Here is a 72,089-nt window from a genome sequence, read left to right as displayed (position 1 = left end):
CATAAAATTGGACAATTCAGGTTCGTACGAAGTTCGTTATGAAATGGAGTGGTTTGTGTATTGCATAGTTGTAGAGATTGGATTTCTCTCAAAAGCCACCAAATGACTCCTCCCACAGTGTTATGATATTCCCCAAGTTGTGGACTCAATCCGATATCGATTGGTCCATGAAATTGGACAGTTCAGGTTCGTACAAAATTCGTTATGAAATGGAGTGGTTAGTGTATTGCATAGTTTTAGCCATTGGATTTCACTCAAAAGTCACCAAATGACTCCTCCCGTCATATTATCTTGTTCCACAAGTTTTGGACTCAATCAGATTTCGATGGGTCCATGAAATTGGACAATTCAGGTTCATACGAAGTTCGTTATGAAATGGAGTGGTTGGTGTATTGCATAGTTGTAGAGGTTGGATTTCACTCAGAACCTGCCAAATGACTCCACCCATTGTATTATGATGTTCCCCAAGTTTTGGACTCAATCCGATATCGATTGGTCCATGAAATTGGACAATTCAGGTTCGTACGAAGTTCGTTATGAAATGAGTGGTTAGTGTATTGCATAGTTTTAGCCTTTGGATTTCACTCAAAAGTCACCAAATGACTCCTCCCACCATATTATCTTGTTCCACAAGTTTTGGACTCAATCCGAATACGATTTCACAGGACCCGATCCAAATTCCGCTTTGGAATCCGAGTCAGACCCTGTGCATGTCCGACACCTGGCAAATGTCGTGCACAAAAGACCTATTTGCCCTTCTATACAAAACACGATAAAATAACAAGGTTGACTTCTACCGAAAAACCGGCAGAGTTTCCCTTGTAACTGGCTCAATACCAAAACATTCACACCTGCCAAACAAGTATACATATATACAACCAACTGCCAGCATATGTATATATACATTCCAAGAGATCAAAACTCAGTCTAGGGCAAAATATCAGAGCGACTTCTAAGAATTTACAAAAGAGTGAATCTTTGTACAAAATACAAATCCTACATCAAAGAAAGGCACGGAAGATGGGAAGTGGCCCGGTGGTGGATTCCTGTGCACGTCTACTGCCTGGGGGCGCAAAACAACAAGAAGGGTGAGTGGACCCAAAAACAAAGTTTAGAAAATACTATATGAACATACTAACCCCACTGTAAAAACAGTTATACAAACTAGCTTATTTTCTTTATTTCTGAAATCAATGCATGTATATAACTCTACATTTGAAAACAGTTGAAAACTATCACTTAGGTGTACCCCTATTTCCGTCAAATCCTTATATCCGTCAATTCCTTGCATCACCATGGGTGACACATACTCGCATGTCTCAGTGACACGAAGTCAGTCCGAGCCGCAACTCGCAGGATTCAGGGGACCGTAGTCCACCTTTATCCGCATTACTTGCTCCACACGAGTTCGAGTACCAAGGATCTCGTGGGGCAACTGTCAAGCATGCTGACTAAACCGAAGGCAACAAATATAAATCGAAGGCAACATTTAATAACTGGGTACAAAGTGATTTAAGAAAATATAAAGTTTCTGAAGGAAATCTGTTGAATAATTAACTTTCTGTAACCTTTAAAATTCTGCTGCCATTTATCTGATAATAAATAAGAATATCTGTTCCTATATTCTTTAAAGGAAATGTCACTCGGCAGCATGCAACATAAAATATTTAACAGAATAAAACAGCTGATAACTGAAACTGAACTGCTTAAATTCATTTATGAAAACAAAGAGTCCACTCACTGATAGTCCGAACTCGCTGGACCTCTTGAAGGTCCCTCCTGCGGGTCAACTGGTGCCCGGGTGCCTGATTCAATGACCATAATATTCTATTAATACAATATAGTATTAAATTAAAAACCCTACCCCCGGCTCCTAAAAGGACGTGCGTCAATTTAAAGTGATCCCTATGCCCATAACAGCTTTCCTTCCACGTGGAATCGTTTAGCGGTATCTTGGGACTCAAAAGCGCTAAAGCCCAAAAAGTCAATCCGGAACCCCACGGGTACAATATGATCCGGATGCCGCTAGAAGGTCCAATATATTTAGGACACATGTCCCGAGGGTATTGGTGTCAATCGGACGGTCGGATTAATCACGATCGTGTAATCGCATAAGTTCTAAACCCTAGCCCTAGGGTTCGCGATTTCGGAGTATCCGGGACTCCGATTCGCAATCCGTCGACTCCTACACGATCCTGAAATCATGTAGACTGACATATCCAAAATTCAGTGTGATCCAACGATTTGACGACACTGCACCCAAGGATCACGCGATATGAAAAATCCGTTCGGGGCTCAAACGAACTCCGAATCGAGATCCGCGAAATCCTACGCGCTCGTGACGACACGAGGGTCACAAAACTGTACAAAATTACTTCACCACCCTCGCCCACGCGCCCCAGCACGCGCGGGCAGATTTGGGTGTCTTAAGCGATTTCGGGTGGTCGAAAAATCTCGGAACCAGGACTCCAAACTCCTATCCTAGGTAAAACACCCCATTTGGAGTCACTTTTGTTCTTGGAACTACCCCAAAAACTGACCGGAAGTGGCCAAACACGGAGGCCGAAAGTCGCCCGAATTTCAATTTACAAACTGAGCTAGCTACGGTCAAAATCGATGCAAACCTACCCAACCATCAGCTAGAGCATGAAAAATAGCTAGAAAACCATACCTTACTCGACAAATTTGGAAGAGAATTGAAGGAGAACGAGCGGTTGGAAGATTTGACAAAACCGACTCGTTTTTTCACCGTTTCCGGCGGCTGACGGCAGCGGCTGGCAACGGGCTGGGCTGGGTGTGGTGGCGGCGCGACGCCGGTCGTTTTGGCTCCGGTCTTGCTGCTTGGAATGGCCGGTGGTGGCGGCTCTAACAAGTGGAGGGCGACGGGAGGGAGAGAAAGAAAACAGAGAGGGAGGAGGGCTCGGGGAGAGAGAAAGAGAGAGAGAGAGGTGAGGTTATATAAAAATTCTGATTTTCCAATTTATCATTTTGCCCCTGGTGATATTTTAATCGTATTTTCTTTGTTAAAACTCCGATTTGAGCTCACTTCGTGTCTATGAACTCGTGTCGTCGTGCTCTACGCAACGGTGCATGTGGAATTGTCAAATTCCTTTTCGGTCAAAAAGTCAACTTTGAGTTCATAATTTAGTCAAACGGCAAAATTGTCTTTCCGCATAATAAATTACTCATTAAATATGAATTTTAGGTTTGGGTCATTACAACCTACCCCCCTTATACAAATTTCGTCCTCGAAATATACGCACCTGTCAATCGAAGAGGTGAATCCGATATCGTTTGGTCGATGAAATTGGACAATTCAGGTTCGTACGAAGTTCGTTATGAAATGGAGTGGTTGGTGTCTTGCATAGTTGTAGAGATTGGATTTCAGTCAAAAGACACCAAATGACTCCTCCCACCGTATTATCTTGTTCCCCAAGTTTTGAACTCAATCCGACATCGATTGGTCCATGAAATTGGACAATTCAAGTTCCAACGAAGTTCTTTCCGAAATGGAGTGGTTGGTGTATTGCATAGTTTTAGAGATTGGATTTCACTCAAAACCCACCAAGTGATTCCTCCCACTGTAGTATGATGTTCCCCAAGTTTTGGACTCAATCCGATATCGATTGGTTCATGAAATTGGACAATTCAGCTTCGTACGAAGTTCGCCCTCAAATGGAGTGGTTGGTGTATTGCATAGTTGTAGAGATTGGATTTCAATCAAAACCCACCAATTGACTCCTCCCACCGTATTATCATGTTCCCCAGGGTTTGGTTTCTATCCGATATCGATTGGTCCATGAAATTGGACAATTCAGGTTCGTACGAAGTTCGTTCTGAAATGAAGTGTTTAGTGTATTGCATAGTTTTAGCCATTGGATTTCACCCAAAAGTCACCAAATGACTCCAACCATCATATTATGTTGTTCCCTAATTTTTGGACTCAATCCGATATCGATTGGTCCGTGAAATTGGACAATTCAGGTTCGTACGTAGTTCGTCATGAAATGGAGTGGTTGGTGTATTGCATCGTTGTAGAGATTGGATTTCACTCAAAACCCTCCAAATGACTCCTCCCACCGTATTCTGATATTCCCCAAGTTTTGGACTCAATCCGATATCGATTGGTCCATGAAATTGGACACTTCAGGTTCGTAGGAAGTTCGTTCTGAAATGGCGTGTTTAGTGTATTGCATAGTTTTAGCCATTGGATTTCACTCAAAAGTGATCAAATGACTCCTGCCATCGTATTATGATGTTCCCCAAGTTTTGGACTCAATCCGATATTGATTGGTCCATGAAATTGGACAATTCAGGTTCGTACGAAGTTCGTTCTGAAATAGAGTGGTTGGTGTACTGCATAGTTTTTGCCATTGGATTTCACTCAAAAGTCACCAAATGACTCCTCCCATCGTATTATGATGTTCCCCAAGTTTTGGACTCAATCCGATATCGATTGGTCCATGAAATTGGACAATTCAGGTTCGCACGAAGTTCGTTATGAAATAGGGTGGTTGGTGTATTGCATAGTTGGAGAGATTGGAATTCACTCAAAACTCACGAAATGACTCATCCCACCGTATTATGATGATCCCCAAGTTTTGGACTAAATCCGATATCGATTGCTCCAACAAATTGGACAGCACAGGTTCGTACGAAGTTCGTTATCAAATGGAGTGGTTGGTGTATTACATACTTTTTTCCCATTGGATTTCACTCAAAAGCCACCAAATGACTCCACCCACCATAGTAGGATGCTCCCCACGTTTTGGACTCAATCCGATATCGATTGGTCCATGAAATTGGACAATTCAAGTTCGAACGATGTTTGTTTTGAAATGGAGTGGTTGCTGTATTGCATAGTTTTAGCCATTGGATTTCGCTCAAAAGACACCAAATGACGCCTCCAACCGTATTAGGACGTTCCCAAAGTTTTGGAGTCAATCCGATATCGATTGGTGCATGAAATTGGACAATCCGATATCGATTGGTCCATGAAATTGAGTGGTTAGTGTATTGCATAGTTTTAGCAACTGTATTTCACTCAAAAGGAACCAAATGACTCCTCCCATCATATTATGATGTTCCCTAAGTTTCGGACACAATCCGATATCGATTGGTCCATGAAATTGGACAATTCAGGTTCGTACGAAGTTCGTTATGAAATGGAGTGGTTGGTGTATTGCATAGTTTTAGCCATTGGATTTCAGTCAAAAGACCCCAAATGACTCCTCCCACCGTATTAGGACGTTCGCCAGGTTTTGGAGTCAATCCGATATCAATTGGTCCATGAAATTGGACAATTCAGGTTCGTCCGAAGTTCGTTATGAAATGGAGTGGTTGGTGTATTGCATAGTTTTAGCCATTGGATTTCAGTCAAAAGACCCCAAATGACTCCTCCCATCGAATTATGTTGTTTCCCAAGTTTTTGACTCAATCCGATATCGATTGGTCCATGAAATTGGACAATTCAGGTTCGTACGAAGTTCTTTCTGAAATGGAGCGGTTGGTGTATTGCATAGTTTTACTGATTGGATTTCACTCAAAACCCACCAAATGACTCCTCCCACCGTATTATGATGTTTCCCAAGTTTTGGACTTAGTTCGATATCGATTGGTCCATGAAATTGGACAGTTCAGGTTCGTACGAAGTTCTTTCTGAAATGGAGTGGTTGGTTTATTGCATAGTTTTAGCCACTGGATTTCAGTCAAAAGACACCAAATGACTCCGCCCACCGTATTATGACATTCCCCAAGGTTTGGACTCAATCCGATATCGATTGGTCCATGAAATTGGACAATTCAGGTTCGTACGAAGTTCGTTATGAAATGGAGTGGTTGGTGTATTGCATAGTTTTAGCCATTGGATTTCAGTCAAAAGACACCAAATGACTCCTCCCACTGTATTATGACATTCCCCAAGGTTTGGACTCAATCGGATATCGATTGGTCCATGAAATTGGACAATTCAGGTTCGTACGAAGTTCGTTCTTAATGGAGTGGTTGGTGTGTTCGGCCACTTCCGGCCACTTTTTAGGGTAGGTCCAAGAACAAAAGTGGCTCCAAATATGGTGTTTTACCTAGGGTAGGAGTTTGGAGCCGTGATTTGAAGTTTTTCCGGCGAGCCGAAATCGCTTTAGACACCCATCGCTGCCGGCGCGTGCTGGGGCGCGTGGGTGAGGGTAGTGCAGTGGCACTGTGTCTTGTTGCGATCCTTATGTTATCACGAGCGCATAGGATTTCGCGGATCTCAATTTGGATTCCGTTTGAGCCCCGAATAGATTTTCCATATTGTGCGATTTTCGGGTTCAATATTGCCGAACCGTTGGATCGCGCTCAATTTCGGATATGTTGTTCCATATAATTTCAGAATCGTGTAGGATTCGACGGATCGTGAATCGGAGTCCCGGATACTCCGAAATCGCGAACCCTGAGGCTAGGGTTTGGAAATTTTATGATTTCACGATCGTTCTCAATCCGATCGTCAGTTTCAGACAAACTTGCAGGATATGGTTCCTTAAACGTGAGGAACTTAAAGGAACTCTCAGATTGGTCATTGGAGGTCGTGGACCCCACGGGGTTCCGCCTCGACCAAGGTGGAAGTTTATCGCTTAATGAAGTCTTGAGTCTTTTCAGACGATTGTAAATACCTGAAATACCTAAGTGGGCAGGAAAATGACTTTAAAGTTAGTGCACGCACTTCTAGAAGTCGGGGGTCAGAGTTTTACTTAAAAAGTTACCGAGCAGTTTTATTAATCAAACATGCATGATGGTTTACCCAGGCACCCGGGACCAGACAGGCCCGCAAGAGAGACCGTCAGGAGGTCTAGCGAGCTCGGACCAGGAGTGAGTGGACTTTCTTTCATAAAAGATTTTATATAAATGAGTTATATAAATGCTTTATATAAATGAGTTTACATAAATGATTTTATATTGATTTTATATAAATAAGTTTTTATAAATGAGTTTATATGAGTAAATTTCATTATTTGATTTTGAATAAGTTTTACCAAATGTTTTCCGAGCATGATTTGTGCCGTCAAATATCTTTATTTCTATGCTGCTTAGTTGAACATGGTAGAAAGTGACAGAAAGCAGAGTTGAGATTTATATCAGAGAAAATAGCAGCTTAGTTTCAGACTTGCCAAATACAGTGATTTATCAGATTTTTCTAAAATATTTATTTTTAACCACCGTGTGTACCCAGTTATGGTGATTACCCTCAGATGGACCGATGTCTACGGACATCCAGTCTATTTACAGCTCTGTCAGTGCACTTGACATTGCCTCACGAGTTTCGGGGACGCTCGGACCGTGAGTGCCAGGATTTGTGGCTCGGCAGACTTGGTGTCCCGAGACCTGCCAAGATTTGCGGCTCGGCAGACTTGGTGTCCCGAGACCTGCCAGGATTTGTGGCTCGGCTGACTTCGTGTCCCCGAGACCTGCCAGGATTGCGAATCAGGCTGACTACGGTCCCCTGAATCCTGCCAGAGCAGCTCGAGTTGACTTTGTGTCACCGAGACCTGCCAGCGGATCAGGCTAACTATAGTCCCCTGTATCCTGCCAGGATTTGCTGCTCGGATAGACTGTGTGTCGCCGAGACCTGCCAGGGAAATTGACGGAATTACAGGGGTACATCCGAGTGGTAGTTTTGATTAATTGCAGTGCTTTAATTCAAGTTTTGAGTACATTGCTTTATTGCAGGTTTGATTTCAGCACTTTTATCCAAATTGGATTTCAATGCTTTCATGCAAGTTTTATTGCTCTTGAAAGCGATTGCATATATTTCTATAAATATGTAACTGCGTTGACTTTCATATGTTTCCAAGATAGTTTAGATATTCAGTTTTACTCAACTGTAGTTGATTTCATTGTTTTTATGCGAGAAGTATCGAGTTCGAATATGATTTACATATAATGCCTTGAGTTTAGTATGCTTTAAATGCAGAATACGTGTTTGAATTTATTTCCTTATTTTTACATCGGGGGTTAGTATATTCTTAGATATTTTATGAACCTTTATTTTTGGTCCACTCACACTTTCAACTGTTTTGCGGCCCCAGGCTGTAGCGTGCACAAGACACCCACCACCAGGCCATCGTGACTTCCGCGCCTTCTAGTTCAAAAATGTTGGTATGCAAACCAATTAAGTAATCCGTAAGCTATCAAAATTGCTCTGATATATTGCCCTAGAGTGAGAATGGAACTTTTAGCATGTTTATTGAAGTGCTGGCTGTTGGTTGTTTGGATGATTATGCTCGTTATGACAAGTGTAAGTTTTGGATTGAACGAAATTTAGGGGAGACTCTGCCGAAATTTTTCGAAGTCCAAGTCAAAATTTTAAGAAAAAGGGCAAATAGGTCTTTCGTGCTCGACATTTGCCAAGTGTCGGACACGCACAGGGTTCGACTCAAATTCCAAAGCGGAATTTAATTCGGGTCCTGTCATTGGATTTCACTCAAAACCCACCAAATGACTCCTCCCACTGTCTTATGATGTTCCTTAACTTTTGGAATCTATCCGATATCGATTGGTCCATGAAATTGCACAATTCAAGTTCGTAGGAAGTTCGTTATGAAATGGAGTGGTTAGTGTATTGCATAGCTTTAGCCATTGGATTTCACTCAAAAGTCACCAAATGACTCCTCCCATCGTATTATGATGTTCCCCAACTTTTGGACTCAATCCGATATCGATTGGTCCATGAAATTGGACAATTCAGGTTCGCACGAAGTTCGTTTCAAAATAGGGTGGTTGGTGTATTGCATAGTTTTAGCCAGTGGATTTCACTCAAAAGTCACCAAATGACTCCTCCCACCGTATTATGATGATCCCCAAGTTTTGGACTAAATCCGATATCGATTGGTCCATCAAATTGGACAGTACGAAGTTCGTTATGCAATGGAGTGGTTGGTGTATTGCATACTTTTTTCCCATTGGATTTCACTCAAAAGCCACCAAATGACTCCACCCACCATAGTATGATGCTCCCCACGTTTTGGACTCAATCCGATATCGATTGGTCCATGAAATTGGACAATTCAAGTTCGTACGAAGTTCGTTCTGAAATGGAGTGGTTGGTGTATTGCATAGTTTTAGAGATTGGATTTCACTCAAACCCAACCAAATGACTCCTCCCACCGTATTATGATGTTCCCCAAGTTTTGGACTCAATCCGTTATCGATTGGTCCATGAAATTGGATAGTTCAGGTTCGTAAGAAGTTCATTCTGAAATGGATTGGTTGGTGTATTGCACAGTTTTAGCCATTGGATTTCAGTCAAAAGATACCAAATGACTCCTCCCACTGTATTATGATGTTCCCCAAGGTTTGGACTTAATTCGATATCGATTGGTCCATCAAATTGGACAATTCAGGTTCGTACGAAGTTCATTATGAAATGGAGTGGTTGGTGTATTGCACAGTTTTAGAAATTGGATTTCCCTCAAAAGACACCAAATGACTCCTCCCACCGTATTAGGACGTTCCCCAACTTCTGGACTCAATCCGATATCGATTGGTCCATCAAATTGGACAATTCAGGTTCGTACGAAGTTCATTATGAAATGGAGTGGTTGGTGTATTGCATAGTTTTAGCCATTGAATTTCACTCAAAAGACACCAAATGACTCCTCCCGCCGTGTTAGGACGTTCCCCAAGTTCTAGACTCAATTCGATGTCGATTGTTCCATGAAATTGGTGAATCCAGGTTCGTATGAAGTTCGTTACGAAATGGATTGGTCGGTGTATTGCGTAGTTTTAGCCATTGGATTTCACTCAAAAGTCACCAAATGACTTCTCCCACCATATATTATGATGTCCCGCAGTTTTGGAATTAATCTGATATCGATTGGTCCTTAAAATTGGACAATTCAAATTCATACGAAGTTCGTTCTGAAATGGAGTCGTTCGTGTATTGCATAGTTTTAGCCGTTAGATTTCACTCAAAAGTCACCAAATGACTCCTCCCACCATATTATGATGTTCCCCAAGTTTTGGACACAATCCAATATCGATTGGTCAATAGGGTGGTTGGTGTATTGCATGGTTGTAGAGATTTTGTTTCACTCAAAACCCACCAAACGACTCCTCCCACCATTTTACGATGTTCCCTAAGTTTTACACTCACTCCGATATCGATTGGTCCTTGAAATTGGACAATTCAGGTTCGTACGAAGTTCGTTCTGAAATAGAGTGGTTGGTGTATTGCATAGTTTTAGCCATTGGATTTCAGTCAAAGGACACCACATGACTCCTCCCATCATATTATTATGTTCCCCAAGTTTTGGACTCAATCCGATATGGATTGGTCCATGAAATTGGACAATTCTGGTTCGTACGAAGTTCGTTATGCAATGGAGTGGTTGGTGTGTTGCATAGTTGTAGAGATTGGATTTCACTCAAAACCCACCAAATGACTCCTCCCACCGTATTATGATGTTCCCTAAGTTTTGGACTCAATCTGATATCGATTGGTCCATGGAATTGGACAATTTAGGTTGGTACGAAGTTCGTTCTGAAATGGAGTTGTTGGTGTATTGCATAGTTGTAGAGCTTGGATTTCACTCAAAACGAACCAAATGAATCCTCCCACAGTATTATGATGTTCCCAAAGTTTTGGACTCAATCCGATATCGATTGGTCCTTAAAAGTGGACAATTCAGGTTCGTACGAAGTTCGTTCTGAAATGGAGTGGTTGGTGTATTGCATAGTTTTAGCCATTGGATTTCAGTCAAAAGACACCAAATGACTCCTCCCACCGTATTATGATGTTCCCCAAGCTTTGGACTCAATCTGATATCGATTGGTCCATGAAATTGGACAATTCAGGTTCGTAAGAAGTTCATTATGAATTGGAGTGGTTGGAGTATTACTAGTTGTAGAGATTGGATTTCACGCAAAACCCGCCAAATGACTCCTCCCACCGTATTTTGATGTTCCCCAACTTTCGTACTCAATCCGATATCGATTGGTCCTTGAAATTGGACAATTCAAGTAAGTACGAAGTTCGTTCTGAAATGGAGTGGTTAGTGTATTGCATAGTTTTAGCCATTGGATTTCACTCAAAAGTCAACAAATGACTTCTCCCATCATATTATGACGTTCCCCAAGTTTTGGACTCAATCCGATATCGATTGGTCCACGAAATTGGACAATTTAGGTTCGTACGAAGTTCGTTCTGCAATGAAGTGGTTGGTTTGTTGCATAGTTTTAGCCGTAGGATTTCACTCAAAAGACACCAAATGACTCCTCCCACTGTATTAGGACGTTCCCCAAGTTTTGGACTCAATCCGATATCGATTGGTCCATGAAATTGGACAATTCAGGTTTGTACGAAGTTCATTATGAAATGGAGTGGTTGGTGTATTGCATAGTTCTAGATATTGGATTTCACTCAAAATCCACCAAATGACTCCTCCCACCGTATGATGATGATCCCCAAGTTTTGGGCTTAATCCGATATAGATTGGTCCAACAAATTGGACAATTCAGGTTCGTACGAAGTTCGTTATGAAATGGAGTGGTTGGTGTATTGCATAGTTGTAGAGATTGGATTTCACTCAACACCCACCAAATGACTCCTCTCACCGTCTTATGATGTTCCTTAAGTTTTGGACTCAATCCGATATCGATTGGTCCATGAAATTGGACAATTCAGGTTCGTAGGAAATTCGTTCTGAAATGGAGTGGTTAGTGTATTGCACAATTTTAGCCATTGGATTTCACTCAAAAGTCACCAAATGACTTCTCCCATTGTATTATGATGTTCCCCAAGTTTTGGACTCAATCCGATATCGATTGGTCCATGAAATTAGACAATTCAGGTTCGCACGAAGTTCATTACGAAATAGGGTGGTTGGTGTATTGCATAGTTGTAGAGATTGGATTTCACTCAAAACCAACGAAATGACTCCTCCCACCTTATTATGATGATCCCCAAGTTTTGGACTAAATCCGATATCGATTGGTCCATGAAATTGGACAATACAGGTTCGTACGAAGTTCGTCATGCAATGGAGTGGTTGGTGTATTGCATACTTTTTTCCCATTGAATTTCACTCAAAAGCCACCAAATGACTCCACCCATCATAGTATGATGCTCCCCACGTTTTGGACTCAATCCGATATCGATTGGTCCTTGAAATTGGACAATTCAAGTTCGTACGAAGTTTATTCTGAAATGGAGTGGCTGCTGTATTGCATAGTTTTAGCCATTGGATTTCACTCAAAAGACACCAAATGACGCCTCCCACTGTATTAGGACGTTCCCCAAGTTTTGGAGTCAATCCGATATCGATTGGTCCACGAAATTGGGCAATTCAGGTTCGTATGAAGTTCGTTACGAAATGAAGTGGTTGGTGTATTGCATAGTTTTTGCCATTGGATTTTAGTCAAAAGGCACCAAATGACTCCTCCCAATGTCTTATGATGTTCCTTAACTTTTGGAATCTATCCGATATCGATTGGTCCATGAAATTGCACAATTCAGGTTCGTAGGAAGTTCGTTATGAAATGGAGTGGTTAGTGTATTGCATAGTTTTAGCCATTGGATTTCACTCAAAAGTCACCAAATGACTCCTGCCATCATATTATGATGTTCCCCAAGTTTTGGACTCAATCCGATATCGATTGGTCCATGAAATTGGACAATTCAGGTTCGCATGAAGTTCATTACGAAATAGGGTGGTTGGTGTATTGCATAGTTGTAGAGATTGGATTTCACTCAAAACCCACGAAATGACTCCTCCCACCATATTATGATCATCCCCAAGTTTTGGACTAAATCCGATATCGATAGGTCCATGAAATTGGACAATACAGGTTCGTACGAAGTTCGTTATGCAATGGAGTGGTTGGTGTATTGCATACTTTTTTCCCATTGGATTTCACTCAAAAGCCACCAAATGACTCCACCCACCATAGTATGATGCTCCCCACGTTTTGCACTCAATCCGATATCGATTGGTCCATGAAATTGGACAATTCAAATTCGTACGAAGTTCGTTCTGAAATAGAGTGGCTGCTGTATTGCATATTTTTAGCCATTCGATTTCACTCAGAAGACACCAAATGATGCCTCCCACTGTATTAGGACGTTCCCCAAGTTTTGGAGTCAATCCGATATCGATTGGTCCACGAAATTGGACAATTTAGGTTCGTATGAAGTTCGTTCTGAAATGGAGTGGTTGGTGTATTGAATAGTTTTAGCCGTTGGATTTCACTGAAAAGACACCAAATGACTCCTCCCACCGTATTATGATGTTCCCCAAGATTTGGACTCAATCCGATATCGATTGGTCCATGAAATTGGACAATTCAGGTTCGTAAGAAGTTCGTTATGAAATAGAGTGGTTGGTGTATTGCATAGTTCTAGATATTTGATTTCACTCAAAACCCACCAAAAGACTCCTCCCACCGTATGATGAACGATCCCCAAGTTTTGGATTCAATCCGATATCGATTGGTCCACGAAATTGGACAATTCAAGTTCGTACGAAGTTCGTCATGAAATGGAGTGGTTGGTGTATTGCATAGTTGTAGAGATTGGATTTCACTCAAAATCCACCAAATGACAACTCCCACCGTAGTATGATGTTCCCCAAGTTTTGTACTCAATCCGATATCGATTGGTCCATGATATTGGACAATTCATGTTCATTCGAAGTTCGTTCTGAAATGGGTTGGTTTTTGCATTTCAAAGTTTTAGCCACTGGATTTCACTCAAAAGTCATCAAATGAATCCACCCATCATATTATGATGTTCCCCAAGTTTTGGAGTCAATCCGATATCGATTGGTCCATGAAATTGGACAATTCAGGCTCGTACGAAGTTCGCTCTAAAATGGAGTGGTTAGTATATTGCATCGTTTTAGCCATTGGATTTCACTCAAAAGTCACAAAATGACTCCTCCCATCATATTATGATGTTCCCCAAGTTTTGGACTCAATCCAATATCGATTGGTCTATGAAATTGGACAATTCAGGTTCGTACGAAGTTTGTCATGAAATGGTGTGGTTGGTGTATTGCATAGTTGTAGAGATTGGATTTCAATCAAAACCCACCAAATGACTCCTCCCACCGTATTATGATGTTCCCCACGGTTTGGACTCTATCCGATATCGATTGGTCCATGAAATTGGACAATTCAAGTTCGTACGAAGTTCATTCTGAAATGGAGTGGTTGGTGTATTGCATAGTTTTAGCCATAGGAGTTCACTCAAAAGACACCAAATGACTCCTCCCGTCATATTATGATGTTCCCCTTGTTTTGGACTCAAACCGATATCGATTGATCCATGAAATTGCACAATTCAGGTTTGTACGAAGTTCGTTATGAAATGGAGTACTTGGGGTATTGCATTGTTGTAGTGATTGGATTTCACTCAAAAGCCACCAAATGACTCCTCCCACCGTATTATGATGTTCCCCGAGTTTTGGACTCAATCCGATATCGATTGGTCCCTGAAATTGGACAATACAGGTTCGTACGAAGTTCGTTCTAAAATGGAGTGGTTGGTGTATTGCATAGTTTTTCCCATTGGAATTCACGCAAAAGCCACCAAATGACTCCTCCCACCGTATTCTGATGTTCCCCAAGTTTTGGACTCAATCCGATATCGATTGGTCCATGAAATTGGACAATTGAGGTTCGTACGAAGTTCGTCATGAAATAGAGTCGTTGGTGTATTGCATAGTTGTAGAGTTTGGATTTCAATCAAAAGCAACCAAATGACTCCTCCCATCGTATTATGATGTTCCCTAGGGTTTGGACTCTATCCGATATCGATTGGTCCATGAAATTGGACAATTCAGGTTCGTTCAAAGTTCGTTCTCAAATGGAGTGGTTAGTGTAGTGCATAGTTTTAGCCCTTGGATTTCACTCAAAAGTCACCAAATGACTCCAACCATCATATTATGTTGTTCCCCAATTTTTGGACTCAATCCTATATCGATTCGTCCGTGAAAATTGGACAATTCAGGTTCATACGAAGTTCGTTATGAAATGGAGTGGTTGGTGTATTGCATAGTTGTAGAGATTGAATTTCACTCAAAACCCACCAAATGACTCCTCCAACCGTATTATGATGTCTCCAAGTTTTGGACTCAATCCGATATCAGTTGGTCCATGAAATTGGACAATTCAGGTTCGTACGAAGTTAGTTCTGAAATGGAGTGGTTGGTGTATTGAATAGTTTTAACCATTGGATTTCAGTCAAAACATACCAAATGACTCCTCCCACTGTATTATGGTGTTCCCTAAGGATTGGACTCAATCCGATATCAATTGGTCCATCAAATTGGACAATTCAGGTTCGTACGAAGTTCATTATGAAATGGAGTGGTTGGTGTATTGCATAGTTTTAGCCATTGAATTTCACTCAAAAGACACCAAATGAATCCTCCCACCGTATTAGGACGTTCCCCAAGTTTTGGACTAAATCCGATATCGATTGGTCCACGAAATTGAACAATTTCAACTTCGTACGAAGTTCGTTCTGAAATGGAGTGGTTGGTGTATTGCATCGTTTTAGCCATTGGATTTCACTCAAAAGCCACCAAATGACTCCTCGCATCATATTATGATGTTCCACAAGTTTTGGACTCAATCCGATATCGATTGGTCCATGAAATTGGACAATTCAGGTACGTACGAAGTTCGTTATGAAATGGAGCGGTTGGTGTATTGCATAGTTTTAGAGATTGGATTTCACACAAAACCCACCAAATGACTCCTCCCACCGTATTATGATGTTCCCCAAGTTTTGGAGTCAATCCGATATCAATTGGTCCATGAAATTGGACAATCCAGGCTCGTACGAAGTTCGCTCTTAAATAGAGTGGTTAGTGTAATGCATCGTTTTAGTCTTTGGATTTCACTCAAAAGTCACCAAATCACTCCTCCCATTATATTATTATGCTCCTCAGGTTTGGGACTCAATCCGATATCGATGGGTCCATGAAATTGGACAATTGAAGTTCGTACGAAGTTCGTCATGAAATGGAGTGGTTGGTATATTGCATACTTGTAGAGATTGGATTTCAACCAAAACCCACCAAATGACTCCTCCCACCGTATTATGATGTTCCCCACGGTTTGGACTCTATCCTATATCGATTGGTCCATGAAATTGGACAATTCCGGTTTGTACGAACTTCGTTCTGAAACGGAGTGGTTAGTGTATTGCACAGTTTTAGCCATTGGATTCCACTCAAAAGTCACCAAATGACTCCAACAATCATAATATGATGTTCCCCAAATTTTGGGTTCAATCTGATGTCGATTGGTCCATGAAATTGGACAATTCAGGTTCGTACGAAGTTCGCCAAGAAATGGAGTGGTTGGTGTATTGCATAGTTGTAGGGATTGGATTTCACTCAAAAGTCACCAAATGCCTCCAACCATCATATTATGACGTTCCCCAAGTTTTGGCCACAATCCGATATCAATTGGGCCATGAAATTGGCCAATTCAGGTTCGTACGAAGTTCGTTATGAAATGGAGTGGTTGGTGTATTGCATAATTTTCGCCATTGGATTTCACTCAAAAGGCACCAAATGACTCCTCCCATCATATTATGATGTGCCCCAAGTTTTGGACTCAGTCCGATATCGATTGGTCTATGAAATTGGCCAATTCAGGTTCATACGAAGTTCGTTACGAAATGGAGTGGTTGGTGTATTGCACAGTTTTGGAGATTGGATTTCACTCAAAATGCACCGAATGACTCCTCTCATAATATTATGATGTTCCCCAAGTTTCGGACTCAATCCGATATCGATTGGTCCACGAAATCGGACAATTCAGGTTCGTACGAAGTTCGTTCTGAAATGGAGTGGTTAGTGTATTGAATAGTTCTAGCCATTGGATTTCACTCAATAGTCAGCAAATGACTCCTCCCATCATATTATGATGTGCCCCAAGTTTTGGAGTCAATCCGATATCGATTGGTCCATGAAATTGGACAATTCAGGCTTGTACGAAGTTCGCTCTAAAATGGAGTGGTTAGTGTATTGCATAGTTTTAGCCATTGAATTTCACTCAAAAGTCACCAAATGACTCCTCCCATCATATTATGATGTTCCCCAAGTTTTGGACTCAATCATAGTTCGATTGGTCCATGAAATTGGACAATTCGGGTTCGTACGAAGTTCATCATGAAATGGAGTGGTTGGTGTATTGCATAGTTGTAGAGATTGAATTTTACTCAAAATCCACCAAATGACAACTCCCACTGTATTATGATGTTCCCCAGGTTTTGTACTTAATCCGATATCGATTGGTCCATTAAATTGGACAATTCAGGTTCGTACGAAGTTCGTTCTGAAATGGAGTGGTTTGTGTATTGCATAGTTGTAGAGATTGGATTTAACTCAAAAGCCACCAAATGACTCCTCCTACCATATTATGATGTTCCCCAAGTTTTGGACTCAATCCGATATCGGTTGGTCCATGAAATTATATAATTCAGGTTCTTACAAAGTTAGTTCTGAAATGGAATGGTTTGCGTATTTCAAAGTTTTAGCCATTGGATTTCACTCAAAAGTCCCCAAATGACTCCTCCCATCATATTATGATGTTCCCCAAGTTTTGGACTGAATCCGATATCGATTGGTACATGGAATTGGAAAATCCAGGTTCGTACGAAGTTTGTTCTGAAGTAGTGTGGTTTATGTATTGCAAAGTTTTAGCCATAGGAGTTCACTCAAAAGACACCAAATGACTCCTCCCACTGTATGCTGATGTTCCCCAAGTTTTGGACTCAATCCGATATCGATTGGTCCATGAAATTGGAAAATTCAGGTTTGTACGAAGTTCGTTCTAAAATAGAGTGGTTGGTGTATTGCATAGTTTTGGCCATAGGAGTTCACTCAAAAGTCACCAAATGACTCCTCCCACCGTATTATGATGTTCCCCAAGTTTTGGACTCAATCTGATATCGATTGGTCCATGAAATTGGACAATTCAGGCTAGTACGAAGTTCGTTCTTAAATGGAGAGGTTAGTGTATTGCATAGTTGTAGAGATTGAATTTCACTCAAAAGCTACCAAATGACACCTCCCATCATATTATGATGTTCCCCAAGTTTTGGACTCAATCCGATATCGATTGGTCTATTAAATTGGACAATTCAGGTTCGTACGAAGTTCGTTCTGTAATAGAGTGGTTGGTGTATTGCATAGTTTTAGACATAGGATTTCACTCAAAAGTTACCAAATGAGTCCTCCCATCATATTATGATGTTATCCATGTTTTGGACTCAATCCGATATCGATTGGTCCGCGAAATTGGACAATTCAGGTTCGTCCGAAGTTCGTTTTGAAATGTAGTGGTTGGTGTATTGCGTAGTTGCAGAGATTGGATTTCACTCGAAACCAGCCAAATGACTCCACCCACCGTATTATGATGTTCCCCAAGGTTTGGACTCAATCCAATATTGATTGGTCCGTGAAATTGGACAATTCAGGTTCGGACGAAGTTCGTTACGAAATGGAGTGGTTGGTGTATTGCACAGTTGTAGAGATTGGATTTCACTCAAAACCCACCAAATGACTCGTCCCACCGTATTATTATGCTCCCCAAGTTTTGGACTCAATCCGATATCGATTGGTCAATGAAATTGGACAATTCGGGTTCGTACGAAGTTCGTTATGAAATGGAGTGGTTGGAGTATTGCATAGTTGTAGAGATTGGATTTCACTCAAAAGTCACCAAATGACTCCTCCCACCGTATGATCATGCTCCCCAAGTTTTGGACTCAATCCAATATCGATTAGTCCATGAAATTGGACAATTCAGGTTCATACAAAGTTCGTTCTGAAATGGAGTGGTTAGTGTCTTGCATAGATTTAGCCATTGGATTTCACTCAAAAGTCACCAAATGACTCCTCCCATCATATTATGGTGTTCCCCATGTTTTGGACTCAATCCGATATCGATTGGTTCATGAAATTGAACAATTCAGGTTCGTACGAAGTTCGTTATGAAATGGAGTGGTTGCTGTATTCCATAGTTGCAGAGATTGGATTTCACTCAAAACCCGCGAAATGACTCCTCCCACCGTATTATGATGTTCCCCAAGTTTTGGACTCAATCCGATATTGATTGGTCGTTGAAATTGGACAATTCAGGGCCGTACGAAGTTCGTTATGAAATGGGGTGGTTGGTGTATTGCATAGTTGTGGAGATTGGATTTCACTCAAAAGTGACCAAATGACTCCAACCATCGTATTATGATGTGCCCCAAGTTTTGGCCTCAATCCGATATCGATTGGTCTGCGAAATTGGACAATTCAGGTTCATACCAAGTTCGTTCTGAAATGGAGTGGTTAGTGTATTGCATAGTTTTTGCCATTGGATTTCACTCAAAAGTCAGCAAATGACTCCTCCCATCATATTTTGATGTGCCTCAAGTTTTGGACTCAATCCGATATCGATTGGTCCAAGAAATTGGACAATTCAGGTTCGTACGAAGTTCGTTCTGAAATAGAGTGGTTGGTGTATTGCATAGTTTTAGCCATAGGAGTTCACTCAAAAGACACCAAACGACTCCTCCCATCATATTATGATGTTCCCCAAGTTTTGGACTCAATCCAATATCGTTTTGTCCATGAAATCGGACAATTCAGGTTCGCATGAATTTCGTTATGAAATAGAGTGCTTGGTCTATTGCACAGTTGTAGAGATTGGATTTCACTCAAAAGGCACCAAATGACTCCTCCCACCGTATTACGATGTTCCCCAAGTTTTGGACTCAATCCGATATCGATTGGTCCAAGAAATTGGACAATTCAGGTTCGTACGAAGTTCGTTCTGAAATGGAGTGGTTGGTGTATTGCACAGTTGTAGAGATTGGATTTCACTCAAAACCCACCAAATGACTCGTCCCACCGTATTATTATGCCCCCCAAGTTTTGGACTCAATCCGATATCGATTGGTCCATGAAATTGGACAATTCAGGTTCATACAAAGTTCATTCTAAAATGGAGTGGTTAGTGTCTTGCATAGTTTTAGCCATTGGATTTCACTCAAAAGTCACCAAATGACTCCTCCCATCATATTATGGTGTTCCCCATGTTTTGGACTCAATCCGATATCGATTTGTTCATGAAATTGAACAATTCAGGTTCGTACGAAGTTCGTTATGAAATAGAGTGGTTGGTGTATTGCATAGTTGCAGAGATTGGATTTCACTCAAAACCCGCCAAATGACTCCTCCCACCGTATTATGATGTTCCCCAAGTTTTGGACTCTATCCGATATTGATTGGTCCGTGAAATTAGACAATTCAGGTTCGTACGAAGTTCGTTATGAAATGGAGTGGTTGGTGTGTTGCATAGTTGTAGAGATTGGATTTCACTCAAAAGTCACCAAATGACTCCAACTATCGTATTATGATGTTCCCCAAGTTTTGGACTCATTCCGATATCGATTGGTCCATGAAATTGGACAATTCAGGTTCGAACGAAGTTCGTTCTGAAATAGAGTGGTTGGTGTATTGCATAGTTTTAGCCATAGGATTTCACTCAAAAGACACCAAATGACTCCACCCATCATATTATGATGTTCCCCAAGTTTTGGACTCAATCCAATATCGATTGGTCCATGAAATCGGACAATTCAGGTTCGCATGAAGTTCGTTATGAAATGGAGTGCTTGGTGTATTGCACAGTTGTAGAGATTGGATTTCACTCAAAGGCACCAGAATGACTCCTCCCACCGTATTACGATGTTCCCCAAGTTTTGGACTCAATCCGATATCGATTGGTCCATGAAATTGGACAATTCATGTTCGTACGAAGTTCGTTATGAAATGGAGTGGTTGGTGTGTTACATAGTTGTACAGATTGGATTTCACTCAAATCCACCAAATGACTCCTCCCACCGTATTATGATGATCCCTAAGTTTTGGACTCAATCCGATACCGATTGGTCCATAAAATTGAACAATTCAGGTTCGTACGAAGTTCGTTATGAAATGGAGCGGTGGGTGTATTGCATAGTTGTAGAGATTGGATTTCAATCAAAAGCCACCCAATGATTCCTCCCACCGTATTATGATGCTCCCCAAGTTTTGGACTCAATCCGATATCAATTGGTCCGCGAAATTGGACAATTCAGGTTCGTACGAAGTTCGTTCTGAAATGGAATGGTTAGTGTATTGCATAGTTTTTGCCATTGGATTTCACTCAAAAGTCAGCAAATGACTCCTCCCATCATATTATGATGTGCCCCAAGTTTTGGACTCAATTCGATATCGATTGGTCCATGAAATTGGACAATTCAGGTTCGTCCGAAGTTCGTTATGAAATGGAGTGGTTGGTGTATTGCATAGTTGTAGAGATTGGATTTCACTCAAAAGTCACCAAATGACTCCAACCATCATATTATGATGTTCCCCAAGTTTGGGCCTCAATCCGATATCGATTGGCCCATGAAATTGGACAATTCAGGTTCGTACGAAGTTCGTTATGAAATGGAGTGGTTGGTGGATTGCATAGTTTTGGCCATTGGATTTCACTCAAAAGGCACGAAATGACTCCTCCCATCATATTATGATGTTCCCCAAGTTTCGGACTCAATCCGATATCGACTAGTCCATGAAATTGGAAAATTCAGGTCGTACGAAGTTCATTATGAAATGGAATGGTTAGTGTATTGCATAGTTTTTGCCATTGGATTTCACTCAAAAGTCACCAAATGACTCCTCCCATGATATTATGATGTTCCCCAAGTTTTGGACTCAATCCGATATCGATTGGTCCATGAAATTGGACAATTCAGGTTCGTACGAAGTTCGTGATGAAATGTAGTGGTTGGGGTATTGCATAGTTTTGGCCATTGGATTTCACTCAAAAGGCACCAGATGACTCCTCCCTTCATATTATGATGTTCCCCGACTTTCGGACACAATCCGATATTGACTGGTCCATGAAATTGGACAATTCAGGTTCGTACGAAGTTCATTCTGAAATGGAATGGTTAGTGTATTGCACAGTTTTTGCCATTGGATTTCACTCAAAAGGCACCAAATGACTCCTCCCATCATACTATGATGTGCCCCAAGTTTTGGACTCAATTCGATATCGATTTGTCTATCAAATTGGACAATTCAGGTTCGTACGAAGTTCGTTATGAAATTGAGTGGTTGGTGTGTTGCATAGTGTTGGCCGTTGGATTCACTCAAAATGCACCAAATGACTCCTCCCATCATATTATGATGTTCCCCAAGTTTCGGACTCAATCCGATATCGACTGGTCCACGAAATTGGACAATTCAGGTTCGTACGAAGTTCATTCTGAAATGGAGTGGTTAGTGTATTGCATAGTTTTTGCCATTGGATTTCACTCAAAAGTCACCAAATGACTCCACCCATCATATTATAACGTTCCCCAAGTTTTGGACTCAATCCAATATCGATTGGTCCATGAAATTGGACAATTCAGGTTCGTATGATGTTCGTTATGAAATGCAGTGCTTGGTGTATTGCACAGTTGTAGAGATTGGATTTCACTCAAAACCCACCAAATGACTCCTCCCACCGTATTATGATGTTCCCTAAGTTTTGGACTCAATCCGATATCGATTGGTCCAAGAAATTGGACAATTCAGATTCGAACGTAGTTCGTTATGAAATGGAGTGGTCGGTGTATTGCATAGTTTTGGCCATTGGATTTCACTCAAAAGGCACGAAATGACTCCTCCCATCATATTATGATGTTCCCGAAGTTTCCGACTCAATCCGATATCGACTAGTCCATGAAATTGGAAAATTCAGGTCGTACGAAGTTCATTATGAAATGGAATGGTTAGTGTATTGCATAGTTTTTGCCGTTGGATTTCACTCAAAAGTCACCAAATGACTCCTCCCATCATATTATGATGTTCCCCAAGTTTTGGACTCAATCCGATATCGATTGGTCCATGAAATTGGACAATTCAGGTTCGTACGAAGTTCGTTCTGAAATGGAGTGGTTAGTGTATTGCATAGTTTTTGCCATTGGATTTCACTCAAAAGTCAGCAAATGACTCCTCCCATCATATTATGATGTGCCCCAAGTTTTGGACTCAATTCGATATCGATTGGTCCATGAAATTGGACAATTCAGGTTCGTACGAAGTTCGTTATGAAATGTAGTGGTTGGTGTATTGCATAGTTTTGACCATTGGATTTCACTCAAAAGGCACCAAATGACTCCTCCCATAATATTGCGATGTTCCCCAAGTTTCGGACTCAATCCGATATCGATTGGTCCACGAAATCGAACAATTAAGGTTAGTACGAAGTTCGTTCTGAAATGGAGTGGTTAGTGTATTGCATAGTTTTAGCCATTGGATTTCACTCGAAAGTCAGCAAATGACTCCTCCCATCATATTATGATGTGCCCCAAGTTTTGGACTCAGTCCGATATCGATTGGTCCATGAAATTGGACAATTCAGGTTCGTCCGAAGTTCGTTATGAAATGGAGTGGTTGGTGTATTACATAGTTTTTGCCATTGGATTTCACTCAAAAGTCAGCAAATGACTCCTCCCATCATATTATGATGTGCCCCAAGTTTTGGACTCAATTCGATATCGATTGGTCCATGAAATTGGACAATTCAGGTTCGTACGTAGTTCGTTATGAAATGGAGTGGTCGGTGTATTGCATTGTTTTGGCCATTGGATTTCACTCAAAAGGCACCAGATGACTCCTCCCTTCATATTATGATGTTCCCCGACTTTCGGACTCAATCCGATATCGACTGGTCCATGAAATTGGACAATTCAAGTTCGTACGAAGTTCAATCTGAAATGGAATGGTTAGTTTATTGCACAGTTTTTGCCATTGGATTTCACTCAAAAGTCACCAAATGACTCCTCCCATCATATTATGATGTTCCCCAAGTTTTGGACTCAATCGATATCGATTGGTCCATGAAATTGGACAATTCAGGTTCGTACGAAGTTCGTTATGAAATGTAGTGGTTCGTGTATTGCATAGTTTGGCCATTGGATTTCACTCGAAAGGCACCAAATGACTCCTCCCACAATATTGTGATGTTCCCCAAGTTTCGGACTCAATCCGATATCGATTGGTCCACGAAATCGAACAATTCAGGTTCGTACGAAGTTCGTTCTAATATGGAGTGGTTAGTGTATTGCATAGTTTTAGCCATTGGATTTCACTCGAAAGTTAGCAAATGACTCCTCCCATCATATTATGATGTGCCCCAAGTTTTGGACTTAATCCGATATCGATTGGACCATGAAATTGGACAATTCAGGTTCGTCCGAAGTTCATTATGAAATAGAGTGGTTGGTGTATTACATAGTTGTAGAAATTGGATTTCACTCAAAAGTCACCAAATGACTCCAACCATCATATTATGATGTTCCCCAAGTTTTGGCCTCAATCCGATATGGATTGGTCCATGAAATTGGACAATTCAGGTTCGTACGTAGTTCGTTTTGAAATGGAGTGGTCGGTGTATTGCATAGTTTTGGCCATTGGATTTCACTCAAAAGGCACCAAATGACTCCTCCCTTCATATTATGATGTTCCGAACTTTCGGACTCAATCCGATATCGACTGGTCCATGAAATTGGACAATTCAGGTTCGTACGAGGTTCATTCTGAAATGGAGTGGTTAGTGTATTGCATTGTTTTTGCCATTGGATTTCACTCAAAAGTCACCAAATGACTCCTCCCATCATATTATGACGTTCCCCAAGTTTTGGACTCAATCCAATATCGATTGGTCCATGAAATTGGACAACTCAGGTTCGTATGAAGTTCGTTATGAAATGCAGTGCTTGGTGTATTGCACAGTTGTAGAGATTGGATTTCACTGAAAACCCACCAAATGACTCCTCCCACCGTATTATGATGTTCCCCAAGTTTTGGACTCAATCCGATATCGATTGGTCCAAGGAATTGGACAATTCTGGTTCGTACGAAGTTTGTTATGAAATGGAGTGGTTGGAATATTGCATAGTTGTAGAGATTGGATTTCACTCAAAAGCCACCAAATGACTCCTCCCACCGTATTATGATGTTCCCCAAGCTTTGGACTCAATCCGATATCGATTGGTCTATGAAATTGGACAATTCAGGTTCGTACGAAGTTCGTTATGAAATGGAGTGGTAGGTGTATTGAATAGTTGTAGCGATTCGATTTCACTCAAAAGCCACCAAATGACTCCTCCCACCGTATTATGATGTTCCCCAAGTTTTGGACTCAATCCAAAATCGATTGGTCCATGAAATTGGACAATTCAAGTTCGTACGAAGTTCGTTCTGAAATGGAGTGGTTAGTGTATTGCATAGCTTTAGCCATTGGATTTCACTCAAAAGTCACCAAATGACTCCTCCCATCACATTATGATGTGCCCCAAGTTTTGGACTTAATCCGATATCGATTGGTCCATGAAATGGGACAATTCAGGTTCGTAGGAAGTTCGTTATGAAATGGAGTGGTTGGTGTACTGCATAGTTGTAGAGATTGAATTTCACTCAAAACCCTCCAAATGACTCCTCCCACCGTATTATGATGTTCCCCAAGTTTTGGGCTTAAGCCGATATCGATTGGTCCATGAAATTGGACAATTCATGCTCGTACGAAGTTCGTTATGAAATGGAGTGGTTGGTGTATTGCATAGTTTTAGCCATTGGATTTCACTGAAAAGGCACCAAAGGACTCCTCTCATCATCTTACGATGTTCCCTAAGTTTCGGACTCAATCCGAAATCGATTGGTCCATGAAATTGGACAATTCAGGTTCGTACGAAGTTCGTTCTAAAATGGAGTGGTTAGTGTACTGCAAAGTTTTAGCCATTGGATTTCACTCAAAAGTCACCAAATGACTCCAACCATCATATTATGATGTTTCCCAAGTTTTGCCATCAATCTGATATTGATTGGTCCATGAAATTGGACAATTCAGGTTCGTCCGATATCGTTATGAAATGGTGGGGTTGGTGTATTGCGTAGTTGTAGAGATTGGATTTCACTCAAAACCCACCAAATGACTTCTCCCCACCATATTTTGATGTTCCCCAAGTTTTGGACTCAATTCGATATCGATTGGTCTATGAAATTGGACAATTCATGTTCGTACGAAGTTCGTTATGAAATGGAGTGGTTGGTGTGTTACATAGTTGTACAGATTGGATTTCACTCAAAACCCGCCAAATGACTTCTCCCACCATATTATGATGTTCCCCAAGTTTTGGACTCAATCCAATATCGATTGGTCCATGAAATTGGACAATTCAGGTTCGTACGAAGTTCGTTCTGAAATGGAGTGGTTAGTGTATTGCATAGCTTTAGCCATTGGATTTCACTCAAAAGTCACCAAATGACTCCTCCCATCACATTATGATGTGCCCCAAGTTTTGGACTTAATCCGATATCGATTGGTTCATGAAATTGGACAATTCAGGTTCGTACGAAGTTCGTTATGAAATGGAGTGGTTGGTGTACTGCATAGTTGTAGTGATTGAATTTCACTCAAAACCCTCCAAATGACTCCTCCCACCGCAGTATGATGTTCCCCAAGTTTTGGGCTTAAGCCGATATCGATTGGTCCATGAAATTGGACAATTCATGCTCGTACGAAGTTCGTTATGAAATGGAGTGGTTGGTGTATTGCATAGTTTTAGCCATTGGATTTCACTGAAAAGGCACCAAATGACTCCTCTCATCATCTTACGATGTTCCCTAAGTTTCGGACTCAATCCGATATCGATTGGTCCATGAAATTGGACAATTCAGGTTCGTACGAAGTTCGTTCTAAAATGGAGTGGTTAGTGTACTGCAAAGTTTTAGCCATTGGATTTCACTCAAAAGTCACCAAATGACTCCAACCATCGTATTATGATGTTTCCCAAGTTTTTCCATCAATCTGATATTGATTGGTCCATGAAATTGGACAATTCAGGTTTGTCCAATATCATTATGAAATGGTGGGGTTGGTGTATTGCGTAGTTGTAGAGTTTGGATTTCACTCAAAACCCACCAAATGACTTCTCCCACCATATTACGATGTTCCCCAAGTTTTGGACTCAATTCGATATCGATTGGTCCGTGAAATTGGACAATTCTGGTTCGTACGAAGTTCGTTCTGAAATGGAGTGGTTAGTGTATTGCAATGTTGTAGCCATTGGATTTCACTCAAAAGTCACCAAATGACTCCTCCCATCATATTATGATGTGCCCCAAGTTTTGGACTCAATTCGAGATCGATTTGTCTATCAAATTGGACAATTCAGGTTCGTACGAAATTCGTTATGAAATGGAGTGGTTGGTGTGTTGCATAGTGTTGGCCATTGGATTTCACTCAAAATGCACCAAATGACTCCTCCCATCATATTATGATGTTCCCCAAGTTTCGGACTCAATCCGATATCGACTGGTCCACGAAATTGGACAATTCAGGTTCGTACGAAGTTCATTCTGAAATGGAGTGGTTAGTGTATTGCATAGTTTTTGCCATTGGATTTCACTCAAAATTCATCAAATACTCCTCCTATCATATTATGATGTTCGCCAAGTTTTGGACTCAATCCGATATCGATTGGTCCATGAAATTGGACAATTCAGGTTCGTACGAAGTTCGTTATGAAATGGAGTGGTTGGTGTATTGCATAGTTGTAGAGATTGGATTTCACTCAAAACCCACCAAATGACTCCTCCCACAGTATTATTATGTTCCCCAAGTTCTGGACTCAATACAATATCGATTGGTCCATGAAATTGGACAATTCAGGTTCGTATGAAGTTCGTTACGAAATGGAGTGCTTGGTATATTGCACAGTTGTAGAGATTGGATTTCACTCAAAACCCACCAAGTGAATCCTCTGTTGTGTTCCTTCCAAGTGCCAATATATGGTTAGTATAATGGTACAAGTAAGGGTGTCGAACCACAGGGACCGATTCGACCTCTATAAATTACTAGTTTTGAAAGAACCCTAACTAAAAATGAAAGTGACAATTTGAAAGTAGTTTTTGTGTTGTAAATGAAAAATAACTTCCAATGCAAAAAGAATGTAGTAGTGAATAATATATTGATGTAGAAAGAATAGGGAAGAGACAAGGGATTTCGAATTCACCATTGCAAAACTAATTCCATGTTTATAAAATTAAACCGTACTCAACTACCAACCTGTTTCCAGAGTTCGTTTTTCATATATATGATCAGCCATATGATGTGTGGTTTTAATCAAATTCTCCTAATCTGCAACCTAGTTGGGATGTTCAACTTTGGTTCCAAGTTAAGAGTCATTCGCATGCAAGAAAACGTTAAAGAACCAAAGAAAATACACAGCATGATGTTTGCATAGCATTCTCTTCATTCATTCACATGTCTAACAAGATTAAGCATGATGTTTACTATAACCTTGTCTAGATAATCTGTAGGCAACTCTAATGGTGATCAAACATTAAAATTGACAAACAAATTGAACAATAGATTCAGTGAATTAAACAAGAAACAGATTGATGAACTGAATACTCTAAATTAGAAACATGGATCAATGTTGCAAGGCTACATCGAAATCCCTAGCTATGAATTTAGTTACACATCATGCCGAAGATAGAAATCGCCTCAACTCTAGTCCTCACAGATAGCACTCAAATTTTCACTCAGATCCTAAGGTGTGGTCTCTCCTCAAACATATGTGAGTGAAGTTATGTAAAAGGGAATCAAAATCCACACATATGAGATATGAAATAAAAGCACAATTTCTGGACATATCTCATGAAAGGAATTAAACACTAAGATTATGGATAGCACGCATACTTAGCAGCACCCATGAATACATCCCCAAAGATCAGCTAGGTCTTTCACAAGGTGTGTAATGTAAGGCTTAGGTCAGGGGCTATGAAAGAAAGGATAGGAAATACTAAAGCTTGGGACATACCAAAGTGTCTTCCTTGTGAAAGCAGCAAGCTCTCCTCTTGAATTGATCTTTGTTGTTTGTTCGTGGCATCCAGGACCCGTGCGATAATGGAAGAATTTAGAAATTACATCCTCTTTGAGTCTTTTTCTTTTCTTTTCTTTTTCTAAAACTTTGTTTCTTTTTTCTTTCTTTTTTTCTACAATTCCAGCACACATACCTCGGTACATACCACTTTCTTGATGTAGAGCTCGAATTATCTTTGTCTTCATCACTTTGGTATTCCCCAAACTATAGGGTATAGCTGTAATGGGCTAAATATCTCATATTGAGATAAAAGGATATGGGGAAACAAATGTGAGAAAAGAAAATGGCTAAAAATGATTGGCTTCAAAATGGGGTAATGGCACACACATAAAGGTAAGAAATTAGGCCTTTTGGTGGTTAAGACATGCATAGCCTAACATCGTCTCAATGAATTCATTCATGAATGTTACCAAACACATGGTATCTGTGAAAGCGAACAATTCTTAGCGTTCAATCAAACAAAAATAATGAGATAATTTGAAATGACATTGAAGCAAAAAGATAGGAGTACAAACACTTTAAACCCTCTCAAAGAAGTAAATAGGCTCAAAATCACTCACTAGGGTAGTCTCCACAATTCTTCTTCTAGAATTTGAGCATGATACTTTAACCACCATGATTCCAAGAGTAACAGCTTTGAAAAAAAAAGATATGATATGAACTTTTTCATGACATCACAGTAGTCCTCATTGTAAACCATAGCCCTCATATACATTCACATTAGTAAGCAAAAGCAAACTTTAACCAGAACTAAAAACAAACGAAAATCCCACACCCCCAAACCTAAACTAAGCATTGTCCTCGACGCTTTGAAAAAAAAAATGAATGGAATGGATGCAATGCAAATTGGCACAGTGTGTACGGAAAGAAATAAAATAAAAACTAAAAACCAACACAAATAAACGGAAAGAACACAAACCCAGCTAGGTTGCCTCCTAGCAAGCGCTTTATTTAATGTCTAGGCAAGACATGGTAGTGTGTCTAAGTTGCCATAAACTCGAGAGAATCTATAACGACATAAACCTGCTCCTGTGAAACATTCTCCAAATAAGGCTTCAAACGCTGTCCATTGACCTTAAAATGGGTGCCATTCTTGATGTTTTCTATCTCCATAGCTCCATGGGGAAATACTTGAAGCACTTTGAATGGTCCAACCCATCTAGACTTCAATTTACCTGGAAACAGTCGCAAACGTGAGTCATACAAAAGTACTTTCATACCTGGTTAAAACTCCTTCCTAAGAATTGCTTTGTCATGGTAGAGCTTGGTTCGTTCTTTGTAGATCCTTGCATTCTCATATGATTCATTTCTGAGCTCTTCCAACTCATTGAGTTGGAGCTTCCTCACTGTACCAGCTTCTTTGAGATCAAAATTGAACTTCTTTATGGCCCAATATGCACGGTGCTCGAGCTCCATTGGCAGATGACATGCCTTTCCAAACACCAGTCGATAAGGGCTCATTCCAATTGGGGTCTTGTACGCTGTTCGATACGCCCAAAGTGCATCATTCAACCTTAGTGACCAATCCTTCCTTGTAAGGCCGACGGTTTTCATCAAGATGTTCTTTATTTCTCTATTGCTGATTTCCACTTGTCCAGAGGTTTGAGGATGGTATGGAGTTGCCACTTTATGTGTGATGTTGTACTTCTTCATCAATGCCTCGAAAGGTTTGTTGCAGAAGTGACTGCCACCATCGCTAATGATAGCTCTCGGAGTTCCAAACCTAGTGAAAATAATATCTTTGAGAAAATTCAAAACAACTTTGTGATCATTAGTTCGTGTAGCTGTTGCCTCAACCCATTTTGATACATAATCTACTGCCACTAGTATGTATATGTATCCAAAAGAAGATGGGAATGGTCCCATGAAGTCAATTCCCCACACATCAAACAGCTCTATCACTAAAATGTTGTTTAATGGCATTTCATTCCTGCGACTGATGCTCCCCATTTTCTGACACCTATCACACTTAGAGCAAAAATCAAAAGCATCTTTAAACAATGTAGGCCAAAAGAAACCAGATTGTAAAACCTTTAAAGCTGTCTTTTTGGCACTGAAATGACCTCCGCATGCCAATGCATGACTGAATGTTAGTATGCTTCACTGCTCACTCTCTGGAACACATCTTCGAATGATTTGGTCAGGGCAATACTTGAACAAATAGGGCTCATCCCACATGTAGTGTTTCACCATTGAAAAGAACTTCTTTCTCTCCTGAAAAGTCAAATCATCTCTAATTACACCAGAAGCAAGATAATTGACAAAATCAGCATACCATGGCTCTTTATCTTGAATGACAAAGAGTTGTTCATCCGGGAATGATTCGTTGAGAGGCAAAATTTGTCCATCTCCATGGTTTTCATCAACAAGACATGACAAGTGATCAGCAACAACATTTTCACTCCCTTTCTTGTCTCGAATTTCTAGGTCAAACTCTTGAAACAAGAGTATGCATCTGATCAAACGTAGTTTAGCATCTTTCTTGGTCAACAAAAACCTAAGAGCTGCATGATCAGAGTAAACAATAACTTTAGAGCCAACAAGATATGAACGAAATTTCTCTAAAGCAAACACAACAGCAAGCAACTCCTTCTCAGTTGTAGAGTAATTGAGTTGAGCATCGTTTAACGTCAGACTTGCATAGTATATTACGTGTGGCAGCTTATTTACTCTTTGACCTAAAACAGCACCAATAGCATAGTCAGAGGCATCACACATTAGCTCAAAAGGCAAAGACCAATCTGGTGCCATAATGATAGGAGCAGAGGTTAGTTCACGTTTCAAGGTATTAAATGCATTCATACAATCTTTATCAAAGTGAAATACAACATCTTTGGCCAAAAGATTGCACAATGGATGAGTGATCTTGGAAAAATCCTTAATGAAACGACGATAAAAACCAGCATGTCCTAGAAAGCTTCTCACTCCCTTCACTGAAGCAGGGGCTGCCATATTTGAGATGATGTCAATTTTTGCTTTGTCAACTTCAATACCCTTGTTGGATATTACATGCCCCAACACAACACCTTGTTTCACCATAAATTGACACTTTTCCCAGTTGAGAATCAAATTTGTTTCCTGACATCTTTGAAGCACTAGAGAGAGATGGTTAAGACAATTATCAAAAGAAGAACCAAAAACTGAAAAATCGTCCATGAATACCTCAATAAATCTCTCAATCATATCTGAAAAGATTGCTAGCATACATCTTTGGAATGTTGCTGGGGCATTGCAAAGGCCAAAAGGCATCCTCCTATATGCAAAAGTGTCAAAAGGACAGGTGAATGTAGTCTTCTCTTGATCTTCCGAAGCAATCACAATTTGATTATAACCTGAATATCCATCAAGAAAACAATAATATGAGTGACCAGCTAATCGCTCAACCATTTGATCAATAAAAGGCATAGGAAAATAATAAGCGCAGCGATAGCAGGGGAGAGCACTTAAAAAAGGGAAATCCCCATTAAAATAGAAGAAAAAAGGTATGAACTTCAACTGGCGAACGCTGTTTGCAGAAAGACGCTTTTCTAGTGTCTGAATTCAACTTCCTGTAATCGGTGCAAACACGCCAACTAGCTGCAGGTCTCGTTTGAACAAGCTCTTTATGCTCATTTTTTACCACTGTGATTCCAATCCTCTTAGGCACTACGTGAACAGCGCTGACCCATTTGCTATCAGAAATCGGGTATATGATACCCACATCTAGCAACTTCAGCACTTCAGCTCTCACTACTTCCTTCATGTGTGGATTGAGCCTTCTTTGTGGTTCACGAGTTGGTTTCGCTCCCTCCAATAAAATTCGATGCAGACACATGGTAGGGCTTATTCCCTTGATATCTGCAATAGACCAACCAATGGCTGATTTGAACTCTTTTAGCACCCTAATTAGCTTATCTTCTTCCAAACGGGTGAGGTCAGATGCTATTATAACTGGGAGAGTTTCAAACTCAGCTAGGTAAGCATATTTTAGATGTGATGGAAGTGGTTTAAGGTCTAGTTTTGGAGGTTTAACAATAGAAGGGATCAGATGTGTGGTAGATGGTTCTAATGGCTCTATAAGAGGCGAAAATGTGGAGGGATATTATTTTAATGCTTCCAAGGCAGCCACCATCTCCATGAGCACTTCTTCATCAAAGTCATTTTGAGATTGACTCAAAACATATTGTAATGGATCATTGGATTGTGCCAGCAAAAACTTAGAGAAAACAAGTGAATCAAGCACATCAATCGAACAACAATCAATTGAACTAGAAGGGTGAGAAAGAGATTCAAACACTTTGAATTGTACAGTTTCTCCTAGCACAGTCATGGTGAGGAGACCATTTTGCACATCTATGATCGTCTTTGCCGTGGCCATAAAGGGTCTCCCAAGAATAATAGGTAACTCACGATCAGGTAGAGGAGCCTCTTCCATGTCCAACACTACAAAATCAGCAGGCAAAATTAGTTTGTCAACTTGAACTAAGATATCTTCCACTATACCTCTTGGATATTTCACTGATCGATCAGCAAGTTGCAATGAAATAGTTGTTGCCTTCAAACCCCCCAAACCTAATTGAAGGTACACTGAATAGGGCATTAAATTGATGCTAGCCCCCAAGTCAAGCATAGCCTTTTCAACTAGCTTATCTCCAATGGTGATATTGATAGAAAAACTGCCCGGATCCTTGAGTTTTGGTGGGAGCTTTCTTTGAAGCGCAGCACTCACATTTTCAGACACCAACACCTTCTCATTAGGTCCATACTTCCTCTTGTAAGTGTTTAGCTCCTTGAAAAATTTCCCATACGCTGGCATATTCCTAATGACATCAAGCAAAGGTAAATTAACATTCACTTTACTTAATATATCAAAAATTTCTTTAAATGACTTATCCTGCTTGCTTTTGGCAAGTCTTCCAGGAAATGGAATGGGTGGAGAGTAAGGTTTTTCAGCCTTGTGAAAATTTGGAGCTTCAAACGAAGAAGTGGCATTGCTTGGATCGTCATTCGGTTTCTCATTCTCTTCTTGAGTGGGACCTGCATTCACATGATCAGATTCATTAGTAACTTCATTGCCAACTCCATTATTAATAACCTTACCACTTCTAAGAGTTATGACCGCTTTGGCTTGCTCTTGGTTCCTTTGAAGTATCACCGGTTGGCTTGGAAATTTTCCGGGTTCTCTTTGACTCAAAGCATCAGCAATCTGACCTAATTGTGTCTCCATTTTGGTTAGAGCAGCTGAATGTTGTTGGAGAGTACTATTGGTAGTTTGCTGGAATTGAACAGTGTTTTGAGCTAGCATTTTGACCGTATCTTTAAGCGTAGTGGCATGCTTTGGTTGGAAATTTTGAAATTGATTGTTATTCTTCCATGAGAGATTGGGATGATCTCTCCAACCCGGGTTATATGTATTAGAGAACGGGTCATTCCTCGGCCTCTGATTGTAAGAATTCATGAGATTCACTTGCTCTTGAACAAATTCGGGATAAGCCTCACTAGCCGAGCATTGATAAGTTGGATGACCTGGTATATTGCAAATGGTACACACCTCAGCTATCTTAGGCACCATATTGATCATAGAATCGAGCTTCTTTTCCAAACTAGCCACCTGCAAGGCCAGATCATTATTAGAACTCATTTCATACACTCCAACTCGTTTACCTCTTGTATCTTTGTGTGGAGCATTAGATCCCAACATCTCATAAATGTTATATGACTCTTGAGCATTTTTTTTCTTCAAAGCTCCACCTGCTGCATTATCAACAGTCGATTGACATGTTTGGGTTAGTCCCTCATAAAAAATTTGCATTTGTAAGTAAAGAGGTAACCCATGATGTGGACATTGCAGCAACAGGCCTTTGAAACGCTCCCAACATTCATTGAAAGGTTCTCCATCATCTTGTTTAAAGTTAAAGATTTGCCCTCTCAAAGTAGCTGTCTTTTGAGTAGAGAAGAACTTCTCCAAAAATTTCTTAGCTACGGCATCCCAAGTGGTGAGCGAACCAGGTGCTAAAGTCATTAGCCAACCCTTTGCTCTATCTTTCAATGTATAAGGAAAAACCCTCATCCTCAGATTTGCTTCAGTCACTCCCTGCAAAGGTAAACTACTCACAACATTGTAGAATTCCTTAATATGGGCTAATGGATCTTCGTTAGGTAAACCATAAAAAGAAGGAAGCATGTGAAAATGTGAAGATTTGAGATCATAATTTCTAGCTTCAGTAGGCAGCAAGATGCACGAAGGGGAATTTGGTATAACCGGTTGAGCATAATCTTCCAAAGCTCGATTTTCATCGTTATTGTCAGCCATCTCTTCTTCTCTGTCAGAATTAGAGTTATCGAAAGAATCTACACTCGTTGGGCCAGAAGAACTATTGTCCTCTTCTACACTGCTAGTTTGGGCACTAGCTGATATAGACTTCTCAAAAGTGTTGCTCTTCAACCGTTCAAGTCTTTGGCCTATCTCAGCAAGTGTATCTGACATATACTACCTGAGAAACAAAAATAAAAATGAAATTAGGGTTTGAGAACAAGCAATTATAGAAGATTGAAATCAGTCCCCGGCAACGGCGCCAAAATTTTGTTGTGTTCCTTCCAAGTGCCAATATATGGTTAGTATAATGGTACAAGTAAGGGTATCGAACCACAGGGACCGATTGGACCTCTATAAATTACTAGTTTCGAAAGAACCCTAACTAAAAATGAAAGTGACAATTTGAAAGTAGTTTTTGTGTTGTAAATGAAAAATAACTTCCAATGCAAAAAGAATGTAGTAGTGAATAATATATTGATGTAGAAAGAATAGGGAAGAGACCAGGGATTTCGAATTCACCATTGCAAAACTAATTCCATGTTTATAAAATTAAACCGTACTCAACTACCAACCTGTTTCCAGAGTTCGTTTTACATATATATGATCAGCCATATGATGTGTGGTTTTGATCAAATTCTCCTAATCTGCAACCTAGTTGGGATGTTCAACTTTGGTTCCAAGTTAAGAGTCATTAGCATGCAAGAAAACGTTAAAGAACCAAAGAAAATACACAGCATGATGTTTGCATAGCATTCTCTTCATTCATTCACATGTCTAACAAGATTAAGCATGATGTTTACTATAACCTTGTCTAGATAATCTGTAGGCAACTCTAGCGGTGATCAAACATTAAAATTGACAAACAAATTGAACAATAGATTCAGTGAATGAAACAAGAAATAAATTGATGAACTGAATACTCTAAATTAGAAACATGGATCAATGTTGCAAGGCTACATCGAAATCCCTAGCTATGAATTTAGTTACACATCATGTTCAAAGAGATTAAAACAAAAATAAACAACATGAGTGAAAATAAATTCATGAGAGGAAACCCTTGAACCAATTCTGATGTTGAAATGGAGTGGAGTGGTTAGTGTATTGCAGAGTTTTAGCCATTTGATTTCAGTCAAAAGCCACGAAATGACTCCTCCCATCATATTATGATGTTCCCCATGTTTTGGACTCAATCCGATATCGATTGGTCCATGAAATTGGACAATTCAGGTTTGTACGAAGTTCGTTCTGAAATGGAGTGGTTTTGTGTATTGCATAGTTTTAGCCATTGGATTTCACTCAAAAGTCACCAAATGACTTCTCCCATCATATTATGGTGTTGCCCAAGTTTTGGACTCAATCCGATATCGATTGGTTCACGAAATTGGACAATACAGGTTCGTACGAAGTTCGTTATGAAATGGAGTGGTTGGTATATTTTATAGTTTTTCCCATTGGATTTCACTCAAAAGCCACCAAATCACTCCACGCACCATATTATGATGCTCCCCACGTTTTGGACTCAATCCGATATCGATTGGTCCATGAAATTGGGCAATTCGAGTTCGAACGAAGTTCGTTCTGAAATGGAGTGGTTGCTGTATTGCATAGTTTTAGCCATTGGATTTCACTCAAAAGACACCGAACGACTGCTCCCATCACATTATGATGTTCCCCAAGTTTCGGACACAATCCGATATCAATTGGTCCATGAAATTGGACAATTCAGTTTCGTACGAAGTTCGTTCTGAAATTGCGTGGTTGGTGTATTGCATAGTTGAAGAGATTGGATTTCACTCACAACCCACCAAATGACTCCTCCGACCGTATTATGATGTTCCCCATCTTTTGGACACAATCCGATATCGATTGGTCCATGAAATTGGACAATTCAGGTTCGCTCGAAGTTCGTCATGAACTGGAGTAGTTGGTGTATTGCATAGTTGCAGGGATTGGATTCCACTCAAAAGCCACCAAATGACTCCTCCCACCGTGTTATGATATGCCCCAAGTTTTGGACTCAATCCGATATCGATTGGTCCATGAAATTGGACAATTCAGGTTCGTACGAAGTACATTCTGAAATGGAGTGGTTGGTGTATTGCATAGTTGTAGAGATTGGATTTCACTCAAAACCCACCAAATGACTCCTCCCACCGTATTATGATGTTCCCCAAGTTTTGGACTGAATCCGATATCGATTGGTCCATGAAAATGGACAATTCAGGTTCGTAAGAAGTTCGTTCTGAAATGGAGTGGTTAGTGTATTGCATCGTTTTAGCAATTGGATTTCACTCAAAAGTCACCAAACGAGTCCTCCCATGATATTATAATGTTCCCCATGTTTTGGACTCAATCCGGTATCGATTGGAACGTGAAATTGGACAATTCAAGTTCGTACGAAGTTCGTTATGAAATGGAGTGGTTGGTGTATTGCCTAGTTGTAGACATTGGAATTTACCCAAAACCCACCAAATGACTCCTCCCACCGTATTATGATGTTCCCCAAGTTTTGGACTCAATCTGATACCGATTGGTCGATGAAATTGGACAATTCAGGTTCGTACGAAGTTCGTTCTGAAATATAGTGGTTGGTGTTTTGCATAGTTTTAGCCATAGGAGTTCACTCAGAAGACACCAAATGACTCCTCCCATATATTATGATGTTCCCCCTGTTTTGGACTCAATCCGATATCGATTGGTCCATGAAATTTGACAATTCAGGTTCGTACGAAGTTCGTTCTGAAATGGAGTGGTTAGTGTATTGCATAGTTTTAGCCATTGGATTTCACTCAAAAGTCACCAAATGACTCCAACCATCATAATACGATGTTCCCCAAGTTTTGGATTCAATCCGATATCGATTGGTCTATGGAATTGGACAATTCAGGTTCGTACGAAGTTCATCATGAAATGGAGTGGTTGGTGTTGCATAGTTGTAGAGATTGGATTTCACTCAAAATCCACCAAATGACAACTCCCACCGTATTATGATGTTCCCCAAGTTTTGTACTCAATCCGATATCGATTGGTCCATTAAATTAGACAACTCAGGTTCGTGCGAAGTTCTTTCTGAAATGGAGTGGTTGGTGTATTGCACAGTTTTACCAATTGGATTTCACTCAAAAGCCACTAAATGACTCCTCCCACCGTATTATATTGTTCCCCAAGTTTTGGACTCAATCCGATATAGATTGGTCCAAGAAATTGGACAACTCAGGTTCGTACAAAGTTCGTTATGAAATGGAGTGGTTGGTGTATTGCATAGTTGTAAAGATTGGATTTCACTCAAAACCCACCGAACGACTCCTCCCACTGTATTACGATGTTCCCCAACTTTCGGAGTCAATCCGATATCGATTGGTTCATGAAATTGGACAATTCAGGTTCGTACAAAGTTCGTTCTGAAATGGAGTAGTTGGTGTATTGCATAGTTTTAGGGATTGGATTTCACTCAAATCCCACCAAATGACTCCGCCCACCGTATTATGGTGATCCCCACATTTTGGACTCAATCCGATATCGATTGGTCCATGAAATTGGACAATTCAGGTTCGTACGAAGTTCGTCCTGAAATGGAGTGGTTAGTGTATTGCAAAGTTTTAGCCATTGGTTTTCACTCAAAAGTCACGAAATGACTCCAACCATCATATTATGATGTTCCCCAAGTTTTGGACTCAATCAGATATCAATTGGCACATGAAATTGGACAATTCAAGTTCGTACGAAGTTCATTATGAAATGGAGTGGTTGGTGTATTGCATAGTTGTAGAGATTGGATTTCACTCAAAACCCACCAAATGAATTCTCCCACCATATTATGATGTACCCTAAGTTTTGGACTCAATCCGATATCGATTGGTCCATGAAATTCGACAATTCAGGTTCGTACGAAGTTCGTTCTGAAATGGAGTGGTTAGTGTATTGCATAGTTTTAGCCGTTGGATTTCACTCAAAAGTCCCCAAATGAATCCTCCCATCGTATTATGATGTTCCCCAAGTTTTGGCCTCAATCCGATATGGATTGGTCCAAGAAATTGGACAATTCAGGTTCGTACGAAGTTCGTTATGAAATGGAGTGGTTGATGTATTGCATAGTTGTAGAGATTGGATTTCACCCAAAGGCCACCAAATGAATTCTCCCACCGTATTATGATGTTCCCCAAATTTTGGACTCAATCAGATATCGATTGGTCCATGAAATTGAACAATTCAGATTCGTACGAAGTTCTTTATGAAATGGAGTGGTTAGAGTATTGCATAGTTGTAGAGATTGGATTTCACTCAAAAGCCACCAAATGAATTCTCCCATCGTATTACGATGTTAGCCAAGTTTTGGACTCAATCCGATGTCGATTGGTCCTTGAAATTCGACAATTTAGGTTCGTACGAAGTTCGTTTTGAAATGGAGTGGTTGGTGTGTTGCATAGTTGTAAAGATTGGATTTCACTCAAAACCCACCAAATGACTCCTCCTGCCGTATTATGATGTTCCCCAAGTTTTGGACTCAATCCGATACAGATTGGTCCGTGAAATTGGACAATTCAGGTTCGCACGAAGTTCGTAATGAAATGGAGTGGTTGGTGTATTGCATAGTTGTAGAGATTGGATTTCACTCAAATCCCACCAAATGACTCCTCCCACCGTATTATGATGATCCCCCAGTTTTGGACTCAATCCGATATAGATTGGTCCAAGAAATTGGACAAGTCAGGTTCGTACCAAGTTCGTTATGAAATGGAGTGGTTGGTGTGTTGCATAGTTGTAAAGATTGGATTTCACTCAAAACCTATCAAATGACTCCTCCTACCGTATTATTACGTTCCCCAAGTTGTGGACTCAATCCGATATCGATTGGTCCATGAAATTGGACAATTCAGGTTCGTACGAAGTTCGTTCTGAAATGGAGTGGTTGGTGTATTGCATAGTTGTAGAGATTGGATTTCAGTCAAAACCCACCAAATGACTCCTCCCACCGTATTATGATGTCCCCTAAGTTTTGGACTCAATTCGATGTCGATTGGTCCATGAAATTGGACAGTTCAGGTTCGTACGAAGTTCGTTCTGAAATGCAGTGGTTGGTGTATTGCATAGTTGTAGAGGTTGGATTTCACTCAAAAGCCACTAAATGACTCCTCCCACCGTATTATGATGTTCCCCAAGTTTTGGACTCAATCCGATATAGATTGGTCCAAGAAATTGGGCAACTCCGGTTCGTAGGAAATTCGTTAGGAAATGGAGTGGTTGGTGTATTGCATAGTTGTAGAGATTGGATTTCACTCAAAACCCACCAAATGACTCCTCCCACTGTATTACGATATTCCCCAAGTTTTGGAGTCAATCCGATATTGATTGGTTCATGAAATTGGACAATTCAGGTTCGTACGAAGTTCGTTCTGAAATGGAGTGGTTGGTGTATTGCATAGTTTGAGCTATTGGATTTCAGTCACCAAATGACTCCTCCCATCATATTATGATATTCCCCAAGTTTTGGACTCAATTTGATATCGATTGGTCCATGAAATTGGACAATTCAGGTTCGTACGAAGTTCTTTATGAAATGGAGTGGTTGGCGTATTGCATAGTTGTAGAGATTGGATTTCACTCAGAAGCCACCAAATGACTCCTCCCACCATATTAAGATGATCCCCAACTTTTGGACTCAATCCGATATCGATTGGTCCATGAAATTGGACAACTCAGGTTCGTTCGAAGTTCGTTAGGAAATGGAGTGGTTGGTGTGTTGCATAGTTGTAGAGATTGGAATTCGCTCAAAACCCACCAAATGACTCCTCCCCCCGTATTACGATGTTCCCCAAGTTCTGGAGTCAATCTGATATCGATTGTTTCATGAAATTGGACAATTCAGGTTCGTACGAAGTTCGTTCTGAAATGGAGTGGTTGGTGTATTGCATGGTTGTAGAGATTGGATTTCACTCAAATCCCACCAAATGACTCCGCCCACTGTATTATGATGATCTCCATGTTTTGGGCTCAATCCGATTTCGATTGGTCCATGAAATTGGACAATTAAGGTTCGTACGAAGTTCTTTATGAAATGGAGTGGTTGGTGTATTGCATAGTTGTAGAGATTGGATTTCACTCAAAACCCACCAAATGACTCCTCCCACTGTATTACGATATTCCCCAAGTTTTGGAGTCAATCCGATATTGATTGGTTCATTAAATTGGACAATTCAGGTTCGTACGAAGTTCGTTCTGAAATGGAGTGGTTGGTGTATTGCATAGTTTGAGCTATTGGATTTCAGTCACCAAATGACTCCTCCCATCATATTATGATATTCCCCAAGTTTTGGACTCAATTTGATATCGATTGGTCCATGAAATTGGACAATTCAGGTTCGTACGAAGTTCTTTATGAAATGGAGTGGTTGGCGTATTGCATAGTTGTAGAGATTGGATTTCACTCAGAAGCCACCAAATGACTCCTCCCACCATATTAAGATGATCCCCAACTTTTGGACTCAATCCGATATCGATTGGTCCATGAAATTGGACAACTCAGGTTCGTTCGAAGTTCGTTGGGAAATGGAGTGGTTGGTGTGTTGCATAGTTGTAGAGATTGGAATTCGCTCAAAACCCACCAAATGACTCCTCCCCCCGTATTACGATGTTCCCCAAGTTCTGGAGTCAATCTGATATCGATTGTTTCATGAAATTGGACAATTCAGGTTCGTACGAAGTTCGTTCTGAAATGGAGTGGTTGGTGTATTGCATGGTTGTAGAGATTGGATTTCACTCAAATCCCACCAAATGACTCCGCCCACTGTATTATGATGATCTCCATGTTTTGGGCTCAATCCGATTTCGATTGGTCCATGAAATTGGACAATTCAGGTTCGTACGAAGTTCTTTATGAAATGGAGTGGTTGGTGTATTGCATAGTTCTAGAGATTGGATTTCACTCGAAAGCCACCAAATGACTCCTCCCACCGTATTATGATGTTCCCCAAGTTTTGGACTCAACCGATATCGATTGGTGTATGAAATTGGACAATTCAGGTTCGTACGAAGTTCGTTCTGAAATGAAGTGGTTAGTGTATGGCATAGTTGTAGAGATTGGATTTTACTCAAAACCCACCAAATGACTCCTCCCACCGTATTATGATGATCCCCACGTTTTGGACTCAATCCGATATAGATTGGTCCAAGAAATTGGACAATTCAGGTACGTACAAAGTTCTTTATGAAATAGAGTGGTCGGTGTATTGCATAGTTGTAGAGATTGGATTTCACTCAAAACCCACCAAATGACTCCTCCCACCGTATTACGATGTTCCGCAAGTTTTGGACTCAATCCGATATCGATTGGTCCATGAAATTGGACAATTCAGGTTCGTACGAAGTTAGTTATGAAATGGTGTGGTTGGTGTATTGCATAGTTGTAGATATTGGATTTCACTCAAATCCCACCAAATGACTCCTCCCACCGTATTCTGATGATCCCCAAGTTTTGGACTCAATCCGATATCGATTGGTACAAGAATTTGGACAATTCTGGTTCGTACGAAGTTTGTTATGAAATGGAGTGGTTGGTGTATTGCATAGTTGTAGAGATTGGAATTCACTCAAAACCCATCAAATGACTCCTCCCACCGTATTATGATGTTCCCCAAGTTTTGTACTCAATCCGATATCGATTGTTCCATGAAATTGGACAATTCAGGTTCGTACGAAGTTCGTTCTGAAATGGAGTGGTTGGTGTATTGCATAGTTGTAGAGATTGGAATTCACTCAAAACCCATCAAATGACTCCTCCCACCGTATTATGATGTTCCCAAAGTTTTGTACTCAATCCGATATCGATTGTTCCATGAAATTGGACAATTCAGGTTCGTACGAAGTTCGTTCTGAAATGGAGTGGTTGTTGTTTTGCATAGTTTTAACCATTGGATTTCACTCGAAAGACACCAAATGACACCCTCCACCGTATTATGATGGTCCCCAGGTTTTTCACTCAATTCGATATTGATCGGTCCATGAAATTGGACAATTAAGGTTCGTACGAAGTTCGTTCTGAAATGGAGTGGTTGGTGTATTGCATAGTTGTAGAGATCGGATTTCACTCAAAACCCACCAAACAACTCCTCCCACCGTATTATGATATTCCCCAAGTTTTGGACTCAATCCGATATCGATTGGAACATGAAATTGGACAATTCAGGTTCGTACGAAGCTCGTTATGAAATGGAGTGGTTTGCGTATTGCATAGTTGTAGAGATTGCATTTCACTCAAAACCCACCAAATGACTCCTCCCACCGTGTTATGATGTTCCCCAAGTTTTGGACTCAATCCGATATCGATTAGTCCATGAAATTGGACAATTCAGGTTCGTACGAAGTTCGTTCTGAAATGGGGTGGTTGGTTATTGCATAGTTTTAGCCAATAGATTTCAGTCAAAAGACACCAAATGATTCCTCCCACCATATTATGTTGTTCCCCAAGTTTTGGACTCAATCCGATATCGATTGGTCCAAGAACTTGGGCAATTCAGGTTCCTACGAACTTCGTTCGGAAATGGAGTGGTTGGTGTATTGCATAGTTTTAGCCATAGGATTTCACTCGAAAGACACCAAATGACACCTTCCACCGTATTATGATGTTCCCCAGGTTTTTCACTCAATTCGATATTGATCGGTCCATAAAATTGGACAATTAAGGTTCGTACGAAGTTCGTTCTGAAATGGAGTGGTTAGTGTATTGCATAGTTTTAGCCATTGAATTTCAGTCAAAAGACATCAAATGACTCCTCCCATCATATTATGATGTTCCCCATGTTTTGGACTCAATCCGATATCGATTGGTCCAAGAAATTGGACAATTCAGGCTCGTACGAAGTTCGTTCTGAAATGGGGTGGTTGGTTATTGCATAGTTTTAGCCAATAGATTTCAGTCAAAAGACACCAAATGACTCCTCCCACCATATTATGTTGTTCCCCAAGTTTTGGACTCAATCCGATATCGATTGGTCCAAGAACTTGGGCAATTCAGGTTCCTACGAACTTCGTTCGGAAATGGAGTGGTTGGTGTATTGCATAGTTTTAGCCATTGGATTTCACTTGAAAGACACCAAATGACACCTCCCACCGTATTATGATGTTCCCCAGGTTTTCCACTCAATCCGATATCGATCGGTCCATGAAATTGGACAATTCAGGTTTGTACGAAGTTCGTTCTGAAATGGAGTGGTTGGTGTATTGCATAGTTGTAGAGATTGGATTTCACTCAAAACCCACCAAACGACTCCTCCCACCGTATTATGATATTCCCCAAGTTTTGGACTCAATCCGATATCGATTGGAACATGAAATTGGACAATTCAGGTTCGTACGAAGTTCGTTATGAAATGGAGTGGTTGGCGTATTGCATAGTTGTAGAGATTGGATTTCACTCAAAACCCACCAAATGACTCCTCCCACCGTATTATGATGTTCCCAAAGTTTTGGACTCAATCCGTTACCGATTGGTCCATTAAATTGGACAATTCAGGTTTATACGAAGTTCGTTATGAAATGGAGTGGTCGGTGTATTGCATAGTTGTAGAGATTGGATTTCACTGAAACCCCGCCAAATGACTCCTCCCTCCGTATTATGTTGTTCCCACGTTTTGGACTCAATCCGATATCAATTGGTCCATGAAATTGGAGAATTCAGGTTCGTACGTACTTCGTTCTGAAATAGAGTGGTGGGTGTATTGCATAGTTGTAGAGATTGGATTTCACTCAAAACGCACCAAATGACTCCTGCCACCGTATTATGATGTCCCCCAAGTTTTGGACTCAAGCCGATATCGATTGGTCCATGAAATTGCACAATTTAGGTTCATACGAAGTTCGTTCTGAAATGGAGTGGTTGGTGTATTGCATAGTTGTAGAAATTGGATTTCACTCAAATCCCACCAAATGACTCCTACAACGTTATTATGATGAATCCCAAGTTTTGGACTCAATCCGATATCGATTTTTCCAAGAAATTGGACAATTCAGGTTCGTACGAAGTTCATTATGACATGGAGTAGTTGGTGTACTGCACAGTTGTAGAGATTGAATTTCACTCAAAAACCACCAAATGACTCCTGCCACCGTGTTAGGATGTTCCCCAAGTTTTGGACCCAATCCGATATCGATTGGTCCATGAAATTGGACAATTCAGGTTCGTACGAAGTTCGTTCTGAAATGGAGTGGTTGGTGTATTGCATAGTTGTAGCCATTGGATTTCAGTCAAAAGACACCAAATGACTCCTCCAACCGTATTATGATGTTCCCCAAGTTTTGGACTCAATCCGATATCGATTGGTCCATGAAATTGGACAATTCAGGTTCGTACGAAGTTCGTTCTGAAATGGAGCGGTTGGTGTATTGCAAAGTTATAGAGGTTGGATTTAACTCAAAACCCACCGAATGACTCCTCCCACCGTATTATGATGTTCCCCAAGTTTTGGACTCAATCCGATATCGATTGGTCCATGAAATTGGACAATTCAAGTTCGTACGAAGTTCGTATCTGAGAATGGAGTGGTTGGTGTATTGCATAGTTTTAGCCATTGGATTTCACTCAAAGACACCAAATGACTCCTCCCACCGTATTATGATGTTCCCCAAGTTTTGGACTCAATCCTATATCGATTGGTTCATGAAATTGGACAATTCAGGTTCGTACGAAGTTCGTTCTGAAATGAGTGGTTGGTGTATTGCATAGTTTTAGCCATTGAATTTCACTCAAAAGACACTAAATGACTCCTCCCACCGTATTATGATGTTCCCCAGGGTTTGGACTCATTTCGATATCGATTGGTCCATGAAATTGGACAATTCAAGTTCGTACAAAGTTCGTTCTGAAATGGAGTGGTTGTTGTATTTCATAGTTGTAGAGATTGGATTTCACTCAAAACCCACCAAATGACTCCTCGCACCGTATCATGATGTTTCCCATATTTTAGACTCAATACGATATCGATTGGCCGATGAAATTGGACAATTCAAGTTCGTATGAAGTTAGTTATGAAGTGGAGTGGTTAGTGTATTGCATAGTTGTAGGGATTGGATTTCACTCAAAACCCACCAAATGACTCCTCCCACCGTATTATTATGTTCCCCAAGTTTTGGACTCAATCCGATTTCGACTGGTCCATGAAATTGGACAATTCAGGTTCGTACGAAGTTCGTTCTAAAATGGAGTGGTTGGTGTATTGCATAGTTTTAGCCATTGGCTTTAACTAAAAAGACACCAAATGACTCCTCCCACCGTATTATGAAGTTCCCCAAGTTTTGGAGTCAATCCGATATCGATTGGTCCATGAAATTGGACAATTCAGGTTCGTACGAAGTTCATTCGAAAATGGAATGGTTGGTGTATTCCGTAGTTTTAGCCATAGGAGTTCACTTAAAAGACACCAAATGACTCCTCCCATCATATTATGATGTTCGCCATGTTTTGGACTCAATCCGATATCGATTGGTCCATGAAATTGGACAGTTCAGGTTCGTACGAAGTTCGTTCTGAAATGGAGTGGTTGGTGTATTGCATAGTTTTAGCCACAGGAGTTCACTAAAATGAAACCAAATGACTCCTCCCATCATATTATGATGTTCCCCAAGTTTTGGACTCAATCCGATATCGATTGGTCCATGAAATTGGACAATTCAGGTTCGTACGAAGTTCGTTCTGAAATGGAGTGGTTGGTGTATTGCATAGTTTTAGCCATTGGATTTCAGTCAAAAGACACCAAATAACTCCTCCCATCATATTGTGATGTTCCCCTTGTTTTGGACTCAATCCGATATCGATTGGTCCATGAAATTGGACAATTCAGGTTCGTACAAAGTTCGTTCTGAAATGGAGTGGTTAGTGTATTGCATAGTTTTAGCCATTGGATTTCACTCAAATGTCACCAAATGACTCCAGCCAACATATTATGATGTTCCCCAAGTTTTGGACTCAATCCGATATCGATTGGTCCATGAAATTGGACAATTCAGCTTCGTACGAGATTCGTTATGAAATGGAGTGGTTGGTGTATTGCCTAGTTGTAGAGATTGGATTTCACTCAAAACCCCCGAAATGACTCCTCCCAACGTATTATGATGTTCCCCAAGTTTTGGACTCAATCCAATATCGATTGGTCCATGAAATTAGACAATTCAGGTTCGTATGAAGTTCGTTCGGAAATGGAGTGGTTGGTGTATTCCGTAGTTTTAGCCATAGGAGTTCACTTAAAAGACACCAAATGACTCCTCCCATCGTATTACGATGTTCGCCATGTTTTGGACTCAATCCGATATCGATTGGTCCATGAAATTGGACAGTTCAGTTTCGTACGAAGTTCCTTCTGAAATGGAGTGGTTGGTGTATAGCGTAGTTTTAGCCATAGGATTTCACTCAAAAGCAACCAAATGACTCCTCCCGCCGTATTAGGATGTTCCCCAAGTTTTAGACTCAATCCGATATCGATTGGTCCTTGAAGTTGGCCGATTCAGGTTCGTACGAAGTGCGTTATAAAATGGAGTGGTTGGTGTATTGCATAGTTGTAGAGACTGGATTTCACTCAAAACCCACAAAATGAGTCCTCCCACCGTATTATGATGTTCCCCAAGTTTTGGACTCAATCCGATATCGATTGGTCCATGAAATTGGACAATTCAGGTTCGTACGAAGTTCGTTCTGAAATGGAGTGGTTGGTGTGTTGCATAGTTGTAGAGATTGGATTTCACTCAAAAGCCACCAAATGGCTCCTCCCACCGTATTATGATGTTCCCCAAGTTTTGGACTCAATCCGATATCGATTGGTCCATCAAATTGGACAATTCAGGCTCGTACGAAGTTCGTTCTGAAATGGAGTGGTTAGTGTATTGCATAGTTTTAGCCATTGAATTTCAATCAAAAGTCTCCAAATGACTCCTCCCATCATATTATGATTTTCCTCAAGTTTTGGACTCAATCCGATATCGATTGGTCCATGAAATTGGACAATTCAGGTTCGTACGAAGTTCATTCTGAAATGAACTGGTTGGTGTATTGCAAAGTTTTACCCATTGTATTTCACTCAAAAGTCACCAAATGACTCCGCCCACCATATTATGATGTTCCCCACGTTTTGGACTCAATCCGATATCGATTGATCCATGAAATTGGACAATTCAGGTTCGTACAAAGTTCGTTCTGAAATGGAGTGGTTTGTGTATTTCAATATTTTAGCCATTGGATTTCACTCACAAGTCACCAAATGACTCCTCCCACCATATTATGATGTTCACCAAGTTTTAGACTCAATCCGACATTGATTGGTCCATGAAATTGGACAATTCATGTTCATACGAAGTTTGTTAAAAAATCGAGTGGTTGGGGGTATTGCATTCTTTTAGCCGTTGGATTTCACTCAAATGTCACCACATGACTTCCCCCACCATATTATGATGTTCCCCAAATTTTGGACTCAATCCGATATCGATTGGTCCATGAAATTGGACAATTCAAGTTCGTATGAAGTTAGTTATGAAGTGGAGTGGTTAGTGTATTGCATAGTTGTAGAGATTGGATTTCACTCAAAACCCACCAAATGACTCCTCCCACCGTATTATTATGTTCCCCAAGTTTTGGACTCAATCCGATTTCGACTGGTCCATGAAATTGGACAATTCAGGTTCGTACGAAGTTCGTTCTAAAATGGAGTGGTTGGTGTATTGCATAGTTTTAGCCATTGGATTTCACTCAAAAGTCACCAAACGACTCCTCCCACCATATTATGATGTTCCCCAAGTTTTGAACTCAATCCGATATCGATTGGTCTATGAAATTGGACAATTCAGGTTTGTACGAAGTTCGTGATGAAATGGAGTGGTTGGTGTTTTGCATAGTTTTAGCCATCGGATTTCACTCAAAAGTCACCAAACGACTCCTCCCACCATATTATGATGTTCCCCAAGTTTTGGACTCAATTCGATATCGATTGGTCCATGAAATCGGACTGTTCATGTTCATATGAAGTTCCTTATGAAATGGAGAGGTTGGTGTATTGCATGGTTCAAGAGATAGGGTTTCACTCAAACCCACCAAATGACTCTTCCCATCATATTAGATGTTCACCAGGTTTTGTACTCAATCCGATATCGATTGGTCCATGAAATCGGACAATTCCAGTACGTACGTAGTACGTTATGAAATGAAGTAGTTGGTGTATTGCAAAGTTTTTGCCATTGGATTTCACTCAAAAGTCACTAAATGACTCCTCCCACCATATTATGATGTTTCCCAAGTTGTGGACTCAATCCGATATCGATTGGTCCACGAAATTGGACAATTCAGGTTCGTATGAAGTGGGTGGTGTATTGCATTGTTTTTGCCCTTGGATTTGACACAAAACCCACTAATAGACTCCTCCCACTATATTATGATGTTCCCCAAGTTTTGGACTCAATCTGATATCGATTGGTCCATGAAATTGGACATTTAGGTTCATACGAACTTCGTTCTGAAATGGAGTGGTTGGCGCATTGTATAGTTCTAGAGATTTGATTTCACTCAAAACCCACCAACTGACTCCTCCCACAACATTATGATGTTCCGCAAGTTTTGGACTCAATCCGATATCGATTGGTCCACGAATTCGGACAATTTAGTTTCGTACGACGTTCGTTCTAAAATGCAGTCGTTGGTCTATGCCATTGTTTTTGCCATCAGATTTTGCTCAAAACTCACCAAATGACTCCTCCCACAACATTATGATGTTCCCCAAGTTTTGGACTCAATTCGATATCGACTAGTCCATGAAATTGGACAATTTAGGTTCGTTCGAAGTATGTTCTGAAATGGAGTGGTCGGTGTATTGTATGGTTCTAGAGATTGGATTTCACTCAAACCCCACAAATGACTCCTCCGAAAATATTTTGATGTTCCCCAAGTTTTGGACTCAATCTAATATCGTTTGGTCGACGAAATCGGACAATTCAGGTTTGTACGAAGTTCGTTCCCAAATGGAGTGGTTGGTGTATTGTATAGTTCTAGGGATTGGATTTCACACAAAACCCACCAAATGACTGCCACAATATTATGACGTTCCCCAATTTTTGGACTCTATCCGATATCAATTGGTCGATGAAATCGGAATATTCAGGTTCATACGAAGCTCGTTCTGAAATGGATTGGTTGGTGTGTTGCATAGTTTTGGCAATTGGATTTCACTCAAAACTCACCAAATGACTCCTCCCACAACATTATGATGTTCCCCAAGTTTTACACTCAATCCAATATTGATTTTTCCATGAAATTGAACAATTCAGGTTCGTACGAAGTTCGTTATGAAATGGAGTGGTTGGTGTACTGTATCGTCCAAGAGATTGGATTTCATTCAAAACCCAAGAAATTACTCCTCCCACAATATTATGATGTTCCCCAAGTTTTGGACTCAATCCAATATTGATTGGTCCACAAAATCGGACAATTCAGTTTCAAACGAAGTTCGTTCTGAAATGGAGTGGTTGATGTATTGCACAGTTTTGGCAATTCGATTTTGCTCAAAACTCACCAAATGACTCCTGCCACCATATTATGATCTTCCCCAAGTTTTGGATCTCCGATATCGATTGGTCCATGAAATTGGACAATTAAGGTTTGTATGAAGCTTTGGTGTATTGTATAGTTCTAGAGATTGGATTTCATAAAAACCCACCAAATGACTCCTCCCACAATATTATGATGTTCCCCAAGTTTTGGACTCAATCCGATATTGATTGGCCCTGAAATTGGACAATTCAGTTTTGAACGAAGTTCGTTCTGAAATGGTGTGGTTGGTGTATTTCACAGTTTTGGCCACTGGATTTCAATCAAACCCCACCAAATGACTACTCCCACTATATTACGATGTTCCCAAAGTTTTGGACTCCATCCAACATCGACTGGTCCCAAAAATCGGCCAATTCAGGTTCGTACGAAGTTCGTGTTGAAATGGAGTGGTTTGTGTATTGTGTAGTTCTAGAGATTGGATTTCACTCAAAACGAACCAAATAACTCCTCTCACAATATTATTATGTTCCCCAAGTTTTGGACTGAATCCGATATCGATTGGTCTATGAAATTGGACAATTCAGGTTCGTACAAAGCTCGTTCTGAAATGGAGTGGTTGGTGTATTACATTGTTTTATCCTTTGGATTTCACACAAAACTTACAAAATGACACCTCCCACAACATTATGTTGGTCAGTAAGTTTTGGACTCAATCTGATATCGATTGGTCCATGAAATTTGACAATTCAGGTTCGCACGAAGTTCGTTCTGAACTGGAGTGGTTGGTGTATTGCATAGTTTTAGCCCTAGGATTTCACTCAAAAGACACCAAATGACTCCTCCCACCATATTAGGATGTTCCCCAAGTTTTGGACTCATTCCGATATCGCTTGGTCCATGAAATTGGACAATTCATGTTCATACGAAGTTCGTTATGAAATGGAGTGGTTGGTGTATTGCACAGTTGTAGAGATTGGATTTCCCTCAAAACCCACCAAATGACTCCACTCACTGTATTATGATGTTCCCCAAGTTTTGAAGTCAATCCGATATCTATTGGTCCATGAAATTGGACAATTCATGTTCGTACGAAGTTCGTTCTGTAATGGAGTGGTTGGTGTATTGCATAGTTTTAGCCATTGGATTTCACTCAAAAGACACCAAATGACTCCTCCCACCGTATTATGATGTTCCCCAAGTTCTGGACTCAATCCGATATCGATTGGTCCATGAAATTGGATAATTCAGGTTCATATGAAGTTCGTTATGAAATGGAGTGGTTGCTTTATTGCATAGTTGTAGAGATTGGGTTTCACTCAAAACAAACCAAATGACTCCTCCCACCGTATTATGATGTTCCCCAAGTTTTGGACTCAATCCGATATCAATTGGTCCTTGAAATTGGACAATTCAGGTTCGTACGAAGTTCGTTACGAAATAGGGTAGTTGGTGTATTGCATAGTTGTAGAGATTGGATTTCTTTCCAAATCCACAAAATGAGTCCTCCCACCGTATTATGATGATCCCCAAGGTTTGGACTCAATCCGAAATCGATTGGTCCATGAAAGTGGACAATTCAGGTTCGTACGAAGTTCGTTATGAAATGGAGTGGTTCGTGTGTTACATAGTTGTAGAGATTGGATTTCACTCAAAACCCACCAAATGACTCCTCCCATCGTATTATGATGATTCCCAAGTTTTGGACTCAATCCGATATCGATTGGTCCCTGAAATTGGACAATTCACGTTCGTTGTGAAATGGAGTGATTGGTGTATTGCACAGTTTTTCCCATTGGATTTCACTCGAAAGCCACCAAATAACTCCACCAACCACAGTATGATGCTCCCCACGTTTTCGACTCAATCCGATATCGATTGGTCCCAAAAATAGGCCAATTCAGGTTCGTACGAAGTTCGTTCTGAAATGGAGTGGTTGGTGTATTGCATAGGTTTAGCCATTGGATTTCACTGAAAAGACACCAAATGACTCCTCCCATCATATTACGATGTTCCCCAAGTTTTGGACACAATCCGATATTGATTGGTCCATGAAATTGGACAATTCAGTTTCGTACGAAGTTCGTTCTTAAATGGAGTGGTTAGTGTATTGCATAGTTGTAGAGATTGGATTTCACTCAAAAGCCACCAAATGACTCCTCCCACCATATTATGAAGTTCCCCAAGTTTTGGACTCAATCCGATATCGGTTGGTCCATGAAATTATACAATTTAGGTTCTTAAAAAAGTTCGTTCTGAAATGGAGTGGCATGTCTATTTCAAAGTTTTAGCCATTGGATTTCACTCAAAAGTCACCAAATGACTCCTCCAACAATATTGTGATGTTACCCAAGTTTTGAACTTAATCCGATATCGATTGGCCCATGATATTGGACAATTCAGGTTCGTACGAAGTTCATTCTGAAATGGAGTGGTTGGTGTATTCCATAGTTTTAGCCATAGGAGTTCACTTACAAGACACCAAATGACTCCTCCCATCATATTATGATGTTCCCCATGTTTTGGACTCAATCCGATATCGATTGGTCCATGAAATTGGACAATTCAGGTTCAAACGAAGTTCGTTATGAAATGGAGTAGTTGGTGTATTGCATAGTTGTAGAGATTGGATTTCAATCAAAAGCCACCAAATGACTCCTCCCACTGTATTATGATGTTCCCCAAGTTTTGGACTCAATTCGATATCGATTGGTCCATCAAATTCGACAATTTAAGTTCGTACGAAGTTTGTTCTGAAATGGAGTGATTAGTGTATTGCATAGTTTTAGCCATTGGATTTCACTCAAAAATCACCAAATGACTCCTCCCATCATATTGTAATGTTCCCCAAGTTTTGGACTCAATCCGATATCGATTGGAACATGAAATTGGACAATTCAGGTTTGTACGAAGTTCGTTATGAAATGGACTGGTGGTGTATTGCATAGTTGTAGAGATTGGATTTCGCTCAAATCCCACCAAATGACTCCTCCCACCGCATTATGATGTTCCCCATGTTTTGGACTCAATCCGATATCGATTGGTCCATGAAATTGGACAATTCAGGTCCGTACCAAGTTCGTTATGAAATGGACTGGTGGTGTATTGCATAGTTGTAGAGATTGGATTTCACTCAAATCCCACCAAAATGACTCCTCCCACTGTATTTTGATGATCCCCAAGTTTTGGACTCAAACCGATATCGATTGGTCCATGAAATTGGACAATTCAGGTTCGTACAAAGTTCATTCTGAAATGGAGTGGTTTGTATATTGCATAGTTTTAGCCATTGGATTTCACTCAAATATCACCAAATGACTCCAACCATCATATTATGTTGTTTCCCAAGTTTTGGACTCAATCCGATATCGATTGGTCCATGAAATTGGACAATTCACCCTCGTACGAAGTTCGTTCTGAAATGGAGTAGTTGGTGTATTGCATAATTGTAGAGATTGGATTTCACTCAAAACCCACCAAAGGACTCCTCCCACCGCATTATGATGTTCCCCATGTTTTGGACTCAATCCGATATCGATTGGTCCATGAAATTGGACAATTCAGGGTCGTACGAAGTTCGTTATGAAATGGAGTGGTTGGTGTATTGCATAGTTGTAGAGATTGGATTTCACTCAAAATCCACCAAATGACTCCTCCCACCGTATTATGATGTTCCCCAAGTTTTGGACTCAATCTCATATCGATTGGTCCATTAAATTGGACAATTCATGTTCGTATGAAGTTCATTATGAAATGGAGTGGTTGGTGTATTGCATAGTTTTAGCCATTGGATTTCAGTCAAAAGACACCAAATGACTCCTCCCACCGTATTATGATGTTCCCCAAGTTTTGGACTCAATCTGATATCGATTGGTCCATTAAATTGGACAATTCATGTTCGTACGAAGTTCGTTCTGAAATGGAGTGCTTGCTGTATTGCATAGTTTTAGGCATAGGAGTTCACTCAAACGACACCAAACGACTCCCACCGTATTATGGTGTTCCCTAAGTTTTGGACTCAATCCGATATGGATTGGTCCATAAAATTGGACAATTCAAGTTCGTACCAAGTTCGTTATGAAATGGAGTGATTGATGTATTGGATAGTTGTAGAGATTGGATTTCACTCCAAACCCACCAAATGACTCCTCCCACCGTATTATGATATTCCCCATGTTTTAGACTCAATCCGATATTGATTGGTCCATGAAATTGGACAACTTAGGTTCGTAAGAAGTTCGTTATGAAATGGAGTGGTTGGTGTATTGCATAGTTGTAGAGATTGGATTTCACTCAAAACACACCAAATGACTCCTCCCACCGTATTATGATGTTCCCCAAGTTTTGGACTCATCTGATATCGATGGTCCATCAATTGGACAATTCATATTCGTACGAAGTTCGTTCTGAAATGGAGTGCTTGCTGTATTGCATAGTTTTAGCCATAGGAGTTCACTCAAAAGACACCAAACGACTCCCAGGGTATTATGATGTTCCCCAAGTTTTGGACTCAATCCGATATCGATTGGTCCATGAAATTGGACAATTCAGGTTCATTCCAAGTTCGTTATGAAATGGAGTGATTGATGTATTGGACAGTTGTAGAGATTGGATTTCACTCCAAACCCACCAAATGACTCCTCCCACCGTATTATGATATTCCTCATGTTTTAGACTCAATCCGATATTGATTGGTCCATGAAATTGGACAATTTAGGTTCGTACGAAGTTCGTTATGAAATAGAGTGGTTGGTATATTGCATAGTTGTAGAGATTGGATTTCACTCAAAACCCACCAAATGACTCCTCCCACCACATTATGATATTCCCCAAGTTTTGGACTCAATCCAATATCGATTGGTCCAAAAAATTGGACAATTCAGGTTCCTACGAAGTTCGTTCTGAAATGGAGTGGATGGTGTATTGCATAGTTTTTGCCATTGGATTTCAGTCAAAAGACACCAAATGACTCCCCTCATCATAGTATGATGTTCCCCTAGTTTTGGACTCAATCTGATATCGATTGGTCCATGAAATTGGACAATTCAGGTTTGTACGAAGTTGGGTATAAAATGGAGTGGTTGGTGTATTGCACAGTTGTTGAGATTGTATTTGACTCAAATCCCACCAAATGACTCCTTCCACCGTATTATGGTGTTCCCCAAGTTTTGGACTCAATCCGATATCGATTGGTCCATGAAATTGGACAATTCAGGTTCGTACGAAGTTCGTCATGAAATGGAGTGGTTGGGGTATTGCATAGTTGTAGCGATTGGATTTCACTCAAAATCCAACAAATGACAACTCCCACCGTATTATGATGTTCCCCAAGTTTTGGACTCAATCCGATATCGATTGTTCCATTAAATTGGACAATTCACGTTCGTACGAAAGTTCGTTCTGAAATGGAGTGGTTGGTGTATTGCATAGTTTTAGCTGTTGGATTTCAGTCAAAAGACACCAAATGACTCCTCCCATCATATTATGATGTTCCCCATGTTTTGGACTCAATCCAATATCGATTTGTCCATGAAGTTAGACAATTCAGGTTCGTACGAAGTTCGTTATGAAATGGAGTGGATGGTGTATTGCATAGTTGTCGGGGTAGGATTTCACTCAAAACCGGCCAAATGACTCCTCCCACCGTATTATGATGTTCCCCAAGTTTTGGACTCAATCCGATCTCGATTGGTCCATGAAATTGGACAATTCAGGTTCGTACAAAGTTCGTTCTGAAATGGAGTGGTTAGTGTATTGCATAGTTTTTGCAATTGGATCTCACTCGAAAGTCACCAAATGAGTCCTCCCATCATATTATGTTGTTCTCCAAGTTTTGGACTCAATCCTATATCGATTGGAACATGAAATTGGACAATTCAGGTTCGTACGAAGTTTGTGATGAAATGGAGTGGTTGGTGTATTGCATAGTTGTAGAGATTGAATTTCACTCAAAACCCACCAAATGACTCCTCCCACCGTATTATGAAGTTCTCCAAGTTTTGGACTCAATCCGATATCGATTGGTCCCTGAAATTGGATTTCACTCAAAAGTCACCAAATGACTCCTCCCATCATATTAAGATGTTGCCCAAGTTTTGGACTCAATCCGATATCGATTGGTCCAAGAACTTGGACAATTCAGGTTCCTACGAAGTTCGTTATGAAATGTTGTGGTTGGTGTTTTGCATAGTTGTAGAGATTCGATTTCACTCAAAACCCACCAAATGACTCCTCCCACCGTATTATGAAGATTCCTAGGTTTTGGACTCAATCCGATATCGATTGGTCCCTAAAAATGGACAATTCAGGTTCATATGAAGTTCGTTCTGAAATGGAGTGGTCCATGAAATTGGACAATTCAGGTTCGTACGAAGTTCGTTCTGAAATAGAGTAGTTGGTGTATTGCGTAGTTTTAGCCATTGGATTTCACTCAAAAGTCACCAAATGACTCCTCCCATCATATTATGATGTTCCCCAAGTTTTGGACTCAATCCGATATCGATTGGTCCCTGAAATTGGACAGTTCAGGTTCGTACGAAGTTCGTTATGCAACGGAGTGGTTGGTGTGTTGCATAGTTGTAGAGATTGGATTTCACTCAAAACCCACCAAATGACACCTCCCATCGTATTATGATGTTCCACAAGTTTTGGACTCAATCCGATATCGATTGGTCCACGAAATTGCACAATTCAGGTTCGTACGAAGTTCGTTCTGAAATGGAGTTGTTGGTGTATTGCATAGTTGTAGAGATTGTATTTCACTCAGAACCCACCAAATGAATCCTCCCACCATATTATGATGTTCCCAAAGTTTTGGACTCAATCCCATATCGATTGGTCCATGAGATTGGACAATTCAGGTTCGTACGAAGTTCGTTATGAAATATGGTGGTTGGTGTATTGCATAATTGTAGAGATTGCATTTCTCTCAAAACCCACGAAATGACTCCTCCCACCGTATTTCTGCTGATCCCCATGTTTTGGACTCAATCCGATATCGATTGGTCGATGAAATTGGACAATTCAGGTTCGTATGAAGTTCGTTATGAAATGGAGTGGTCGGTGCATGGCACAGTTGTAGAGATTGGATTTCACTCAAAACCCACCAAATGACTCCTCCCATCGGATTATGATGATTCCCCAATCCGATATCGATTGGTCCATGAAATTGGATAATTCAGGTTCGAACGAAGTTCGTTCTGAAATGGAGTAGTTAGTGTATTGCATAGTTTTAGCCATTGGATTTCACTCAAAAGTCACCAAATGACTCCTCCCATCATTTTATGATGTTCCCCAAGTTTAAGACTCAATCCAATATCGATTGGTCCATGAAATTGGATAATTCAACTTCGTACGAAGTTCGTTATGAAATAGGGTGGTTGATGTATTGCATAGTTTTAGCCATTGGATTTCACTCAAAAGACACCAAATGAATCGTCCCACCGTATTATGATGTTCCCCAAGTTTTGGGCTCCATCCGATATCGAATGCTCCATAAAATTGGACAATTCAGGTTTGTACGAAGTTCGTTCTGAAATAGAGTGGTTGGTGTATTGCATAGTTGTAGAGATTCGATTTCACTCAAAACCCACCAAATGACTCTTCCCATCGTATTATGATGATTCCCAAGGTTTGGACTCAATCCGATATTGATTGGTCCACGAAATTGGACAATTCAGGTTTGTATGAAGTACGTTCCGAAATGGAGTGGTTGGTGTATTGCATAGTTTATCCCATTGGATTTCACTTCAAGGCCACCAAATGACTCCACCCACCACAGTATGTTGCTCCCCACGTTTTGATCTCAATCTGATATCGATCGGTCCATGAAATTGGACAATTCAAGTTCGAACGAAGTTCGTTCTAAAATGGAGTGGTCGGTGTATTGCATAGTTGTAGAGATTGGATTTCAGTCAAAACCCACCAAATGACTCCTCCCATCGTATTATGATGTTCCCCGAGTTTTGGACTCAATCCGGTATCCATTGGTCCATATAATTGGACAATTGAGGTTCGTACGAAGTTCGTCATGAAATGGAGTGGTTGGTGTATTGCATAGTTGTAGAGATTGGATTTCACTCAAAACCCACCAAATGACACCTCCCACCGTATTATGATGTTGCCCAAGTTTTGGACTCAATCCGATATCGATTGGTCCATGAAATTGGACAATTCAGGTTCGTATGAAGTTCATTCTGAAATGGAGTGGTTGGTGTATGGCATAGTTTTAGCCATTGGATTTCACTCAAAAGACACCAAATGACTCCTCCCACCATATTATGATGTTCCCCAAGTTTTGGACTCAATCCGATATCGATTGGTCTATGAAATTGGACAATTCAAGTTCATATGAAGTTCGTTATGAAATGGAGTGGTTAGTGTATTGCATAGTTGTAGAGATTGGATTTCACTCAAAACCAACCAAATGACTCATCCCACCGTATGATGATGTTTCCCAAGTTTTGGACTCAATCCGATATCGATTGGTCCATGAAATTGGATAATTCAGGTTCGTATGAAGTTCGTTATGAAATGGAGTGGTTGGTGTATTGCATAGTTGTAGAGATTGGATTTCACTCAAAACCCACCAAATGACTACTCCCACCATATTATGATGTTCCCCAAGTTTTCGACTCAATCCGATATCGATTGGTCCATGAAATTGGACAATTCAGGTTTGTACGAAGTTCGTTATGAAATGGAGTGGTTTGTGTGTTACATAGTTGTAGACATTGGATTTCACTCAAAGGCCACCAGATGACTCCTCCCACCGTATTAGGATGTTCCCCAAGTTTTGGCCTGAATCCGAAATCGATTGGTCCATGAAATTAGACAATTCAGGTTCGTAGGAAGTTCGTTCTAAAATGGAGTGATTGGTGTATTGCATAGTTTTAGCCATTGAATTTCACTCAAAGGCCACCAGATGACTCCTCCCACTGTATTAGGATGTTCCCCAAGTTTTGGCCTCCATCCGATATCGATTGGTCCATGAAATTGGACAATTCAGGTTCGTAGGAAGTTCGTTCTCAAATGGAGAGGTTGGTGTATTGCGTAGTTTTAGCCATAGAATTTCACTATGACACCAAATGACTCCTCACACAGTGTTATGATGTTCCCCAAGTTTTGGACTCATTCCGATATCGCTTGGTCCATGAAATTGGAATATCCACGTTCGTATGAAGTTCGTTATGAAATGAAGTGCTTGGTGTATTGCGTAGTTGTAGAGATTGGATTTCCCTCAAAACCCACCAAATGACACCTCCCACCGTATTATGATGTTGCCCTAGTTTTGGACTCAATCCGATATAGATTGGTTCATGAAATTGGACAATTCATGTTCGTACGAAGTTCATTCTGAAATGTAGTGGTTGGTGTATTGCATAGTTTTAGCCATTGGATTTCACTCTAAAGACACCAAACGACTCCTCCCACCGTATTATGATGTTCCCCAAGTTTTGGACTCAATCCGATATCGATCGGTCCATGAAATTGGATAATTCCGATTCGTATGAAGTTCGATATGAAATGGAGTGGTTGGTGTATTGCATAGTTGTAGAGATTGGATTTCACTCAAAACCCACCAAATGACTCCTCCCACCGTATTATGATGTTCCCCAAGTTTTGGACTCAATCCGATATTGATTGGTCCACGAAATTGGACAATTCAGGTTCATACGAAGTTCGTTCTGAAATGGAGTGGTTGTTGTATTGCATAGTTTTAGCCATAGAATTTCACTCAAAAGACACCAAATGACTCGTCCCACCGTATTAGGATGTTCCCCAAGTTTTGGACTCAATCCGATATCAATTGGTCCATGAAATCTGACAATTCAGGTTCTTACGAAGTTCATTCTGAAATGGAGTGGTTGGTTTATTCCATTGTTTTAGCCATTCGATTTCAGTCAAAAGACACCAAATTACTCCTCCCAACGTATTATGATGTTCCCCAAGTTTTGGACTCAATCCGATATCGATTGATCCTTGAAATTGGACAATTCAGGCTCGTACGAAGTTCGCTCTGAAATGGAGTGGTTAGTGTATTGCATAGTTTTAGCCATTGAATTTCACTCAAAAGTCACCAAATGACTCCTCCCATTATATTATGATGTTCCCCAAGTTTTGGACTCAATCTGATATCGATTGGTCCACGAAATTGGACAATTCAGGTTCGTACGAAGTTCGTTATGAAATGGAGTGGTTAGTGTATTGCATAGTTTTAGCCATTGAATTTCACTCAAAAGTCACCAAATGACTCCTCCTATCATATTATCTTGTTCCACAAGTTTTGGACTAAATCCGATATCGATTGGTCCATGAAATTGGACAATTCATGTTCGTTTTGAAATGGAGTCGTTGGTGTATTGCATAGTTGTAGAGATTGGATTTCACTCAAAACCCGCCAAATGACTCCTCCCACCATATTATGATGTTCCCCAAGTTTTGGACTCAATCCGATATCGATTGGTCCATGAAATTAGACAATTCAGGTTCGGACGAAGTTCGTTATGAAATGGAGTGGTTGGTGTATTGCATAGTTGTAGAGATTGGATTTCACTCAAAAGACACCAAATGACACCTCCCACCGTATTATGATGTTCCCCAAGTTTTGGACTCAATTCGATATCGATTGGTCCATGAAATTGGACAATTCAAGTTCGTACGAAGCTCGTTATGAAATGGAGTGGTTCGTACGTTGCACAGTTGTGGAGATTGGATTTTACTCAAAACCCGCCAAATGACTCCTCCCTCCGTATTATGATGTTCCCCAAGTTTTGGACTCAATTCGATATCGATTGGTCCAAGAAATTGGACAATTCAGGTTCGTACGAAGTTCAATCTGAAATGGAGAGGTTGGTGTCTTGCATAGTTTTAGAGATAGGATTTTACTCAAAACACACCAAATGACTCCACCCACCGTATTATGATGTTCCCCACGTTTTGGACTCAATCCGATATCGATTGGTCCATGAAATTGGACAATTCAGGTTCGTACGAAGTTCGTTCTAAAATGAAGTGGTTAGTGTATTGCATAGTTTTAGGCATTGGATTTCACTCAAAAGTCACCAAATGGCTCCTCCCGTTATATTCTGATGTTCCCAAAGTTTTGGACTCCATCTGATATCGATTGGTCCGTGAAATTGGACAATTCAGGTTCGTACGAAGTTCGTTATGAAATGGAGTGGTCGGTGTATTGCATAGTTGTAGAGATTGGATTTCACTCAAAACCCGCCAAATGACTCCTCCCACCGTATTATGATGTTCCCCAAGTTTTGGACTCAATCCGATATCGATTGGTCCAAGAAATTGGACAATTCAGTTCGTACGAAGTTCGTTCTAAAATGAAGTGGTTAGTGTATTGCATAGTTTTAGGCATTGGATTTCACTCAAAAGTCACCAAATGGCTCCTCCCGTTATATTCTGATGTTCCCAAAGTTTTGGACTCAATCCGATATCGATTGGTCCATGAAATTGGACAATTCAGGTTCGTACGAAGTTCGTCGAAATGGAGTGGATAAATGTATGCATAGTTTAGCCATTGGATTCACTCAAAAGTCACCAAATGACTCCTTCCATCATATTATTATGCTCCCCAAGTTTCAGACTCAATCCGATATCGATTGGTCCATGAAATTGGACAAATCAGGTTCGTACGAAGTTTGTCTGAAATGGAGTGGTTAGTGTATTGCAAAGTTTTAGCCATTGGATTTCACTCAAAAAGTCACCAAACGACTCCTTCCATCATATTATGATGTTCCCCCAAGTTTTGGACTCAATCCGATATCGATTGGTCCATGAAATTGGACAATTTAGGTTCGTACGAAGTTTGTTCTAAAATGAAGTCGTTAGTGTATTGCATAGTTTTAGCCATTGGATTTTACTCAAAAGTCACCAAATGACTCCTCCCATCATGTTATGATGTTCCCCAAGTTTCAGACACAATCCGATATCGATTGGTCCATGAAATTGGACAATTCAGGTTTCGTACGAAGTTCGTTCTTAAGTGGAGTGGTTAGTGTGTGGCATAGTTTTAGCCATTGGATTTCACTCAAAAGTCACCAAATGACTCCTCCAATCATATTATGATGTTCCCCAAGTTTTGGACTCAATTTGATATCGATTGGTCAATGAAATTGGACAATTCAGGTTCGTACGAAGTTCGTTTTGAAATGGAGTGGTTAGTGTATTTTATAGTTTTAGCCATTGGATTTCACTCAAAACTCACCAAATGACTCCAACCATCATATTATGATGTTCCCCAAGTTTTGGCCTCAATCCGATATCAATTGGTCCATGAAATTGGACAATTCAGGTTCGCACGAAGTTCGTTATGAAATGGAGTGGTTGGTGTATTGCATAGTTTTAGCCATTGGATTTCACTCAAAAGGCACCAAATGACTCCTCCTATCATATTATCTTGTTCCACAAGTTTTGGACTCAATCCGATATCGATTGGTCCATGAAATTGGACAATTCAGGTTCGCACGAAGTTCGTTATGAAATGGAGTGGTTAGTGTATTGCATAGTTTTAGCCATTGGATTTCACTCAAAAGTCACCAAACGACTCCTCCAATCATATTATCTTGTTCCACAAGTTTTGGACTCAATCCGATATCAATTGGTCCATGAAATTGGACAATTCAGGTTCGCACGAAGTTCGTTATGAAAAGGAGTGGTTGGTGTATTCCATAGTTGTAGCGGTTGGATTTCACTCAAAACCCGCCAAATGACTCCTAACGTAGTATTATGATGTTCCCCAAGTTTTGGACTCAATCCGATATCGATTGGTCCATGAAATTAGACAATTCAGGTTCGTACGAAGTTTGTTCTGAAATGGAGTGGTTAGTGTATTGCATAGTTTTAGCCATTGGATTTCACTCAAAAGTCATGGTCAATGAAATTGGACAATTTAGGTTCGTACGAAGTTCGTTATGAAATGGAGTGGTTGGTGTATTGCATAGTCGTAGAGATTAGAGTTCACTCAAAACCCTCCAAATGACTCCTCGCACCGTATTATGATGTTCCCCAAGTTTTGGACTGAATCCGATATCGATTGGTCCATTTAATTGGACAATTCAGGCTCCTACAAAGTTCGTTATGAAATGGAGTGGTTGGTGCATTGCATAGTTTTAGCCATTGGATTTCACTCAAAAGGCACCAAATGACTCCTCCAATCATATTATGATGTTCCCCAGGTTTCGGACTCAATCCTGTATTGATTGGTCCACGAAATTGGATAATACAGGTTCGTACGAAGTTCGTTCTGAAATGGAGTGGTTAGTGTGCATAGTTTTAGCCATTGGATTTCACTCAAAAGTCACTAAATGACTCCAACCATCATATTACGATGTTCCCCAAGTTTTGGCTCCAATCCAATATCGATTGGTGCATGAAATTGGACAATTCAGGTTCGTACGAAGTTCGTTATGAAATGGAGTGGTTGGTGTATAGCATACTTTTAGCCATTGGATTTCACTCAAAAGGCACCAAATGACTCCTCCCATCATATTATGATGTTCCCAAAGTTTTGGACTCAATCCGATATCGATTGGTCCAGGAAATTGGACAATTCAGGTTCGTACGAATTTCGTTATGAAATGGAGTGGTTGGTGTATTGCATAGTTGTAGAGATTGGATTTCACTCAAAACCCTCCAAATGACTCCTCCCACCGTTTTATGATGTTCCCCAAGTTTTGGACACAATCCGATATCGATTGGTCCATGAAATTGGACAATTCAGGTTCATACGAAGTTTGTTATGAAATGGGGTGGTTGGTGTATTGCATTGTTGTAGAGATTGGATTTCACTCAAAAGTCACCAAATGACTCCTCCCACCGTATTATGATGTTCCCCAAGTTTTGGACTCAATCCGATATCGATTAGTCCAAGAAATTGGACAATTTTGTTCTGAAATGGAGCCGTTAGTGTATTGCATAGTTTTAGCCATTGGATTTTACTCAAAAGTCACCAAATGACTCCTCCCATCATCTTATGATGTTCCCCAAGTTTCAGACACAATCCGATATCGATTGGTCCATGAAATTGGACAATTCAGGTTCGTACGAAGTTCGTTCCGAAATGGAGTGGTTAGGGTATTGCATAGTTTTAGCAATCGAATTGCACTGAAAAGTCACCAAATGACTCCTCCCATCATATTATGATGTTTCAAAAGTTTTGGACTCAATCCGATATCGATTGGTCCATGAAATTGGACAATTCAGGTTCGTACGAAGTTCGTTATGAAATGGATTGGATTTCACTCAAAGGCCACCAGATGACTCCTCCCACCGTATTAGGATGTTCCCCAAGTTTTGCCCTCAATCCGATATCGATTCGTCCATGAAATTGAACAATTCAGGTTCATACGAAGTTCCTTATGAAATGGAGTGGTTGGTGTACTGCATCGTTGTAGAAATTGGATTTCACTCAAACCCACCAAATGACTCCTCCCACCGTATTATGATGTTCCCCAAGTTTTGGACTCAATCCAATATCGATTGGTCCATGAAATTGGACAATTCAGGTTCGTATGAAGTTCGTTATGAAATGGAGTGGTTGGTGTATTGCAGAGTTTTAGCCGTTGGATTTCACTCAAAAGGCACCAAAGGACTCCTCCCATCATATTATGATGTTCCCCAAGTTTCGGACTCAATCCGATATCGATTGGTCCATGAAATTGGACAATTCAGGTTCGTACGAAGTTCGTTCCGAAATGGAGTGGTTAATGTATTGCATAGTTTTAGCCATTGGATTTCACTCAAAAGTCACCAAATGACTCCTTCCATCATATTATTATGCTCCCCAAGTTTCAGACTCAATCCGATATCGATTGGTCCATGAAATTGGACAATTCAGGTTCGTACGAAGTTTGTTCTGAAATGGAGTGGTTAGTGTATTGCAAAGTTTTAGCCATTGGATTTCACTCAAAAGTCACCAAACGACTCCTTCCATCATATTATGATGTTCCCCAAGTTTTGGACTCAATCCGATATCGATTGGTCCATGAAATTGGACAATTTAGGTTCGTACGAAGTTTGTTCTAAAATGAAGTCGTTAGTGTATTGCATAGTTTAGCCATTGGATTTTACTCAAAAGTCACCAAATGACTCCTCCCATCATGTTATGATGTTCCCCAAGTTTCAGACACAATCCGATATCGATTGGTCCATGAAATTGGACAATTCAGGTTTCGTACGAAGTTCGTTCTTAAGTGGAGTGGTTAGTGTGTGGCATAGTTTTAGCCATTGGATTTCACTCAAAAGTCACCAAATGACTCCTCCAATCATATTATGATGTTCCCCAAGTTTTGGACTCAATTTGATATCGATTGGTCAATGAAATTGGACAATTCAGGTTCGTACGAAGTTCGTTTTGAAATGGAGTGGTTAGTGTATTGCATTGTTTTAGCCATTGGATTTCACTCAAAAGTCACCAAATGACTCCTCCAATCATATTATGATGTTCTCCAAGTTTTGGACTCAATCCGATATCAATTGGTCCATGACATTGGACAATTCAGGTTCGTATGAAGTTCGTTATGAAACGGAGTGGTTAGTGTATTGCATAGTTTTAGCCATTGGATTTCACTCAAAAGTCAACAAATGACTCCTCCCATCATATTATCTTGTTCCACAAGTTTTGGACTCAATCCAATATCGATTGGTCCACGAAATTGGACAATTCAGGTTCGTATGAAGTTCGTTATGAAATGGAGTGGTTGGTGTATTGCACAGTTGTAGAGATTGGATTTCACTCAAAAACAACCAAATGACTCCTCCCACCGTATTATGATGTTCCCCAAGTTTTGGACTCAATCCGATTTCGATTGGTCCATGAAATTGGACAATTCAGGTTAAGTTCGTTCTCAAATGGAGTGTTTGGTGTATTGCGTAGTTTCAGCCATTGGATTTCACTGAAAAGACACCACATGACTCCTCCCACCGTATTATGGTGTTCCCCAAGTTTTGGACTAAATCCGATATCGATTGGTCCATGAAATTGGGCAATTCTGGTTCGTACGAAGTTTGTTATGAAATGGGGTGGTTGGTGTATTGCATAGTTGTAGAGATTGGATTTCACTGAAAACACATCAAATGACTCCTCCCATAATATTATGATGTTCCCCATGTTTTGGACTCAATCGGATATCGATTGATCCACGAAATTGGACAATTCCGGTTCGTACGAAGTTCGTTACGAAATTGGGTGGTTGGTGTATTGCATAGTTGTAGAGATTGGATTTCGCTGAAAACCCACGAAGTGACTCCTCCCACCGTATTATGATGTTCCCAAAGTTTGGGACTCAATCTAATATCGAGTGGTCCATGAAATTGGACAATTCAGGTTCGTACGAAGTTCGTTATGAAATGGAGTGGTCGGTGTATTGCACAGTTGTAGAGATTGAATTTCACTGAAAACCAACCAAATGACTGCTCCCACCGTATTATGATGTTCCCCAAGTTTTGGACTCAATCCGATATTGATTGGTCGATGAAATTGGACAATTCAGGTTCGTACGAAGTTCATTCTGAAATAGAGTGGTTGGTGTATTGCATGGTTTTAGCCATTGGATTTCACTCAAAACATACCAAATGACTCCTCCCACCGTATTATGATGTTCCCCAGGGTTTAGACTCAATCCGATATCGATTGGTCCATGAACTTGGGCAATTCAGGTTCGTACGAAGTTCTTTAGGAAATGGAGTGGTTGTTGTATTGCATAGTTTTAGCCATAGGAGTTCACTCAAAAGACACCAAATGACTCCTCCTGTCATTTTATGATGTTGCCCATGTTTTGGACTCAATCCGATATCGATTGGTCCATGAAATTGGACAATTCAGGTTCGGACGAAGTTCATTCTGAAATGTAGTAGTTGGTGTATTGCATAGTTTTAGCCATAGGATTTCACTCAAAAGACACCAAATGACTCCTCCTGTCATTTTATGATGTTCCCCATGTTTTGGACTCAACCCGATATCGATTGGTCCATGAAATTGGACAATTCAGGTTCGGACGAAGTTCATTCTGAAATGGAGTAGTTGGTGTATTGCATAGTTTTAGCCATAGGATTTCACTCAAAAGAAACCAGATGACTCCTCCCACCGTATTAGGTTGTTCCCCAAGTTTTGGACTCAATCCGATATCGATTAGTCCTTAAAATTGGACAATTCAGGTACGTATGAAGTTCATTATGAAATGAAGTGGTTGGTGTATTGCATAGTTGTAGACACTGGATTTCACTCAAAACCCACCAAATGACTCCTCCCACCGTATTATGATGATATCCAAGTTTTGGACTCAATTCGATATCGATTGGTCTATGAAATTGGACAATTCTGGCTCGTACGAAGTTCGTTCTGAAATGGAGTAGTTAGTGTATTGCATAGTTTTAGCCATTTGATTTCACTCAAAAGCCACCAAATGACTCCTCCCATCATATTATGATGTTCCCCAAGTTTTGGACTCAATCCGATGTCGATTGGTCCATGAAATTGGGCAATTTAGGTTCGTACGAAGTTCGTTCTGAAATGGAGTGGTTGGTGTATTGCATAGTTTTAGCCATAGGAATTCACTCAAAAGAAACCAAATGACTCCTCCCACCGTATTAGGACGTTCCCCAAGTTTTGGACTCAATCCGATATCGATTGGTCCATGAAATTGGACAATTCAAGTTCGTACGAAGCTCGTTATGAAATGGAGTGGTTCGTACGTTGCATAGTTGTGGAGATTGGATTTTACTCAAACCCCACCAAATGACTCCTCCCACCGTATTATGATGTTCCCCAAGTTTTGGACTCAATCCGATATCGATTGGTCCATGAAATTGGACAATTCAGGATCGTACGAAGTTCGTTATGAAAAGGAGTGGTTGGCGTATTGCATAGTTGTAGAGATTGGATTTCACTCAAAAGCCACCAAATGACTCCTCCCACCGTATTATGATGTTCCCCAAGTTTTGGGCTCAATCCGATATCGATTGGTACATGAAATTGGACAATCGGGTTCATACGAAGTTCGTTCTAAAATGGAGTGGTTAGTGTATTGCATAGTGTTAGCAATTGAATTTCACTCAAAAGTCACCAAATGACTCCTCCCACCATATTATGATGTTCCCCACACTACTACAAAAAAGCAAAAAGACGACGGTAAATCACCGTCGTGTATTCGATTTTTCAATGGTCGTGGAATCCACCGTCATCTTTTCCCTCATATACCACGACGCTAAATCACCGTCATTGTTAAAATATACAACGTCATCAACAAATACAAAACGACGTCTTTGTACTGCAAAAAGATCTAAAAAAGCAGTCGAGGATGAGAATAGACGACCAACTCTCTAAAAAAACCGTCGTTAAAAAGGAAAAATATGACACATATTAAGAGAACAAGGCCGCAAGATAGACATACAACGACGAAAATAAAAATACGACGCCGTTAAATATCATTTTCACGACAATAAAAAATTTGAAGTCTTTAAATACATTAGAAGACGACGTTATTGATACCTACTACGTCGCATATATAAAAACAGCCGTCGTAAAATTAATTTTCCACTTCGATTTTTCGATAAAAGATGACGTGGAAATAGTTGTCAGTGTCATTATTTACGACGTATGTATTTATTGAGTAGACATTGAAAAACGAAACAACGTCGGTTACAAATATATGAGAGTCGTATTACAAAATTTATACGTCATATTTTCAGAAACAAACAACGACGATAAATATTAGACGTTGTTAAAACAAACAACGACGGAAAACAATAAAAACAGACGTGTTTAGTCTGCTAAAGTTCTAGAAAATAGTCGAGGATGAGAATAGAAGACCAACTCAAACAAATCACCGTCGTTAAAAAGGAAAAATATGACACATGTTAAAAGAACAAGGCCGCAAGATATACATACAACGACGACAACTAAAATACTACGCCGTTAAATATAATTTACACGACAAGAAAAAATATGACGTCTTTAAATACATGAGAAGACGACGTTATTGAAATATACTACGTCTCTTATTTACAAACAACCGTCGTGAAATAAATTTTCCACTTCGATTTTTCTAAAAAAGATGACGTGGAAATAGTTGTCAGTGTCATTATTTACGACGTATGTATTTATACAGTTGACGTTGAAATGCGAAACAACGTCGGTGGCATTTATATAGTCGACGTTGTATTTATATCTATCATCATTACTCACGACGCACTTAATAATATAGACGACGTTGAACTTCTAAACAACGTCGATTCCAAATAAATGAGAGCCGTATTATAGAACATATAGACGGCGTTGATTATGATGAGAGCCGTATTACAAATAACGTCGTTTAATTGTTATTAGACGGCGGTTATAATGAATTTCCGTCGGAATTCATTTCGTTCCTCTTCGTTTATAAAAGAACTTGCGACGTGGAAAATGTATGATGACGTCGTATTTTTTAACGTTCAGATTATATATCTCGTTTTTTAGACGTCGGTATTATGGGATTGGAGTCGTGTTATTTTGAATTACATGACGGTTCTTAATCCTTCCCCGACGTGATATCCTGAATAATTGCTTCACAATTGCGTCGTGGTTCTTCATTGTTACGTTGCTTTAAGACGTCGGTAAATATGCTGAATAACTGGTTCACAATAACATCGTGTTTTATTTGAACGTAGAAAGTGAAGAAATCACATTACAATATATTACAAAATTAATGTCATACACTGCCAATTACATAAGCATCATTCAATCCATATATCTTCACACCCATCTCGAATATTTTGACCGCCTAACTCACCCACCAGTTCATCAAATGTGTCAACATTTGGCATCCCTCTAGTAAATGGCTCACACTCAATTATCACATCACCTAAGACTTCATCACCAATAACATCATTATATTCTCTATTAGGCATTGATAACACTACCGACCAACCACGATGCATCGGGTCGTCAACAAAAAATATTTGTTTGACTTGAGAAGCCAAAACAAATTGGTCATTCCTATGTCCAATTTTACTCAAATCTACAAGGGTAAATCCAAGTTCGTCGACTACAAGACCAGAACTATCTATCCAATCACACCTAAAGACTGGGATTGTAAACTTTTGGTAGTCAAGGTCCCAAATTTCTTGAATGACACCATAGAAACCCATATTTGAGAGAATTGGGTTTTTATCCTTGGCACTAGCAACTTGCATGGTATGTGCAAGTAAATAAACTCCACTATTTTGAGTTGTCCGCACATCATCTTGTGCCTTGATATTGAATTTAATACCTTTAATAAGATAGCTCCTATATAATGGCACTGACATGTTTGGACCAGCTGCTAGCCACCTTAAATTTTTTGATACGCCATGATTGTCTTCCTCAAGTTCACTTTGAACCTGCAAATTAATCATATCTTAATTCAATCTAACATATAAATAAGAAGAAAATTAAAAGAGAAATATGTTATTCAACAATATATACCTTGAAGCGTAGCCATTGAATGAAAGTGCTATTGTGCTTATCCTGCAGCCACTTTGTTCTCTTTCTAAATTTTGGATAAGCAGTCTTGATGTGAATCATATGTTGCCTACATGACACGAAAAATTCAAGCATTACGGTCCTAAATATAGAAGATAAACATAAGAAATAATTTAAAATGGAAACTTAAAGAATAAAGCTCATACGTACTCGATATAAGGTAGGACTTCCTCCGTATTCTCCAAGACATATAGATGTGCTTGATTCAACAGGTCCTGATCAACTACGCTCACTGTGCAACCTGATAATGGCTTTGAAAGTCCCATCTTTTGGCTTGAAGGCACTCCAACTGTACTAACATCAGATAAATGCTGAGTACAACACTCTACCGCTTCTTCAGCTATATACCGCTCAGCAATGCAACCTTCGGGACGAGTACGATTCTGAACATACCCCTTCAGCACTTTCATATATCTTTCAAACGGATACATCCACCTAAAATATACTGGCCCACATAGACGAACTTCTCTGACAAGATGTACTACTAGATGAACCATAATATCAAAGAATGAAGGGGGAAAGTACTTCTCAAGCAAACACAGAGTAACTACTACATCTTCTTCCAACTTATCTAGCTTGGAAACATCAACAGTCTTTGCACATATAGCATTGAAGAAGAAGCACAAACGAGTTATTGCATACCTTGCAGGCTTCTCCAAAACAGAACGAATTGCCACAGGGAGCAATTGTTGCATTAAGGTATGACAATCATGTGATTTAAGGCCAAGAAGTCTTGAATCTTGTAAAGATACAAGATTTTTAATATTTGAAGAATAACCTTCAGGGACCTTCA

At 40.2% G+C, this 72,089-nt stretch overlaps 1 pseudogene; it reads right to left on the bottom strand.

Moving 5' to 3' along the window:
• On the bottom strand, positions 28,892 to 35,438 carry LOC109949322 (annotated as a pseudogene).

Source organism: Prunus persica, chromosome G5 (assembly GCF_000346465.2).
Source record: "Prunus persica cultivar Lovell chromosome G5, Prunus_persica_NCBIv2, whole genome shotgun sequence".
NCBI lineage: Eukaryota > Viridiplantae > Streptophyta > Magnoliopsida > Rosales > Rosaceae > Prunus > Prunus persica.
The sequence above is the reverse complement of the archived record's forward strand: the minus strand, read 5'-3'. Positions and strand labels throughout refer to the sequence as shown.